Source organism: Vicia villosa, linkage group LG1, assembly GCF_029867415.1.
Source record: "Vicia villosa cultivar HV-30 ecotype Madison, WI linkage group LG1, Vvil1.0, whole genome shotgun sequence".
Classification (NCBI taxonomy): Eukaryota; Viridiplantae; Streptophyta; class Magnoliopsida; order Fabales; family Fabaceae; genus Vicia; species Vicia villosa.
This window is the reverse complement of record NC_081180.1, coordinates 154,887,540-154,946,833: the sequence shown is the minus strand read 5'-3', so window position 1 is coordinate 154,946,833 and position 59,294 is coordinate 154,887,540. Positions and strand designations below refer to the sequence as shown.

Below are 59,294 nucleotides of genomic sequence, written 5' to 3'. Positions count from 1 at the left end.
ATAAAGTAATAAATATTAATAGTATTAAATTAAATGTGTAATGAAAAAATTAGCGGTTTTTTTCTCAAACTTGTAGTACACTTGAAATGTTTGTCATCGTAAATCAGAAGTTTACGAATAAAAATTAATTTATAATTTGGCGTGATTGGTTGGGTCATTCCAGTTATAAAATGATGTAAAAAATAATTGAAGATTCATGTGGTCATTAATTTAAGAATCAAGAAAGTATTCAATCGAATAAGTTCTCATGTAGCTCTAGTTTATAAGGGAAGTTGTTAATTCGACCATCACCAACAAAAATTAGAAATGAGTCTATCAATTTTTTAGAGTGTATACATGGTGATATTTGTGGACCAATATATCATCATGTGGATCATTTAAATATGTTATGGTCTTAGTTGATGCATCAACTAGATGGTCATGTGTTTGTTTATTGTCAACTCGTAACCATGCGTTTGCGAGATTGTTAGCTCAACTACTTCGGATAAGAGTTTATTTCCCTGATTATCCTGTCAAGAAAATACTTTTTGATAATGCTGTAGAATTTTCATCTCAAGCATCTAATGAGTATCATATGTATTGGAATAGACTTTGAACATCCAGTAGCTCATGTTCATACATAAAATGAACTTGCAGAATCATTTATTAAACGTATAAAAAATAAATTGCAAGACCACTTATTATGAGATGCGAACTCCTAGTTTCTGCTTGGGGACATGCAATTTTGCATGCTGCAACATTAATTGCATCAGGCCGGCGAGTAATCACACCTTTTCCCCTTTACAATTAGTTTTTGGTAAAGACTTAATATTTCTCATCTAAGAATTTTTGGATGTGCGATGTATATCCCAATTTCTCTACCACAACACTAAGATGGGTCCTCAAAGAAGGATGAGAATGTATGTTGGATATGAATCTCCATCTATTATAAAGTAACTTGAATCAACAATAAGAGATTTATTCACTGCTCGTTTTGCTGATTGTCATTTTGATTAATCAAATATTCCAGCATTAGGAGGGAGAGAATAAGAAGCTGGAAATTATCAGATCTTCATCCTCAAACAAAATAATGTGAACTAGAAGTTCAAAAGATAATTCACTTGTAAAGCTTAGCAAATCAATTACCATATTCATTCATTGATCCAAAAAGTGTGACTAAATCATATATATATATATATATATATATATATATATATACTAGCTGTAAATGCTCCAATAAAATTGAATATCCCTATTGGACAATCTAATGAGTCTCAACCACGCATGCAGTATGGCGGATCAATCGGTTGCAAAGATAAAAATCCTCGAACAAGAAAGGGAGCTAAGAATAAAGATGGCCCAAGTGAGGATATAGAAAACCTAAAATAATCTTCAGACATAATAAACATTTTCTCTCCAGAAGAGATTGATCAGGTACCTGAAACTTATGAAAATAAAGATATCTCGATAAATTATGTCCATAAAGCAATACAATGGAACCGACATGAAGTTGATATTGATGATATTTCTTCATACAATACAACACTAAATATGATAAATGACAAGATGATCATGAACCGACGTCTATTAAAAGTTGTGGACAAAGTGAGGATTGGCCAAAATCGAAAGATACAATTGAAGTAAAATTAAACTAACTTCACAAGAGACAAATTTTTGGACATGTAACCCAAACACCTCAAAGTGTGAAGCCAGTAGGATACAAATGGGTTTTCATGCGAAAAAGAAATGAAAATAATAAAATTGTGAGATACAAAATTTGACTTGTCGCTCAAGGATTTTTGCAAAGACATGGAATTGATTTTGATGAGACAAATTCACCTGTAATGGATGCAAGCACTTTTTGATATTTAATAAAGCTTGTAGCATATGAATGGCTTAATTTGCACATGATGGATGTTGTAACAACTTATTTGTATGGTTCACTTGATAGTGACATTTACTTAAAACTTCCTGAAGGGTTCAATATATTAGAGGCATGTAATTTTGGATCTCAAGAAAACTACTCCATCAAATTAAACAAGTTTCTCTCTCTTTCTATGGGCTGAAACAATCTGGACGCATGTGGTATAACCACCTCAGTGAATATTTTCTAAAGGATGGATATACAAATAACTCAATTTATCCTTGTATTTTCATAAAAGAACATGGAAAAGAATTTGCAATAATAGTTGTCTATTTGGACAGTGAAATATTTGTACACAGGGAAGGTTATATAGAAAATTGTTGAAACACTTCTATATGGACAAATCTTATTTGTTGTCTACTTTAATGGTTGTTCGATCATTAGATGTAGAGAAATATCCTTTCAGGCCTCGAGAAAAGGATGAATAATTGCTTGGTCCTGAAGTACCATTTCTTAGTGCGATTGGAGCATTGATGTACCTTGCTAATTATACACGTCCTAGTATATCATTTGCGGTCAATCTATTAGCAAGATACAGTTCTTCACCTACACAACGATATTGGAACAAAGTCAAACATATACTTCGTTATCTTAGAGATACGATAGACATGAGTTTGTTTTAAACCAAAGTATCCAAATTCGAGTTAATAGGTTATGCATATGCAAGTTACTTGTCAAATCCTCCTAATGATAGATCATAAACAAGTTATTTGATTACACGTGGCGGTACAACTATTTCATGGAGATCATTGAAACAAAGAATAACAGCAACCTCATCTAATCATGCAGAACTTTTAGCAGTACATGAGGCAAGTCGAGAATGCGTTTGGTTAAGATCCTTAGTCCAACACATAAAATATACTTGTGGTTTGTCTTATAGAAAAAAATACAACGATCATATATGAAGATAATAATGCATGCATCGCTCAATTGAAAAATGGTTACATTAAAGGAGACCAAACAAAACACAAATCTTTAAAGTTCTTTTTCACTCATGATCTTCAGAAGAATGATGATACAAACATCCAATAAATTCGTTCATGTGATAACCTTGCAGACATTTTCACAAAATCACTCTCAAGTAGAACTTTTAATAAACTAGTACAAAAGATTGGTCTTCATTGTCGAAGCAATGATCGTGTAGTTGAGGGGAAGAAATGGATTTATTTTAAAAAGATAGTATACTTTTTTTGCTTCACTTTATTTTTTCCCAATGGTTTTTTTTCTAGTAAGGCTTTAACGAGACATATCTAAAATAAACATCCAAGGAGAGTGTTATGAATTATTAGATGATTGTCTCCCAATAATTTCATTTCGTATTTATAACAAATTGTATTTATTACATTGTCTAAATGATGTCCTATAAATAGGACCAATCTCATTGTAGAAGATTACACCAATAAAATAAAATAATATAGACAAATTATTCTCATCTTTCTCTCTTCTATTTTATCTCCTTTCTCCCTATTTTATCCGCAATACCAAATAGTCGTTTTGAGCAAACCCACTAATTTTCGGGTTGGGTAGAGGGTTGCCCAAATAATTTTTCTGTTTTATTAATATTAAATGACTAAATAATGAGCCATCATATTTTTTTAATAAAAATTACTCAACATTTTTATCTTATTAAAAAAATTAGATAACATATTTTTACTATTTTATAGCATAATCAAACAATAAATTATAACATTAACTAATAAAAATTATCGTAAAATCCCAGCAACAAACTAAATTTGCATGACATAAAATTGTATTAGGATTTTTTTGATACAAAACCGTATTAGGATTAAAATAATCAAAGAGTGAAATATCTGAAATTAGTTAAAGTCATGGTTCACAAAAATATAGTAAATGTTAGACTAAAATTGCAACAACTAAGTTAATATTTATCAAAATCATTAAATTGTAATAATAAATGTTTAATTAGTGAGTTAGTGAGTTTGTTTGGGTTTGAGTCAGGTTTTACCCGAAACTGATTTTTTAATGGGCTTTTAGTTTTTAAACCCATATCCACCCAATTACCCAACCCAACTCACTTTTTTGAATTTTTTAGTAAGTTTGACCGGGTTTTATGGATTGACCAAACTCATGTATGCCCCTAGATTCACCCATTTTATTTTATTTTTCCAATTCCATTAAATTCTCCAGTTACACCACTAGGATAAATCACCTATCCTCCAATTAATCCACCAAAATAAATCACATATCCTCCGATTGGATCATCGAGGTAAGTCATGTAACCATGTATTATCTAACAGTTGCAAGAGGTCTTCCACGTTCCATCACCTTGTACAAACTCCTTGTAAGAATGTTACTACATTGCCATCATCATGCATATACTGAATCAATAGTATAAGCATTACCCTTAATCCCAAGTTTTAGTATCGATAACTTTCTAGTCTCAATAAAGGATAGAGTATTCATGATTCGCCTACATTGGACATATCCCATTAATGTTTTCCTTATAATACTCCTAGGATCATAATCATGATATTCCCAAGTATATCACATCCTAAGAAAATAACCAACTTAGGATCTTCCATCCCGAAGGATGTCATGCACAAACCATAAGCATGGCTAAGATTTTACCTGTACCACAAGCATAACTTATTTTCATTCATTACCTAGGTGTCTTAATTCAAGATTAACCTAAGAGTCCCTTTATGATATACAAAAATTGGTTCACATCCACCAACCAACACTTAGTCACATTCTGAAGCTCATGACTTATGCATGATCTCTCCCCACTTAACCAATTTCCTAAGTACATAATGCATATTTGATTAATAATAAACTTTGCTTGATTCTAATCATATTTTGCGGACCTAATTCTATAAATCCCTGATCGCACATTCCCTTAATTGTAAGTTAACTTCTTAGGGTATATATGAAGTAAGAAAGTGAAATTCCATTATCTTGATCATAAGACATAACTTAATAAAGTAATGAAAATGGACTAAATATTTTAGTCATGGATTAGTATTTTCTTGAATCTTAACAGTGACTTCCATGTCATTATTTTCATTCCTCTTGAATAATGTATCTTTATGATTGTGGCGTCTTTCTTTTAATCTCATTCCATTAATCCCACTTTTTATTAATTTTCCCATTTAGTTTGCTATTTTATTGGAAAACTTTTATCTCACATGAAATCAACTTTGCCCATTTCAATATGTCTTATCAAATGATACTCTTGTGAAAAACCAACTTAATTAAGGGTTTGAGACATAAAAATTAGAGTTGTTAGAGTATCTCCAACGATGCTACTCTTTTTTTGAGTTCCTTGTGGGATCCAATAAGACATATCATTTTGAAGCAACTCGTCAAAATTTCACTCTAATTGTACAATTCTTAAAAAATTATTTTGACCCGCAATTTTAACTTATATATAATTACCTATTATTAAAAAAGATTATTTTATTATTATTTCAATGCAAAACTATGTTGCATGCTAAAGCAACTGTAGTGCCAGTTGGAATTTTTTTTCTCTCCAATGGTGAAAAGTGACTTTTAGATTGTTCCATGACTATGAAAGGAGTCGTTCGTTGGAGATGGTCTTAGTCAACTTAGGGGTCATAAATTGACCCATGAACCTTCATGAATCGATTTCCATAAAAAAATTCAAAACCATCCGTCCAAATGGGTCATGGTCTGATTCAAAGCTGCAAAAACTCTCTTGAATCGATTCAAACACTTCTTGAATTGATTAAAGCTCCATTTAAGCACAATCATGATCATCATACAACTTATAAAACACAACAATTTCATAGCCCTAACTCAAAGTACAAAGTCTTAACATGCATTCATCATATCAAAAGAGTAAACATTTATTCCATAACTTGCATAAACATTATACTAGTCTAATTCAAGATCATAGCCTACGTAATAATTAAATGATTAATCAATTGTTGAAAATTATACTGGTATATTTGTAAAAGACCCACGAGTGGCGGTGTTGGAGGTTCTCTAAGGACAGGCGATACAGTATATCGCCAAACCAACTTCTTAGTCGTTTGCTCACTAGAACGTTCGTCCATTTGTGTGATGCCCCCTTCTATTGTAATACTCGATCGTTTATAATGACGTCTCCCAACCCATAACTATAAGAGAGAGAGAGAGAGGGGAAGTAAAAAGGGATAACCTACATTCTCCAAAAAAAAAAAAAGGAGAGGTAGATGTCCACTTTGGACGCTCCTGAGACTTGGTAGTACTTCCTTGGAACCTAAGGTCCAGTCCCAAGAGATTCATATAAATATATCAACTCAAAGATTGAGATGGACAGTCAATTTCACCCGAAAACACCAGTATACATAACTACTCACACCACCTTGCGTGAGCTCGCTCCAACAACATAGCAACTTAAAAATCTCTGACAGTCCTTAACCACAAGTGATTGTCACATATTATAATTTTAACAAATAACAAACATTTAAGATTCTTTCCTCTTATTTTCTCTCCTTTTACTTTCATTTTTCATCCAAACAAAATATAAATGTTAAATGATTGTAATTATATATTTTTTATCATATAGCCTAGTTGCTAGAATTCACCCTCTTAAGTTATGTTTGGATTGATGAAACATAATAGAACAAACTTGAATGATATAATCTCTTTCTATCATTTTCTATATCCTTCATGGACGGAATCAAAAAATTGTTATATTCTATTATGAAATATCCAAACAATAAAATAACATATTTATTCCAATATGTTATGTTCTACTCCCTTCAGTTTTATTATACTCCCTTCACTTTAGGTATCCAAACCTAGCTTTAAAGAATAACAAATAAAATGTTAGGAATTTAAACCTGCAATCCCGCACTGATGTTTCCGCATATATTATTCTGTCTCATATTATAAACAAATTTTATGTTTTTAGATTCATTAAATATGTAATATATCTAGTCCATATATAAACCAGATACATTATAAGATTATAAGACACAGAGAGTAGCTATCAACTGAAACTATTTCACAATTTCGGAATAGTATTTTTGTAAGAGAAACAATTTCACAATTTTGTGACGGCTTTGATATATGATCCCGATGGTGAGGTGGATATGAAATGAACCATAATAGAATCCAACTCACTCATATAACAATAAAACCGTCTTTTTTTTACACACATTCATTTTTTCACATTCACTCTCACTCCTCTCTCGCTTCTCAATTCGATCGTCTTCTCTTCTTGCTGCTTCGGATTCAAATTCCCACCTCACACAGTTAGTTTCTCAAATTCCCCTTTTTTCTTTATCATTTTCAATTCAATCAAATTCCAATTCCATATTTTTCAATTCGCGATTCCATTCCTCACGCACTGTTCCCATTTTAAATTCACACTCTTTCCATATTTCTAGGTTTCAAAACCCGCATGCAACTGTGTAACAGTGATAATAATAGTAGCAATGGAGAATCTGAATCCTCCTGAGGTTCTTGGCTCAAAAGGGTTAGTTAAAAAACAAGAATTTGTTAGAATCATAGTTCAGTGTCTATATTCATTGGGTTACACAAAGTCTGCATCTTGTTTGGAATTGGAATCTGGGGTTTCGTATAAATCCAAGGAGTTTCAGTTACTTGAATCTTATATCTTGAATGGGAATTGGGATGAATGTGCTGGTTTTCTTGATTCTATTAGGGATATGTTGGGTGAATCAGTAGAGCCTGCTTTGTTTCTTGTTTTTAGACAGTGTGTTATGGAGTATTTGAAAAAGGGGGAGGATACTCTGGCTTTGGATGTGTTAAGGAAACGGGTTTCTGTGCTGCGGGTCGACCGGTGTAAGATTCATGGTTTGGCGAAAACCCTGCTTGGTGTTGTGGATGATGGTGATGTTGGTTGTGATTTACGAGGGAGGTTGTTGATGGATTTGGAGAAGTTGTTACCACCGCCAATTGCGTTGCCGGGTGGTAGGTTGGAGCATTTGGTTGAAACTACTGTTACGGCTTGGGTTGATTCGTGCTTGTTTCATACTTCGGCGAATCCGGTTTCGCTTTATGAGGATCATCATTGTGGGAGAGAACAGTTTCCTACTACAACCACTCAGGTGAGTTGACTTTGTAGACTATTATCAGTTTTGAGGTAAATTGAGCCTGCATTTTGTTAATGATTATAATGTTTGCATGTTTTGTCGGGTGTGGTTTTAAAGAATCTTTGTTGCTTTTAGGCTTAGAGCTTAGATTCTCTTTCTATATTTTTCTCTGTTAGACTGTAAGCGATGCACTTTGCATTATATACCATAAAAAAGGAGAAGTTGCATTGTTTTCGCGTTCTTATAATGTCCAAGTCCGACCGTGTATAAATTAGAAAAAACATAGATGATTGACTTCTGTGACATAGAGATAATGTGTAGCTAGTTAAGCATCCATATGTTGCTAATTCTTCGACTTACATAATTAGTATTTTCTCGTACCTTATGAGCTTGTCAAAAAACTGTTTCTTGTCTGTCTGTTTCCCTAACCGGAATTGATCTATTAGGGCCATATGGAAAGAGGTTAAGTATTTTGGGTTGCTTTGATGTGGCGAAAAATCATGTATCAGATTCAACACTATGAAGATAAAACATTTAATATATGCATGTTTTACCTGTTAAATAACGATGTCCTCTCTCGCCATCGCTGCAGATATTAACTGGACATAAAAATGAAGTTTGGTTTGTTCAGTTTTCTAACAATGGGGACTATCTAGCTTCTTCTTCCAACGACTGTACAGCTATCATATGGGAGGTATTATGTTATTGTCATTACATTACATATCTATTTTTGATTTAGACGATTCTTCCAATACAATTGTCTTACTTTTTCTTAGCTTTGATTAAATTTATATGCTTTAGCTCTCAATATGCCGAACAAGAATGGGGTTGGCAAATTCATATTTGTACAATATCCAGATATTCACTATAATTGTAGCGCATTGCATGATTTTTCAACTACTGCTAATTCCTTTAACCACTTTGGGCGTTATATATGAATATAGGCACAATTATATTTGGGTTAGGAGAAACTGTGTTTTGTATATCTTTTCCTTGCTGACGTCATTACTTCCTTTGTCAATTTCTACACGACAAGTGATTTAGAAATTGTTTCAGGCCTCTATGATGTCAATATCTGAAGACTAGAAAACTTTAAATGATTAAGGATTTTTTATAGTGCGATATATTTTTTTTACCTCCCCTCAAATATCATGTATCCCGTGCAATAAAAATTTCCGTTTTTTAAGACCTGTAACGGGGCCAGGGATATTTGTTATGTATCTTGAGAGCTTTGTAGATTTATGAGCTTAAGACAAAGGAAGGGTTGCTATAGAGTATGCGTATAAGTATAGGATAGCTGGATCTCATTATCTTGTCTGGAAGTTTCTTGAAATAAAATATAATGGATGTCCCTTGTTTGGTTAGGTGTTAATATGTCTGGGAACATTATAGTATGTTAAGGTCCCCGCTTACACGGTAATATAGAAAGGTAAAATAATAGGTTCTGCGGTTTGGTTAGATGTTACTTCTAACAAGGAGAAGACATTTTTTACATCATTGTCAAATTCCAAAGTCACATATTCCTTAATCCTAGTTACTGGAAGTCCACTACAAGATTCCTTGCCCGGAACCCTATAAGAACATAACTAGTGAATAAAATAATGATGGAAGAAGTCAATATTAAAAAGTAATTTCCAAAATAATAGGTTTATATTAACCCCAACGTTTGATGGCTGTTGGAGTGGTAGCCAAACTCAAAATTTGGAAATGAGCAAGGTTGGAAATAGAAGTGGCTACCATGTCCATTGGTGTACATGTTCATACTTTCCTCTATCATCCACTCTCCACCGTCTGACTTTACCGCCTTGCTTCCGTCCTTCTATGCACATTCATTGTGCTTCATCAAGTGCTTCTATTTCTCATTGGTATATTTCTCTCCGCATCCAGATGTAATTAGACCTGATGCGCTTTCTCTAGTGAGACTTATTCCCAACAACTACTTCCCTCCACCTTTGGAATCATATGGCGAGCCCAACCGTTTTTGCTACAGTCACCTCTGGCTGCGCCACACCTTTCCACCCACACCTACTGCCTCAATGTTTCTATGTTCTCTATGGTATATCCTTCCATTGTAACGAGATTAAAGCTTAGTTATTCACATGTCAGAGTTATTCACTTGTTATTATTCCTTAGCTGCACAGTATTAGTGATTAGGATTATGAGCAATCATAGCAATCATCATTTCTAGTATTTATTGCAATCCTATTGTAAATACTGTCTTGTGTGATTTGATTTAGACACACAAAAATCACAAATTCAACAGATTTCAAAGACTGTCGTGAGGCTGGCCAGAGCAATTCCTAAGTTTGATTCTAGGAAAATAATCTGTGTCAGAGAAAGTCTATAACTGGACATAATTTGTGGGATAAAACAATGTTATCAAATATCTGCCATGGTGGTGCTATTGCGGATATCCATGGCAGTTTTTGGGCTGGCCGCAATGCGCAATGGTAAATATTGGCCGATATTGCTGATTTTTCCGCCATAATCCGCTATGACAGCACTACAAAGCAGCCAGTACGGCGGGATTTTGGCTCTCCTCCATGGACCGATATCCACTATCGATAACACTAGGATAAAATTATCATTAAACAAAAAAGATCTGGATTTTAAATATTAAACTTTTTGCAGTGACACTCCCTCTAGAATAAAATACAAACAAAAAAGTACATGTATCTTGTTGTTTTGATATCTTTTGGAGAATACTACAAGATGTTTGACTGTAAAAGAAAATGAAATTCTGCTAAACTTTATCAATCTTATAGTTTGTAAAATTTGACAGGTAATAAAAATATATAAAATTTTGATTATTTTTCTAGTTTTATGCTCCAAGCTAAAATATGCTAACGGAGAAACTGTTGAGCCACTTGGTTCCTAATGCTGTGAAATACTCATGACAGGTGCAAGAAAATGGGAAATTGACATTGAAACACACACTCAATGGTCACCTACGAGCTGTATCTTTTGTGGCATGGAGTCCTGATGATACCAAGTTGCTGACTTGTGGGAACATTGAAGTTTTGAAGCTGTGGGATGTTGAAACAGGTACATGCAAGCATACATTTGGGACTGATGGCTTTGTTGTCAGCTCATGTGCCTGGTTTCCCAACTCAAATCAATTTGTGTGTGGCAGTTTTGACCCTGAAAAGGGCATCTGCATGTGGGATTGTGATGGAAACGAGCTAAGAGCTTGGAGAGGAATGAGGATGCCCAAAGTTGTAGATCTTACCGTTACTCCAGATGGCGAGTATCTTATTAGCATATTCTTGGATAAAGAAATTCGGATTTTACATTTGGGAACCAATGCGGAACGAGTCATTTCAGAGAAGCACCCTATCACATCCATTTCAGTTTCTGGAGATGGTAAGTTCTTCATTGTCAATCTAAACAGCCAGGAGATCCATATGTGGGACTTAGCCGGTACATGGAAGAAGCCAATGAAGTATACAGGTCACAAGCAGTGCAAATATGTGATTAGATCGTGTTTTGGCGGATTGAATAGCACATTTATTGCAAGTGGTAGTGAAAATTCAGAGGTAATTGTTTATTAATTAATTAACTAGTTGCAGCTACTTATAGAAGCTAAGAAACAAAATAGGCCGAAATCCACACTCTGCATTTCTTCATTTATGTGATGCAGGTATACATTTGGAATACTCGGAGTTCGAAGCCGATAGAGGTTTTATCTGGGCACACCCTGACTGTAAATTGTGTGAGCTGGAATCCTAAAAGGCCACAAATGTTAGCATCTGCAAGTGATGATCATACAATTCGTATATGGGGACCGAGCTTATAAAAAAGAGCTCAGCTTGATTAGATCAGTTGAAGACAGTGCATATTAGGTTATGAAGCCTAGTTTACTGTATATAGATTCTATATTGTTTTGTTGAGTATGAGTTTGTAAAGTCCTGATTTGTCCATGCAGGAATTTTGGCCTACTGTAAATCCTCTTCCCATTTAGTTAGAGCAGAAACTAGAAACTCATGGGTTAAACTTAAGGTTGTTATCGATTCAGATTTTATAATCAATAATTTTGTGAATTATGATTTTTTTTTTGTTGCTTTTGAGGTTTTATTTCAATATGGGGTGAGATGAATTCAATAAGTTTGATTGCCAAATATATGTTTGAACTGAGGGAGTAGCAAACGTTGCAATTATTAACACCGATTAAAAAATTGATTCTAAACAACAAATCTAATCTTCTATATTACCGTGGTTTGTCAGCATGGTTTTTACTACCATGTGATGTAGAATCAAACATACAACTGCTTTTCTTCATTTTTTAGTCAAATCTAAATGCAAACTCCATTTAAAAATTTAAAAAATATTAGACATATTTTATCTAAGCTTAAGCCAAATACATTTTTTTATATATATATATTTGAAAGAAAAAAGAATACTACCTTAAGTATTAAAGAAAACTCCTAGGATTGAATTCTAAAAGTTTAATGCTCTCAAAATCTCATATTCAAATCCCACTAGATATAAATGATTTTTGTGTTTGATCAATTTCATACTAAATTTTGTTCTTATTTTAAACGGGACTCCCATAAATTGATGGTATGATTAATTCTTTTAGGTTTTGGTTAAGAGTTTGGAGGGTGTTCCGGACTGGCCCAATTATCCGAATTGGTCCAATCCACTCTTTGGCCCAACGCGTTCTACCCCAAACACGCGACAGCCTTTCCCCGGCACGTCCCTGGCAAACAGCAAGCTAGGACCGAGCATGCTAAAGAGCACATATGGACTTAAATTTAGGTACGAGTCTTCTGCTTATTCCTATAGTCAACTATGTATTATGGAGTCAACAAGCCCAAGGTCGGGAAGGATGACCCTCTGTAAACCTCCCTGATATCAATGTTAGTGGGAACATCTCCCATCATCTCAATAATATAAATCTTTGGGATTTGTTTCCTCACCTACACAAACCCCATCACTTCAACAAGTTCTATTTGTGGGCCCTTAACTCCAATATGCCCTCTAACCTCTACTTAATTTGTCGCTGGGTTCCTAAATTTGCCAGACGACACTTTTAAATTATTGGGTCTATCTTTTCCGACCAAGTTAGAGAAGATACACCACTCCAACATCGTGACAAACCAAGTCTACGAATGGGATATCTGAGTTTTCTATGTTGGCCATATCTAGAAAGCAAACACAAACAACTAAAATTGTTAGTTCCATGGTTTTGTGATTGACATTAATTTTGCTAAAATATGGTTCTTAACTAATGTTGAGCAAGATGTTGAAACATCTTGACCAACTGTCATAACAGATTCAACTGTTATGTGTTTTGAAAGATGTTCTACCAGATGTTGTGACATTCTACACCAGAACATCTTTACAGTTTAGATTGGTTTTTAATCCTTGAAAGATTTGATTAAAAAATATAAGAATCTGGAATATTCAAATACTCATTACAGGCGCAAGCAATCAAGGAATGTTTAAGAGAAATGCATATTTGTTTTGGTTTTTAGAAAAAAGAATCTTTGAGATTTCTTTTAGAAAACTAAGATTTGATTTGATTTGTTCCTATTTTGTGTGAAGATCTTGCAGTTGTTTCAGAAAGGAGAAAGATTGAATTTATTTTAGAGTCCAAGCCCATACTATAAGAGTATATAAATAAGGAATTGAGAAACCTGGTTTTGCAAGCATTCACAAATAGAAATCGTGTGTGCAAAATAAAGGTTGGTGTTTTGGGAGTACTTTGTGTCACTCATGTATCTTCTGATACATTGAGGTGGACGTGTATTCTCACTCTTGAAGCTTTTAAGCAAAAGAATTGAGTATTATTCCTGATCAAAGATTTTAAGCAAGATCAAGTATTGTTCTTAGTTAATATTCTTGACTAAGTATTGTTTATTTGATAACTGTGTTATAAGTCAGCAGATGTTATAACATATGTCTTTAGATTGTGTTGTTAGGACATCTGTCTTGACATCTATTGTGTAAGTGTCAAAATTTCAGAAATGATAAGGAAAACAATTGGCAGCTCAAATGTTTGTAGGTTTTAAAAGATGGATAAACAAATCATCATGAAATATTTCATGATTGGGAATGAAGATTGAAGAATATTGAAAGATTGCAAGAATGAGAAAATGACAAATATAAACCTAAGAAATTATAACACTTTAGAGAAAGGAAAATAAAAAAGTAACTAACTGCACTCACTTATCTTATTTCGAGGGAATATCAAAAGTCACAATCAATGGTCCAAGTGCATCCTCAATTTCTTAATAACACTCGAGTACACACGAACACGCCAAGGGTGTTGTCTCCCTATCTTATGCGCCTAGATCCACATGGAGGTCCTTCTCGAACTTCTCGAAGTAACATTTCAATGACAAGACAAATATTTAATGTGTGTGTTCTTAAGGCCACCAACTCCCATTCAACTTCTCAACAGATTGTCCCTTTGTCCAAGGAGACATTCCAACGAATCCCACACTTCTAGAATGATACATAACCCGAGGTTGGTATTATCACTTCCATTACAAAATTCTGGCTATATGATTGATAAAGAGGACTTGGTGGGAAGTTATTCTAGGATGTCCAAACGACCAAATTAGACCTGACCAAACTCAGAGACCCAACTTAATACCACACCCACTCAAGATGGCAAACAAATGTACCTTCGATGGGTAGCCCAACACTAAAGCAAGACTCTGCTCCCATCTCAACTGTTGGGTCCATCCTAGTGTTTGTGTCGCCTCCATTAGGTATAGTGTTAAATGTCACCCTATATAAATGTGATCCCACCTCACACCAAGATACAATTCATTATATAGTTGCAAGTTCCGTCTATCTAAATTTTTTAATTAAGCGTTTGAATGCTAACATTATAAATACACTCTCTTTGTTAGCGTGGTTTTTCATCGTGATTTTTGCTACCACGATGCAAAGTAAAAAATGCATCAAGTATGCTTCGCCTTGACGCCTCATTATCTTTATTGTAACTTAACCCCAAAACTTTTCAATACTAAATTTTGACCCCAAAATAGATTCTTCAAGTTATTCACTTTCTTTCCCTCTTGACCCATTTCTTCCGTTGATCTCTTGACAAATATATAGATAGAAGATATTTAGAGAGAGAGAGAAAGAGGGGGAAAAGAGATAGAGAGAGAAAGTTCGCATTTTCCGATCGAATTGCCCTATACGTTTCTGTAACAATTGAAACAACGAAAACGGCTCCTTCAAAAATTCAAGAACCAACCTCTCAGATTTGATCCTTGTTCTACAATCCCAATTCTCCATGGAATCAACGGAACTTCCTCCTCCGTGTCATGATCAACCCTCATCCTCCTATAATTCCAACACCAGGTCTCAATTTCCCTCTTTCTCATTATCCATATTTAATTTCCTTTTTTGTTGCACTTGAAATTCAGATTCTGGCCTGTAACTATTTGATTATAAACTTCAATTCACAGTATTTGATTCAAACACCAGCTACATATATGATTCACAGTATGTTTTAACTTAGCTAGAGGATTAGGTCAAAGTAATTTGATTTCTGTTATGCATAAATATTTTTCCAAATCAATTTTGAGTATCTATCTAACAACTTTTTTGGCCCTAAAGAAAAATAACCTGATTTAATAACCATAAATACTTGATAAAGTTTGTAAATTTATGGAGTATTTAATCTGTTGACTGATCAGGGTGAATTATTATTATTTTTTAAAAATTGATGTTTCTGCTGCTTTTGTTGGTTGATATCAGATATCTTATTCAAAGAATGAAGTTCTAATTCATTATTGTAGCCAAGGCGTTAAACAGATCACGCTTCCTTGTTTATAGTGAATTTGAAGTGTTATATTTTTTGTAGCGATGTTCCTAAGATGATTCTTTTAAATTTGGGCAGTGGTAGAAATGTTTTTAGCTTGATAGCTCAAAGAGAGATTTCACCTAGAACCAAACATGTACGAAAATGGCACTGGGGAGAATCTTCTAAATCAAAATCTAGTTGCTCCAATCATAAAGCAATGGTAGATGCAAAATGCGGTCTCCTCTCATGGTACTTACACAATTTTATTCAGTTCAGTGTATATTTTATATTAAATAATAACCAAGCCTTTTGAGGACATGGAGTTTGTTTCCGTTCTCTAGGAAAGACAAATTCGATTACTAACATTACTAAATGTAATTGCCAGGGTTGAGGCAGAGTCATTGCGGCATTTGTCTGCCAAATATTGCCCTTTATTGCCTCCTCCACGGTCTACTATTGCAGCAGCATTTAGTCAAGACGGGAAAGTGCTTGCCTCTACACAGTAAGTTGTAATTGGCTTTTCTTCTCTTTTGCCAATTTGAAGGGTCTTTTATGATCAAAATTTTGTGTGTTTGACATGTGCAGTGGTGACCACACAGTAAAGATCATTGATTGTGAAACTGGAAACTGCTTGAAGGTATTAGTTGGCCACAGAAGGACACCTTGGGTGGTAAGCTTGGCTTAACTTCTTGTCTATATCCTTTTTATTTTCTTTTTGTATGGTTATAACTTATAGACCGTGTCATGAGCCAAGTGAATAGTTTTATATCATATCTCAATACCCCTTGAGAGTGTGATGGGCTCATAACCGACATCTCCTTGAATTTGAGTTGAGATTTGATACCAACTTGAAAAGTACTTTCTTGAATATTACTTATTGATGATAAATGTACAGTAGAGCATGAGTTAACTAATGTTATTACTACTTTCCTATAGTAGAGCTACATTATGAGTTACATACCTGTCCTAGTAAAAGGAAGTCAGGTAACCTATCTGTACTAGGAAATGGAATAGAAACAGTAACTCTCGATAGAATTAATATATTTCCATTAAGTTCAACGAGATATATTCAGAAGATGATACAATTTATGAGTGGAGTTTATAGATTTTTTTGATAACAAAGGACTAACCAGCTACTCAATTTTGACCGTTAGTGTTTACTTCGTGAATTCTATAATATACATTTCCTTTTGTTTAAGATATCTCATGTAAAATTAGTTTTATGCTTTACCATTGTATATTTTATACTGTTTTATTTTCCATGGCTTGTGAAGTGAGTTTCGTTTTAGCAATTTCCGAGTCAAGTTAGTGAAAAATGTGTGCTGTTGAATAGTTTTTCTTTAACCTAGACTTTCTTTAGCTCTTTTTGGATAATTGCATGTGTTAGAATTTGTTAAACATAATAGAGTAGTGGTTAAATAATTTTCTATTGTGTGTGTCAATAGAATAGTGGGCAGAGTAGTGGAGGACATGTTCCACTACTACTGCTGAGCTGGCCCTAGCTATTAGTACCTTTGTCAGTATTTGTTCCTTTTGCTTGCCTTTATATAGCAAGCTTTCTGTATCACTCTAATCAAGAAATACTATGAATATTTCTCTCATCTTATCCATTTCAATTGTTTAACAAATTCTAACATGGTATCAGAGCTTCATGAAAAATAACATCCTTAGAGATGTAGATATGACCATTGGAAGCTAAACATTTGTAACCTTTGTGAGAAGATGAATATCCTAGAAAAATACATTGTTGAGATCTAAAATCAAGCTTATGGGAATTGTAGGGACGCAGAAAAGGATAGCAAGCACAACCAAAAACCTTGAGAGTGGAATAGTCAGGAGGTTTGTTGAGTAGTTTAAAGTAGGGAGAGTTATTGTTAAGGGTAGGGCTGGGAATTCTGTTGATAAGGTAGGCTGCAGTAACAAAAGCATGGTCCCAATATTTTAAAGGAAGAGTGGACTGAGCTAAGAGAGTGAGACCAGTCTCAACAATGTGTCTATATTTGCGTTCAACAAGACCATTTTGATGGTGGGTATGAGGACATGTGAATCTATGACCAATTCCTAAATCGGTTAGATATTTGGTGAGGGGTCTAAATTCCCCTCCTCCATCAGTTTGAACACACTTGATGGGACAATTAAACTGCAGCTCAACCATTTTCTTAAATTGAATAAACTGAAGCATAGTGTCAGACTTCAGTTTAAGGGGAAAGACCCAAACAAACCTAGAGAAAGCATCTACACATGTAAGAAAATAGGTGTAGCCACTTGAGGATATCATAGGAGCTGGACCCCAGAGATCACAGACAACCAGTTCAAAGGGATGGGTATAGACAGTGGTGGATAAAGAGGAAGGCAATCTGTGAGATTTGCCAACACAGCAGGCATGACACATATCTGTAGGAGGTTTTGAAGGGACAGTAAGATTGCAAAGTTTTAGGATTTCAACAAGGGCATGATGATTAGGATGACCTAATCTGGTATGCCACAGGACATAAGGATTTGTTGCTATAGCAGTAGGACTATTAGAATGAGATAAAGATAAATTAGTGCTAGCATTTGCAGAATTAAGAGAAGATTTGGAAAAGAGACTTGTAGTTTTATTAATAGAAGGATCATTACAAAGAAGTGTAGCATTAGGCATATAAATTGAAGGATTACAACTGCTTATAGCAGGAGAGCACATAAACCTATTGCTAGTACTACAAGAGTTAAGACTGGGACAAGGTTTTGACACTGGAGATGCAGCAGGATTAGGAAACTTATAGAGGCCATCATCTCCAACATGACCACTGAGCAGAACTTCAGAAGTAGCCTGAGATTTAACAACACAGAATTTAGAATGAAACTCAAAAAATACATTATTGTCTTGAGCAAATTTGCTCACACTCATGAGATTTTTGGTAATTTGTGGTACATGTAAGAGGTTCCTAAGGGTGAGAGATAAGTGAGGTTTGTGTGGTAGAGGAAAAGACATGGAACCAACAGAATTGATAGACAAACCTTGGCCATTTCCTATGAAGACTTGCTCGGTTCCAGGCACAGAAGAAGAATCAGACACATTTGAGGCTTCAGGAGTAACATGGTGAGAAGCCCCTGAGTCAGGATACCACCACTGATTGCTGTTGCTTGCTTCATTACCTGCAAAGAAAGCCTGTGGTGCTGTGGATCTAGGAGAAGCAGCTCTGAGAGAACCATGAGCAAATTGAGCAGGAAACATAGCACGGGGAGCCACATGAAATGGATTGAATGGAGCTCTTTGCTGAGGATAACCAGCACCACTTGAGTAACGATGATAACAAACTGAAGCATCATGTCCAGATCTGTGACAAATTTGACAAGATTGTTTGGCAAAACGTCCTCCACCACGACCAAAACGCCCACTGCTGCGACCAAAACGACCACCACGAGAGCTATAGTTGTGATTATCAGCATTGGCAGTGACGTGACTCGTTCCCTGAGGAAAACCTTCAGTAGAAGTTTGAGCAGTAGTAACAGGTGAAGAAGACGACGCTGATTGAGTGAGATTCACAGTCACTGGCTCCGCAACAGCAGCTTTGCGATGTTTCTCAAGGCGCGACTCATGAGCAAGTAAAGACGACTCAAGTTCATCCAAGGAACTTAGCTCATCCTTACTGTTGACGGCGGCGACAATGGAGTCGTATTCCTCAGGAAGGGAATCAAGAACTATTTCGATTAGGTTACGTAGAGGGACAGGATCCCCAATCGAAACAAGAGACTCGCTAATCTCACGAGTACGCTTCAGAAGCTCCTCAATCGTGAGCGAACCTTTGGTGAGGCGACGAAGTTCAGAACGCAGCTGACGAGCTCGGGTGGAAAGAAGGGTGTCGAAGTAGCGGTGCACCTCTGTCCAGACTTGCCACGCGTGTTTACACTCAACAAGTTTAGGAAGAAGAGAATCAGAGATGGTGGAAAGAAGCCAGGTGCATATGAGAGCATCCTGTTGCTCCCACTCCAGAAAGGCACTATGAGATGCGGGATCTGAAGGAGAGGGAGAAGGAATCACCGGAACAGTGACGAACCTTTGGAGACGATGACCACGAACAACTCCATCTATTTGTTGTTTCCATTGTTTGAAGTTTTTGTCATCAAGTTTGACAGATATAAGGTGAGAAAGTTTCACTTGAGAGGAAAGAAAAAGGGACTCCATGGATCGAAAAGAAGCTCAAGATACCATGTTAGAATTTGTTAAACAATTGAAATGGATAAGATGAGAGAAATATTCATAGTATTTCTTGATTAGAGTGATACAGAAAGCTTGCTATATAAAGGCAAGCAAAAGGAACAAATACTGACAAAGGTACTAATAGCTAGGGCCAGCTCAGCAGTAGTAGTGGAACATGTCCTCCACTACTCTGCCCACTATTCTATTGACACACACAATAGAAAATTATTTAACCACTACTCTATTACTACTCTATTAGCATGAGTCCATGAGTACTTCTTTGAAGTAGGAAACACAAATTATATAATATTTTTTAGTCCCTGTAATTTCTAAGCCCAATGTTACAAAACATCAGAACCATGTTAGGCATATGCCCTGATGCCCTCTTGTGTTTCAAATTTTAGCACAGTCATAGTTTTGTGCATTACAAACTCTAAATTGCTGTAAAGGGAACATAGAAATGCTCTTTGGTTTTGCTAGGAGATGCTCTATCTTGTTGATTATTTATTTATTGATAAAACCAATGAGTTTGGAGTTAGATCAAGGGATGTAAATAGGTCTTTATCTCAAGAAGATGTAATAACTTGGAGATCTAAGTGGGCAAAACAATTTTGTTGGTGGATGTATGTGTTCTTCGATCAGGGAAGTTTAAACCTACCTGGGAACAAAATGGTTGGAGACCTTGGCAAAAACCATGAGCTTCATTTAAGATGGTTGTACTGTCATCGTCAAGGGGAATCCACACTGGTGATCTGGTGTATCTAGAATCATGGCATAGGAGATGCAAAAAAAAAAAAAAACCAAAAAACAATTCAAGGCCTCTTGGGTCAATGGGGCAAAAAATGAATTCAGGGTTTCAAAATGCAAAATATATAAGTATATGTGCATTTTAAAAAAAAGATTTAGAGTATTCAATTGAACCCCGTCAATATAGTGTAGCTCCGCCTCTGTTGGTTATAGACACCGTACTTGCACTATGCCGCAGGTCTATCATGTTGCTGAATGTTGCTAAGAAGGTAAACTCAAATAATTAAAATTGCTGATCTCGTTACTTCAGCAACAAGCTTTAGAGATGATTTGCATCAAATGCTCCTAGAATTCCTGAACAGTATTTCGAGCTACAAAATCTATCTCTACCTAGTGGTACGACGGTCTCACTATGATCCTGGAGATGACTAGATGGCCCTTCAAGGCACCTGCTGGGAGATGGATTGTGATGTTGCTTCCTCCTCCCAGAGTTGTATTCAGTGATCTAAATCCTCTTTGTCCAGTGTTGGGAAGGATCCATATTGAGTTCAAGGATCAATGTTTAAAGTGAGTGACTCCTGTCATCCCAAAGTAATGGCTAGCTAGCAGGATGTTGCAGCGACCTACAACCCTGCTGCACCTAGTTTCCTGGGCTTTCAGCTTGAGATAACCGTAGGAATTCAATCAACGGGAGCTACTCTGCCTTCAGCTCAGCCATAGAAATTGTAGATCGATACCAAATTGACCTTTAAATTCTCTGATAGAACTCAGAAAAAAAGAATGAATAAAACAGTGTAAAGGAATGTGAAATGTAGTTTTTGTATTAATGGAAGGAAAGGAAATAGTGATAGTGTATAACCAGAGCAGAGCTCCTCCAGAGAATACAATCTCCTAGTACAATAATAACAATAATCGTGCGTGCCTCTAACCAACACTCCCCTCCTCCCTATATCTCTCACTACTAACAAACTCCCTAAGAATCAGGGATTTCCTTTGCCACGTCACTAACAGAATTATTCCCCACTTTCTTACCCCTGCGCACGTATACTCTCCAAACAGCAGGATTGGGCCTTTCATTAGTAACAGGCCCAATAGTAGTGGTTCTATCATTACGTTCCCCAGAAACAACAGCCTTGTCCTCAAGGCTGAGAGAAGGGAACTGACTTTTTAAAACCGACTCATCCTCCCAAGTGGTGTCTTCTACAGCTCTTCCCTTCCAACGCACCAACCATTGTCGCACCCGCTGTCCATTTTTCGTAATTGACCTTGAAGCCAACAGTTCTTCAGGTTCTTCCAAGTCTTCTGGCTCTATCTCGAGCCCTTCCGGTAGTTGAGTTTCAGCAGCATACTCCCCAATAGCCTTCTTAAGTTGAGATATATGAAACACTGCATGTACTCGGCTTCCTTCAGGCAATTTCAACTTATATGATACTGCTCCTATTTTCTTCTGGATAGGAAAAGGTCCAAAGTATCGAGGGGCAAGTTTCTGATTAATCCTTCGAGAGACTGTTTGTTGCCTATGGGGTCGGAGCTTCAAGAATACCCATTCACCCACCTCAAATGAATAAGCTTTTCTTTTCTTGTCCGCGTACCTCTTCATCTGCTCTTGAGCCCGAATCAAATGATACTTCAATTGACGCAAAGCCTCATCCCGATCAACCAGCTCAGCTGCCACTGCCTCCACCTTAGTTTCTCCCTGTAGAAATCTCACCACAGTAGGTGGTTTTCTCCCATACACCGTTTCAAATGGCGTAGTACCCGTAGACACATGAAATGTGGTATTATACCACAATTCAGCCCATGGAATCCAATGTGACCACTCCTTCGGTTGTTCTGATGCAAAACAACGAAGATATGCTTCTAGGCACCGATTTACAACCTCCGTTTGTCCATCCGTCTCCGGATGATAGGAAGAACTCATACTCAACATAGTCCCCTGCAAACGGAATAACTCTTTCCAAAATAAGCTGACAAATAAGGGGTCACGATCACTAACAATAGATTGTGGAACACCATGGAGACGCACCACCTCCTTGGTAAAAATCTCAGCTACCTTTCTTGCTGTATACGGATGCTTTAAGGGAATAAAATGTCCATACTTAGATAATCTATCCACCACTACAAAAATAGCTTCATACCCCTTTGATTTTGGAAGACCAGTTATAAAATCCATTGAGATGTCCTCCCAAACTCTCTCCGGAATTGGCAGTGGCTGCAACAAACCCATGGGTGAAGACGCAGAATACTTTTGACGCTGGCACACGTCACAACTCTGTACAAATGTTTGAACTGACTTCCTCATTCCTACCCAGTAGAGGTTACCAGCTAATCTCCGATATGTACGCAAAAAACCCGAATGACCCCCGGTACTGGACGAATGAAACTCCTTCAACAATAAAGGTATACATTCAGATTCGGCAGATAGCACCAGCCTATCATGATAGAACAACCTCCCTTTGATCAATTGGAAACCCGATTGGGAGGTAGGTTTCAATTGCAAATCAGCCATTACTTTCTTTAAATAAGGATCATTCCTTACTTCATGTTGGATTTGTTGTTCCTGCATACATATTGGGAATGACACTATTCCCTTTAGTTCCACTTCTTCGTGCATTCTTGAAAGAGCATCAGCAGCTTTATTTTCTGGCCCGGGTTTGTACACTACCTCAAAATGATAGCCTAATAGTTTGGCTATCCAATTCTGTTGATCAGCTGTAGTAATACGTTGTTGTAGCAAGTGTCGTAAACTTTTTTGATCAGAATACACCACAAATTTCCTTCCCAACAAATAAGGACGCCAATGTTGAACAGCCAACACTAATGCCATCAACTCCTTCTCATACGCCGACTTACTCAAATTATTCTTAGATAAGGCTTTGCTGAAATAGGCTATGGGTTTCTTTTTTTGCATCAGTACCGCGCCTATTCCTCTCCCGGACGCATCACACTCAATCTCGAAGGATTGTGCAAAATCCGGAAGGGTTAAAACTGGAGCTTGGATCATAACCCTTTTTAGATTCTCAAATGCCTTCAACTCTTCTAGTCCCCAATGAAACCCTTCTTTCTTGGTTAGCTCTGTTAACGGTTTAGCTATTTTACCATAACCAACAATGAATTTCCGATAATACCCCGTCAGCCCCAAAAAACCTCTCACCCCTTTGACATTATGAGGAACTGGCCACTCCAAAATGCTATTAATTTTTGCTGGGTCCACTGCCACCCCCTGTTCAGATATTACATGCCCCAAATATTCAACCTTCCTACTAGCAAAATTGCACTTCTTTTGGTTAACTACAAAACAATGGTGTTGCAAAACCTCTAATACTTGGGACAAGTGTGCTAAATGTTCCTTCCACCCCTTACTATATACTAGAATGTCGTCAAAGAAAACTAAAACAAACTTGCGAAGATATGGCTTGAAAATCTGATTCATGGTGGATTGGAAGGTCGCAGGGGCGTTTGTCAATCCAAATGGCATTACTAAAAACTCATAGTGTCCTTCATGCGTCCGAAAAGCCGTTTTTTGCACGTCTTCTTCCTTCACTCTGATTTGGTGATAACCGGATTTCAAGTCAAGTTTAGAGAAATACTCGGTTCCATGCAACTCATCTAGCAATTCATCCACCACCGGTATAGGGTAGCGATCAGGAACTGTGACTTTATTCAACTCCCTATAATCAATACACATCCTCCATGAACCATCTTTCTTTTTTACTAGAATGACAGGGCTTGAAAATGCACTTGAACTGTTTCGAATGATACCTTGGCTCAACATACTCCGAACTTGTTTTTCGATCTCCTCTTTGTGGTGATGAGGGTAACGATACGGTCTTACGCTTACTGGTCCTGTATCCTTTTGTAACTCAATGGCATGATTAATTTCTCGTTTAGGTGGTAGCCCTATATTTTCTTTGAAAACTCCCTTAAATTTGCTCAACAATTCATTAAGCTCCTGCTTTTGTACATCGGTCAGTTCTTGTACTTCATCTGTTGGTACCACTTCTTCTTCTAACAAACTGTGCAAGGAGTCCATTGTTGCATGAGATATGTTGTTGGTTGACACATCTTTGGCAGTGAAGAATTGACCATGTAATTCCACCCTTTTTCCTTCCCATAAAAAACTAATGGTCATTTTCTCCCAGTCAAAGGTTACTTTTCCAAACCTTTGCAACCAAGTTACCCCCAAAATCATATCTAGGTCACCCAATTCAAGGACATAAGCATCAACACTGGTGGTAAAGTCATTCAAACACACCTCCAATTTTCTACATCTTCCTCTTGTCGATACTCTGTGACCGTCACCCAACTTCACTCCCATCGATCTTCCTTGCTCAACATTTAACCCTAATGCAGTGGCCACATGAGGTGAGACAAAATTGTGACTCGCACCGCTGTCAATTAGAATCACAATTGAGACCCCCTTCAAGCTTCCTTGGAGGCGCAGAGTGGTGGGAGGGGTATTGTTCGATTTAATGTCTGTTTCGGTAATACCAAATAGCCCCATAGAGTTGCAATCTAGCACCTCTTCCTCGTCTTCCTTAACTTCGATGGCTATCACCTCACCTTCCTCATTAATCATTTCATCATCTCCCAAAATCACCAACCTGAGTTGTTTCTCAGCACATTGATGAAGAGGATGATACTTTTCTCCACATCGGAAACACAACCCTTGTGCTCTTCGCTCCATCAACTCAGAATACGGCAAGTGCTTGAGGCCACGGTTGCGTTCTCCTCCATATCTCCTTCCTTCGTCACCCCGTGATTTGGCTGTGCTGGTGTTTGCATTCGCATTCCCACTCGGGTTAGATGGTGAAGAACCCGTTTTACTTTGCACCGATCCAGTGGAATAATTAGTAGACCCATTTCCCACTCGGGTCGAACCTGGGTTATGTTGAGACCCAGAACCTGTTTTCCAACTAAGCCCATATCCTCCTGACCCATTCCCCTTCCAATTACGGGACCCACCAGCACCTCTTGGCAACAACGACCCACGCATCTCCGTCTCCACATCACGAGCGATCTTCATCGCCTGAACTCGTGAACGTGGATTCAATGTTCGAACCCTCAAACGAATATCTGTTTTGAGTCCTCCCATGAAATACCCCAGGTACTGTTCCTCCGGTAACCTCCCTACCTGCGACGAAACATACTCAAAGGTGGTGATGTATTCGTCAACCGTTCCAGTCTGTTGTAAATCCTTCATTTCCTCAAAAGGGTTATCGCTCTGTCTTCCCCCATATCTCTCGATTAAGGCTTGTTTTAGCTTCAACCACGTCAAATCCTCCTCCGTCTCCCTCAACAAATTGAACCAGTGGATTGTTGCTCCTTCCATGCTTAGCTTTGCCAATCTGACCTTCACCTCCTCCGATGTACCCTGAACTTCAAAATACGTCTCAGCACGCGTGACCCAACCCACAGGATCATCACCATCAAACGATGGTAACTCCACCTTCTTCACCGCCATCTTATACTCTGCCGCAGACTCCTCCGAGAACGTAGGCCGTTCCACCGTCCCCATAGGTTGTCGCTCCCACAGTTTCGTGAACTCACTCATCATGGTATCACGAAACTCCTGCATCATCATCTCACGAAAATCTTTCAACTCCTGACGCACAGATTTCTCCACCGCCGAGAGCCTTTCTTCTACTGTTTCCATTCGATCTGACAACTTAGGTGGCATGTAGAAGACAAGAAATCACTGGTACCTCTCGAAGATCCGGTAGGTCGGACCAATGATAGAACTCAGAAAAAAAGAATGAATAAAACAGTGTAAAGGAATGTGAAATGTAGTTTTTGTATTAATGGAAGGAAAGGAAATAGTGATAGTGTATAACCAGAGCAGAGCTCCTCCAGAGAATACAATCTCCTAGTACAATAATAACAATAATCGTGCGTGCCTCTAACCAACACTCCCCTCCTCCCTATATCTCTCACTACTAACAAACTCCCTAAGAATCAGGGATTTCCTTTGCCACGTCACTAACAGAATTATTCCCCACTTTCTTACCCCTGCGCACGTATACTCTCCAAACAGCAGGATTGGGCCTTTCATTAGTAACAGGCCCAATAGTAGTGGTTCTATCATTCTCCTTACTAGATGTGAAATTATAGTGTTCGGTAAAGTTATTGCTAATTGGCTCATCTTGTGTATATGTCCAAGTATGCCAAGGAAGCAACTTTGGAAAAAAATGACAGCACCTGAAATCAGTTTCCTTTCTTTTGTCTCGAGGACAATGCAACTTTTCTGGCAGAAATAGTTTTTAAGTTTATTTGCCTTTTCTGTATCAATATCTGCTCATAAGTTGGAGGCATATGAGTTTACCATGGCTGGGATGGGAGTATATGTTCTTAATCTTCTTTATTTCTCTTCTGTTTTTTTATCAACAATACAATCTCCTTCTATTAGATAGGACCTTTTGTTCACATGTGATACTCAAATATTTTAAGATACAATAATCATATTATGACACATTCTCTAGATATTCTAACGTCTCTTCCCTTCAAACATTTTGCATTCTAGAAAGTGTTTTTTTATTATACATATTCCACTTAGAATAATGTGTTAATTGGCTACAGGTTAGGTTCCATCCATTGCAGCAACAGATACTTGCTAGCGGAAGCTTGGACCAAGAAGTTCGTTTATGGGATGCTAGCACATCAGAGTGGATTCTATCTCACTATTTCAGTAACTACACTGCTCATCTCCCCTTTTATTTTCTTAATCACATCTGACATTATTACTAAACTTGTTTGTTCTTCTTCTCTTGCTTGCATCTCAGATCGCCCTATTGCATCTCTTGCTTTCCATGCCAGTGGGGAAATAATTGCTGTTGCATCAGGCCACAAGGTAACAATATAGTGTCGTATTTTTTCCGAGAACCTACCATGTTTATAACCTTTAGTGGCTTGTTCTATGTTTTTTTAAATCTTGTTCATTGTGATTTCGAATACTGTCAGTTGTACATGTGGCACTATAAAAATGGAGGGGAATCAACTTCACCAGTTTTTGTGCTGAAGACAAGGCGCTCACTACGGGCAGTGCATTTTCACCCGCATGGTGCACCATATCTTTTAACTGCTCAGGTGAGTGAACTGACTTGTTTTAAATTAACTGGCTGCATGTGCTATAAAAGTATTACTTTTATGGATTTTCTTTTTTGTTACCTTATTTGGTGTGATGGGCAGGTTAATGATCTTGACTCTTCCGATTCCTCAATGACGGAGGCAACATCTCATGGTTACTTACAATATCCTCCACCAGCTGTTTTTGTCACAAATGTTAATTCCAGAGTGCATATCAATATGTCAAGTGAACCACCCAATGTATCATTACCTCTATTCTCCAGGCCTTCATATACTGTAAATGAGTCAAGAGTAGAACTACAGCATGCTAGTAATGATGTTGGTTCAAGTAGCATGCAGGCTCAGTCAACTTCTGTAGTTCAGTTTCAAACGGACACAAACCCAACCGAGCAATATCAAACTCGTTTGTCAAACTCCGAGATATCCACTAACTCTCAAACTGATGCAGAATATAATGTCCATACTACTTTACCTAATCAAACGAGAATTGGCATCAATAACCTCACAATGGGTGGTACAGCGACTTATGAACCAGAACCAGAACCAGCTGAAGAAATTCATCACGAAAACCCTGATCATGTCCATTCTCTTGAAGGGGGGACGCTACATGACCCATCGAGGCATGTTGTAAAACCCGAGGATCTCTTTGAGCCTGGTCAATTTCCTCAAATTGTTCCTTCACGAGATTCAAGTGGATGGGAGTTGCCTTTTCTGCAAGGATGGTTAATAGGTCAAAGCCAAGTTGGTGTTCCCTCAATGCTTCCTCACATTAGAGGCAGTGATGACAGCCTTCCTCAACAGATTGGTTCTTCCACTATGCATTCTAATCTGTCCACTAGTAATGTTGGGGTAGCAATGCCACCTTCAGAAATGCCTAACGGCATCAGCATACCACCAGGTTTACAAGGTCGATTTTCAATAACCCGCCGTGTACCTGTATCTGATTCTGGAAATCTTGTTCCATCTATTAATGCACCGCGCGATGTTGAAGTAGCAATGCCACCTTCAGAAATGCATAGTGGCATCAGCATACCACCAGGTTTACAGGGTCGATTTTCAATAACCCGTCGCGTACCTGTATCTGATTCTGGCAATCTTGTTCCATATATTAATGGGCCGCACGATGGGTTAGATAGCCAAACCATTATAAGTCGAATCCAGGCAGAACTTGCAACATCAGTGGCCGCCGCTGCTTCTGCAGAGTTACCTTGCACTGTTAAGTTAAAAGTATGGTCATATGACTTAAAAAATGCTTGCACCCCCCTACAAAGATGCTGTCTAACTATACCACATGTCGTCTTATGCAGGTACCTTCTGAAATTATGAGCCTATCATATCTGCTCTAGCATGTGATTGTTAGTGTTATTGTTAATTTGCTTGCTTTTGCATGCATAATGTGAATTGAATGCAATGAAGCACGGACACGATACGAGTATCGGATACGATACATATCCGATATGGTGATACGTTACTAATTGAAAACTATAAGATACAATACGTTTAAGATACTTATATAAAAATTAGAATTATATATTTAGTTAAATTATAGTCTAACAAAACCAAATTCAATGGAATTTTTAATACATTACTATGTTGCTGGAAAATATTAAAGTGATACCTATATTATACTAAAAATGACGTTCTTCATGAAAAAATGTGAAGGCATTATGAAGAAGAAGAAATTAATCGTTGTAGAGAAAGAGGTTGCAAGGTATAATATTGAAACTAGAACTTTCTTGTAAAAATTAAAAGGAATGATACGTAAAAGAAACGGAAGTTATAATTAATATGAATTAAATTTAAAATATTGAAAATTGATAGTAATAAATTATGAGAAATTAAACGAGGAATTAAATAGGGTATTAAAAATGACCATTAAAAAGAATAAAGAGTCATTAAAATAAAATAAAAAACTCTTAGAATTGAGAAGTCACGTATCCTGACGTATCAGAGACGTATTGCTTCCGTATCGCTTCTGTATCGGAATTTATTTATTTATTTTTTAAAATAAATAAATCCGGATACTCCTTCGATTCGTATTGGCGCCGTATCGGATTCGATACGGCCTAGTTTTTGAAGTATTCGTGCTTCATAGATTGAATGTTTTTCTTTCTTCTTGTGAATGAACACAGACCGATTACTTGATGGAAATCGCTTAACATTAATGTTTTTTTTATATAAATGTTTGGAGTGACTTTGTGGAACTATACTCAATTGCATTTAGATTTTGAGTTTACATTTTGTTTGCAGTGAAATGGGTGCCCATTTTTCACCATGTGGTAGATTTTTAGCCGCCTGTGTTGCTTGTATGCACCCTCATATAGAAGCTGATCCAGGATTGCATACTCATGTACACCAGGAGTCTGGAGTTCCAACATCACCAACTCGACATCCAATCTCAGCACATCAAGTAATGTATGAGCTCCGGATATATTCCCTGGAGAAATCAACGTATGACTCCTTCCTTCAACAATTTCTGCTAATAATTTAGTTATCCCTCTCAGATGCACTAGAGTCAAGCATGTCAGTCTAAGTCTCTGTAATCTACATTTCTTTTTAACAGATTTGGATCAGTGCTTGCATCGCGAGCAATTAGAGCTGCTCATTGCCTGACTTCAATTCAGGTTAGTTAATTACTTTATCATGTGGTTGATGTACTTTGCAAACTTAAAATAATCAAGTTTTAAATATATTATTGTTTTTTGAAACAAGTATATTGTTATTGAAAGCTATTTAATTTATATTTTAAGAAAAGCCAGTTATTACTGTAATTTTTTTTGAAATTGTAGGTGCTAGGTAATGTATACTTTGTACTCTTTTCATCACAATATTACAACAAGTTGTTTTCTCCTTTTTAATCATATACTCTCTTAATCATAATTCTATTTTTACTTGGCATGTGCACACATTTGCATGTTTTTTTCAATATTTACTTGATGAATCATTTCTTCTCTTATTTCTCTTTTCTATGATCTCTCGTTCACGGGGAGAGAAAGAGAGAGATTCCTTTTCGCCTAGTTTCTATTACACAAACAAGAAGTAAATCCGTTGGTGCTATAGTTGCTATCACATGCATCCTAATAGCCCACTTATCTATTTTTGTCTTGTTGCATGGGTCATTTAAATATTACTAGTAGCTACTACAGTTGCATTTCACTTGAGCAGCAATAATCAAATAAATCCTTTTCTTGGTGGATTAAATTTGTTCAACTATTATTTTAAATGTAGTTCTCACCTACATCTGAGCATATTCTGCTTGCCTATGGTCGACGTCACGGCTCTCTTCTTACAAGCATTGTCATTGATGGAGAAACAACATTACCAATATATACAGTTTTAGAGGTAAAACACTTTTCTTTTTCTCAATCTAAATTTATCTTATCATCTGAGCTGCACTTCATTGTGATATAAATAATAATATACTCCTTGTCTCAAATATATTCATGTCTCCATTGTAATTAAAATTGTTTACCTTTGAATTTGTTTGTGTTTTAGGTATATAGAGTGTCAAATATGGAACTTGTCAGGGTGCTTCCTAGTGCAGAGGATGAGGTCAATGTGGCATGTTTTCATCCTTTTCCTGGGGGAGGGCTTGTCTATGGAACCAAGGTATGCTTTTGAATGCAAACTGAAAACTTTCACTTCTTTAACTGATTGGTAACCCGTTGCTCGTGGTGATTGTAGGAAGGAAAGCTTAGGGTCTTCCAGTTTGACCGTGCTCACACTGTGAATGGTACTGGATCTGGTTACTTACCTGAGGAGAACATTACTGGAGTCGGTCAGTGAGCTAGGTGTCATACTTTACATATTTTCGGGATTTGTAATTTTTGTTAGATAACTTAAAGTAAACTTTTTCACCCTTTCCTTTTGCTCTTGGTTAAGTATTGAAGAGTCAAAGCAAGAAAGGAATGGTTTCTATATCATGGCCATTTTCGGATTCATGATATATTGATTTTCACATGTAAGTTACATTGATTTTCTCATGTAAATTACATGTGAAAATGTAAGTTGTTGTAGAATTTCAAAATCTATAAAAAAAACTAGCAAGTATGCTGTTGTGCATTGTGCGGGGTTCTTTTGTTGTTGAAAAACACTTTGGAAAAGATTAATATATTTAGAAAATTAGTTTAGTACTAATAAAATTAAAATATATAAAATCGAGTGGTTGGACTTGAGTGGTTAATTAATTTAGTTAAGGTCGAATTGATCAGCGTACTTGAGTTCATTCTCTGCAGAGGCAATCTTTAGCTAGGGTTTACTTGTCTATAGAAGGCTAGATGTTGAATTTTTATAAGAGCAAATGATTCTGCACCATTTGAATCAATATGCGGCATGGGAGAATGTGGGTGCAGCAATATGAGCAGTAGAATAGTGTTGTTGTGCAGGATTCTATTACTTAAAAGTATTTGCACTTAATTGTTCTTTTACTTAGTTCTTTATTGTTTACCATCATAACAATATAATTTGAAATGCTTGTGGAATAGAAAGAAAGATAAAATATATGGAAGATCTTTTACTTAGTTCTTTATTGTTTTATACATGCATATGGATGCCAGTCCAAGAATTAAGATATTCATATTAATCTAGAATAATGTCATCCTGATTATCTAGTGGCTTCATGCTATGAGTGGTAGTTGGATTGTCTTTCATTGAATTATCATCAAAGCTCTCATAATTTTGTTATTGTTCAAGATGTGATGATTTATTTGTGATTGTTCCAACTCTTTTATTTCGATCATTAGATTATTTATATCATGTTAGAAAATTTGAACTGTTACAAGTTTCGTAGTAGTTTTTTTAAGTCTTAAAATCTTTTTTTTTGATTGAATGTTTTTGTCATAAAAGGGGATATTGTTTCTTCGGTAAAATCTTAATTTGGTTTATTCAAAATCTTCTTTTGAGATGCTGTGTTTTGAATTTGATTAAGATCACTAAGAACTTTTATTAGACACATTTAATTAAAAGGCTATTAATACAATTTTGACTAAATATTTTTTTTTTGGTCCCTTAAGTTTTACTCCGTGTTTATTTTGGTCCCTTAACTTTTAAAAGTTTCAAATTGATTCTTTAATTGTTCAAAAAGTTCACATTAGTCCTTTTCGTCATGTCCGTTAATAAAAGTCAAAATTATGGTCCAGATGGCATACACGTGTCACTTAGTTGGCATATTTACATCAGACGAGGACATCTTGGTTGAGCTAAGATTAAACATAACAAAACACTAAACCACATCACAAAACATATATATATATATATATATATATATATATATATATATATATATATATATGACTTTATTGCATTTAATTATGTTTAACTTTTTCTAATTATAGTATCGTTAACATATGTCCTAAGGGCACATGTTACCATGACTCTCTATATATATATATATATATATATATATATATATATATATATATATATATATATATATATATATATATATATATATATATATATATATATATATATGAGGATAGAAGATTCTTGCTTGAATAATGAGATTGAATATGAAGCTTTAATAGTTGGTCTTGAAGTTTTGTTGGAATTGGAGACAACTAGAGTCGAAATAATGGATGACTCTGAATTGGTTGTTAAACAAATAACTAGATAATACAAATGTGTCAAAGAAAATTTGATCATGTACTTCGTAATAGTAAATAGATTGTTATGAAATTTTGAATATGTACATATCAGACACATTCCTCAATTAAAAAATCAAGAGGCTAATGACTTGACCCAAATTGCTTCAGGATACAAATTATCAAAAGAGAATTAGATGAGTTGATTTAAGTTCAAGGCAAATTGAAGGCGACCAGGTTAACTCCATCAGACTTGGAAATAACAAAGTTGGGTTACGCAGACGGAGAAAATTTCGAAATATTGGCCATTGACAAGAAATCCAATAGTAGATTATTTAAAGAATCCAACATCATTTGCAGAGCGAAGATCAGGTATCGAGCTTTAAGTTATACTCTTATGAAAAATGAATTGTTTAAAAAGACACTTGAAGGAGTTTTGCTCAAATGCCTCAGCGAAAGCGAGGCATACTTAGCCATGTCAAATGTCCACCGTAGGGCATGTGGGGCATATCAAGTAGGTCATAAAAGGAAATGGTTGTTGTTTTGATAAGGACTATACTGACCTACAATATTAAAACACCGCATCGAGTCCGCTAAAGGATGCCAAAAATATCAGATATATGCAGGCATTCAACATGTCCCTGCAAGTGAAATCATTTCCATAGTAAAGCCTTGGTCATTTAGAGCGTGTGTATTAGATTTAGTTGGTGAGATTTGACGAGCTTCATCTGAAGGACAAAGATACATTTTAGTGGGTATAAATTACTTTACTAAATGGAATGAAGTCATACCATTGGCGAACGTAAATCAAGAAATAGTCATCGAATTCATCCAAAGACATATTATCTATAGATTTAGAATCTCTGAGACCATTACTACTGACCAAGATTCAGTGTTCATCGGTCGAAAGATGCAGGAGTTTGTCAAAGAAGGGGAGATTAAACTATTGATATTTATGCCTTATTATGCCCAGGTGAATGGTCAAGTCAAAGCATCTAATAAGACAGTGATTGGTCTGATTAAAAAGTGGCATAAGACTTTAGGTCAAATTCTTTGGACTTGTAGAACATCCCCTAAGAAGGCAACAAATGCTACTCCTTTTCGATTGGTTTATGGGCATGATGTTGTTTTTCCATCGAGATATGTCGCCAATCAACTAGGGTTCAAAGGCAGTGTGAAATCCCATCCGAGTCCTATTGGAACATGATGGTTGACAAACTAGTTGATTTAGATGAAGAGAGATTGAATGCCTTAGAGTTACTAAGAAGGCAGAATAAAAGAGTCGAAAAATCATACAATAAGAAAGTTAAGTCTAAAACTTTTTCGACAGAAGATTTGGTATGAAAAGTAATCCTACACATGCATCGAAAAGATAGAACATTGGGTAAGTGGTCTCCAAATTGGGAAGGGCCGTTCCAATTAACCCAAGTCTTTTCAAAAGATGGTTATGATGACCATGACATCACAACAGTGATTTAGCGTTGCATCGAAGACTGTAAAAAAATGTTCATTTCTCCACATGATTGAAAAAGACATTTTTGGGGGGCAATTTATTAGCTGCAAATTCGACGCTCTCCAAAAGGAAGATATTCATAAGATAAAGGATTGAATTCTATGAAGAAAGATTGACTTCGACGAGTTTGAAGGTACTTTTGACAGGTTATTGGGCGAGAAGCTAGTCATACTGATGAGTTGATTGTGTTATTTGGGACTTAAAAATATTTTAAGTTATTTAGATTTGGGATTCAACAAAGCAAATTTTGAAATAGGCCAATGGTGGGATGTTTGGCATTATCTGTCCCTTGAGAAGGACGCGCGGAGGCTTGCAAGAGGCGAAGCGCATGCAGACGAAAACGTGTCATCTTCTGAGTAGAAGACCAGTGTAGTCGAATTAGTATATATAAGAGTCTTAGTAAATAGATTTTCTGTGTGTTTAACATTATACTATACTCAAAATATACTCAAAGTATCTAGCATATTGAGAAACGAGTCAAACCCTAGTAGTTCAATTAAAATTCCATTCAAAAACCTTACTCAACTCTCTTACTTTAAAATTTGTTTAGTTCAAACTAATTTTTAAAATTGGAAGGTATAAACCGAATGCAAATTGAAAGAAAATTATAAATAAATAAAACAACATAATGTAAATGTTGTTTTCCTGCTTAGTTTGGGAGCCAAAGTTTTGATTGATCTTACTGAATAAAAAAAAAATATTTTTCAATAAAACCAAACTCAAGACCTTGACAAGTTATTCTCTCAACTAAATTTGATAAAATGAATACAAAACAGCAAATAATAGAAAAACCTACCTATGCTCTTTCAACTCTAACGTACAACAAACATTGAAATACAACCGAGACGAGAGAACAAAGAGAATCACCATTTCAAAAACAGTCCAATTTCTCTGAACACTCGAGAAATGATGATCCTCTTTGTTCTCTCGTCAACAACAACTATCACAAGCGCAAACAACACATTGATTTCATGTGCAAACTTATCATACACCTTTCCAGAATACAAACTAAAAGATTCATTAAAACTACTAACCAAACTAGTATGAAGAAATTGCGGAAGATGACGTGTTGATCTAAACTGATTATTGTTGTTGAATTACTTTGCAGGATCCACTTCTGGATGTGCGTTGATGATAAATTGTTCAACAAATTTGTTGTTATGAGATTGATCATGTGCTGGTAGCTGGAGATGATGTGAATTCGTGATGAAACAAGGAGCAATGTTTATACGTTGATGCGATGCGATTCGGTGAAGAATTTGGTATGATGTGGTCTTGAAGGTAATTGTGTTCAGTTCAGTGGCGTTGTTTAGATGTGAAGCTGAAATGTTGAAGGTTTGTTGTGGTGAAGCTGTGAAGATTTTGCTGAAGCGGTGTTTGAAATTGAAGGTTTGGAGGAAGAATTATTTTTTCTGTCAATTTTTTAGCAGGGTTTCTCTGCAATTTTATTGCACATCTATTTATAGTAAGAGAGTTGAGATTTTGATGAGCAAAAGTTGAGGGAAAATTTGTTACAAGTTTGGATGAAATTTGTGAATTCGTTTTTTTTAGATGTGAAGGGCATGAAACGTGAGTGCACATTAGTGTGGAGACCCCAACTTGGCTCAACGAATGGCTTAATGGATTGACTTGAAAAACTCAAACATGGCTCAGAGGCTCAAGTGGCTTGAAGAAATACCTCAAGCACTTGATGTATCTTGAAAAGATGACTTGATGAATCTTTGACGACCTTTGCCAAAAAAGACGCTCATGATGCTTGTAATCCAAAACCATAGTTCTATTGTAATTAATTCAATTAACATTACAAGTTGTGTTCTAAAATGACAAAATAGTGAAAGTGAATAAATGCTGATAAATGCATGTAATAAAGTCCCACATTGGAAGATTCACTCACTTTGAAAGTCTTTATAAAGTGTTAATACCATTAACTCAAACAAAAGGACAAAAGAGGATAAAGTGCCACATTGACAAATGTGGTGGTCCCAAGCATTATGCCACTTGTCTCAATCCTACAACCACTCGCCGGAGTCGACATCGGGTCCGGGAGCGTTGAGGCCGCTCCGGCGGAGATCATTCTTCGCTGCATTCGAGTTTTCGCCGGTCTTGCGCAAACTCATGAAATTAAAAAGAAGAGAAAGAAACGTAAGGAAGATGAATTGCTATGCCGTGGACATATTCTGAACACATTATCCGATCGTCTCTATGATCTCTACACTAATACTGCATCTGCAAAGGAAATTTGGAAAGCGCTTGAATTCAAATTTAAGGCTGAAGAAGAAGGTACAAAAATGTTCTTAATATCTAAATACTTTTATTTTAAAATGTTGGATTCCAAGCCTATTCTTGCACAAGTACACGAGTTACAGGTTCTCGTGAACAAAATAAAAGCCGTCTGAGGATTTCTCGTTGGAGAAACTTCAGAAACACCTTCGAATCGAGAAAGAAACGAAGGATCGTGAAAATACCGAGTCCGCTGGATTTGCAAAGGCAAATATTGTTGCTGCAAAGGGAAAGAAAAAATATGATGGCACAAAAAACCATCTTGGTCCAAAGAAAGATTATAACAGGTTCAAAAAATCTTGCGGACAAAAAGGCACAAAAAATGGATGTTACGCATGTGGCAAACCCGAACATTATGCTCGAGATTGCATGCACAACAAGCCCAAAACTGAGGTTAATGTTGTTCATGTTAATGACGACATAATCGCTACTGTAAGCGAAATTATGTACATCAAAGGAAAAGTCCAAGGATGGTGGTATGACACATGTGCAACTGTACATGTATCTTATGATAAAGCGGCATTCAAAACCAATACCGAAGTCAATGATGGACAGGAAGTGCAAATGGGCAATGAAGTGCGATCAAGAGTCGTTGGAACATGATCCGTCAAACTCAATTTCACCTCTGGAAAGAAAGTAACTCTTGTCAATGTTCTTCATGTTCCCGACATGAATAGAAACCTTGTTAGTGGGGACTTGTTGGGAAAACCGGGTATTAAATTTGTATATGAATCGGGCAAGTTAATATTGACCCGTAATGGTATATTTGTAGGAAAAGGATATTCCGCTGAAGGAATGATCAAACTTTGTACTACCGACAATATTATTAATGAAATTTCTAGTTCTACTTATATGCTTGAATCTATTTCATTATGGCACTCTAGATTAACACATATTGGTATTAGTACTATGAATAGACTAATTAAATCTGGATTGATATCATGTAACATTCATGATTTCGGAAAATGCGAAATATGTGTTAAGTCTATAATGATTAAGAAACCTTTCAAAAGTGTTGAAATAAAAACAAATGTTCTTTATCTTGTGCACTCTGACTTGTGTGAATTCAATGGAATATTGACCCGTGAGGGAAATCATTGTTTTATAACGTTTATCGATGATTGTTCTAGGTTCACACATGTATACCTCTTAAAGCATAAATATGATGCCTTTAATGCTTTTAAAACAAATAAAGCGGAAGTCAAAAATCAATTAAGTACTACCATAAAAGTACTTAGAAGTGATAGAGGCGGTGAATACTTCTCGGCAGAATTTGATGCATATTGTGAAGAATATGGCATAATACACGAATATTCTGCGCCTCGCACACCACAACAAAATGGCATGGCCGAAATAAAAAATAGAACATATCAAGAAATGATTAATGCTATGTTAATGCATTCAGAATTGCAATTTAATTTGTGGGGTGAAGCATTATTATCCGCATGTCACATAATGAATAGAATTCCTTTAAAAACAACTGGAATTTCTCCATATGAAAAATGGAAAGGAAGATCACCAAATATTGATTATTTTAGAGTGTCGGGGTGTGTATCATATTACAAAAATATGGATCCCAAAAGAACAAAATTAGGTCCTCGAGGGATCAGATGTGCTTTCATAGGATATGCACCAAATAGCAAAGCATATAGACTTTTAAATTTAGAGTCTAATGTAATTTTCGAATCTAGAGATGTGGAATTCTTCGAAAATCTTATTACAAAGAATAAGGAACCAGAGAATCCCACGATCAAAGAGTTTTGTGACAATGATTCGACGCGGATTGTTGAAACACAACTCGAACCAAGAAGAAGCAAAAGGGCACGTAAAAATAAGGGTCTAGGACCGGATGAAATCGATTCTCAACTTATTTCCGTTTATCTAGTTGAAGGAAATAACAAGAATGATGTTCATAAAATTCCTATTATTCTTCAAATTGAAGATGATCTTAAAACATATAAAGAAGCGGTGACTTCTAGGGACGCTTCTTTTTGGAAGGATGCTATCCAAGATGAAATGGATTCAATTATGTCAAACCATACTTGGGAACTAGTTGATCTTCCGAAGGGATCAAGACCCATTGGATACAAATGGGTGTTTAGAAAAAAGTATCACAGCAACGGTACATTAAACACCTACAAGGCTAGACTAGTAGCAAAAGGATTTAGACAAAAAGAAGGTATTGATTATTTTGATACATATGCACCAGTAGCAAAAACTACAACGATTAGAATATTGTTTGCACTAGCTTCCTTGAACAACCTTATTGTACATCAAATGGACGTTAAAACAACATTCCTAAATGGCGATCTCGATGAGGAAATCTATATGGAGCAACCAGAAGGCTACATACTTCATGGGAATGAACAAAAGGTATGCAAACTTATCAAATCTTTATACGGTTTAAAACAGGCACCAAAACAATGGCATCAAAAATTTGACACTGCCATACTTTCAAATGGGTTCATTCCAAACTCTTGTGACAAATGCTTGTACACAAAGGTGTGTGGAAATGGTGTAATATTTCTATGTCTATATGTTGATGACATGTTGATTATTAGCAATGAAATGAATGGAATCTTAGAAACAAAAGGATTTCTAACTTCCACATTCAAGATGAAAGATCTTGGTTTAGTTGACACTATATTAGGGATCAAAGTAAAACGAAATAGTGGGGGTTATGAACTTAATCAAACACATTATATTTAAAAAATGTTGGAAAAGCTCAAACACCTTAACTTTAAGGAAGTAAACACTCCGTTCGATCCTAGTGTCAAGCTTTAAAAGAACAATGGTAGATCTATGGCACAATTGGAATATGCAAGTGCAATTGGATGTCTAATGTACTTAATGCCATGTACCAGACTAGACATAGCATTTGCGGTTAGTAAAATGAGTAGATTTACTAGCAATCCAAATGATGAACATTAGAAGGCCATAACAAGGATTTTTGGATATTTGTTAAAGACTAAAAGTCTTGGCCTTCATTATGGTAAATTTCCTGCCATACTAGAAGGATATACCGATGCAAGTTGGATATCAAGCGTTGTAGATTATAAATCTACAATTGGGTGGATATTCACATTAGCTGGAGGTGCGATCTCTTGGAAGAGTAAGAAACAAACATGCATTACTCTCTCAACCATGGAATCAGAGTTTGTGGCTTTTGCGTTTGCTGGACAAGAAGCAGAATGGTTGAGGGATCTCTTATTGGAGGTCCCATTAGCTAAAGATAATGTATCAAAAGTATTGATACATTGTGATAATCAAGCCACCCTGGCTAGAGCATTAAGTGAAGTATACAATGGAAAGTCTAGACACATAGGTCTTAGACACTCTCTCGTGAGAAAAATGATAAAGGATGGGATCATTTCACTAACATATATACAAACAAGCTATAATTTGGATGATCCTTTTACTAAACCACTGGCCAGAGATTTAGTAAAGTCTACCTCGAAAGGTATGGGATTACAACTCCTTGAATGAGGGTTCTGACAATGATAGCAACCCAATCTGAAGTTAATACATCTTAACCTAAGATTCAATGGGTAACAACAAGTCGTTGATTTGGAAAATTGGTGCAACATTTCGTGACAATGTTGACTATTAGAAATCGAGGGTTGAGTTTTAAAGAAACTCTTAATGGAGTTCTATATCAAGGATATGTATCTGAAGAGATAGTAATGAAACTTCACCTATATGAATTTCGAGATGGTGCCGTCTCAAAGTGGGAGTTGGAGTTTCTCTCATGAAAAATTTATGAAAACAGGAAAGCACATGACCATAAATAGTGCTAGGCGAGATATGTAGGTGAAGAAACTCTAAAAGTGTGTGTATAACAATGTCGGTCTGATCACAAGGGATAATGGTTCAAAGCATAGCTACCTAACGTTCCGATTAGACTTTGCGTTGTCTTTACTAAGGTTAAGTTCAAATAGAAAGATACCTAACTGTATTAACACTTTTATCTTCTATATTCTGGAATTGGATTTGTCATTATTAGAACAAGTGGGGGATTGTTGTAATTAATTCAATTAACATTACAAGTTGTGTTCTAAAATGACAAAATGGTGAAAGTGAGTAAATGCTAATAAATGCATGTAATAAAGTTCCACATTGGAAGCTTCACTCACTTTGAAAGTCGTTATAAAGTGTTAATACCATTAACTCAAACAAAAGGACAAAAGAGGATAAAGTGCCACATTGACAAATGTGGTGGTCCCAAGCATTATGCCACTTGTCCCAATCCTACAACCACTCGCCAGTGTCGCCACCGGCGACACTGGCTCCGGCTCCGGCTCCGACTTCGACTTCGGGTCTGGGGGCGTGGGCGTATAGGCACTAGTGGCGGCTTGTAGACGACACTTGAGCACTTAGGCACATTGCATCAGAGCGACCGGGCTATTCGCGGTGTTAATGAGGCGGCTCCGACGGGCGACGGCCGGCCTTTAGCCGGTTGTTACATTTTGCTCAGTGTCCGTGATTTGAAATTTTAAATTCGCAAAGTTAGCAACTATTCACGAAATAATGCAGAAGTGAAACCATGCAAATGGTGCATGAACCATTGCAAGTGCCAACAGTCATAACTTTTGAAAATTATATTGTTTCACCAAGGGTCGCAACCTTATGAAACAATATCATTTTGGCCTATAAAAACATGATTCCGGATTGAGAATGACACAACACAAAAACCGAAATTCCTCTAAATAATTCTAGATCATTCTTCGCTGCATTCGATTTTTCGCCGGTCTTGCGCAAACTCGATAAGACTGAATTATCCTGGGTATTCTTGCATCAAACTCTAAGACATTCGAGAGTTCTTGAAATACTATAAGGAAAGTGATTCCATTCACGATTACAGCCTCGGTCCATTCGATTGAAACTGATATTTTCTAACAAGTTCCATATCATGAAAGAACAAGTTGAATCAACTTGCGTGAAGTAGAGACTTCAAACCATAGAGAATAACCCTAATGATAAGAGTCTTTGGATCTCATACTTTAGGAGCTCAAATGAATTTGATTTATGATACAATACAAATGATCCAAATGATGTGAATAAGGTGGGATTTTAGGGGGAGAAATTAAGGTATTACATTGTGACCCAAGATTTCCAAAATGATTCTTTGGTTACCATTACTCCTTTGACAGAAACATCTTTCTTCAAACTTTCACTCGGCTAAATCCAATTTGTGAAATCTTGTGAAAAACCTTAAATCAATCATTGATATTGGAGAGTAACCCCAAATGGATTTATCTTGAAATCCCCAAAGAATTCTCAAACCAATTTTGATTACACCAATACTAAATTAGACCTTATCAACCTAAATCTATATGGCAACCAACAAAAATATTTATGTGTAATTGTTGTGTATATGCATAGAGAGAGATTAAAGATGATGAGCAATGCTTTGTATATTTTAATTTTCAATGTTTTGAAAATGATGCATAAATGATATTTATATGATGTGTGTTAAGTGAGAAACAAAAATAGAAAAAACAGATTAGAGACTTTGACTAGTTTGTGAAAATAATAATATGTGTCGACCTGAGCATGTTATGTGTCAACACATAGTAGAAAATTTTCTACTATGTGTTGACCTGAAAGTCATATGTATCGACACACGCAAAACATAAATTTCTGGTTTTTGAAAACTTACCGCATGTGTTAACCTGTGCCTGTTATGTGTCGACACATAGTAAAAAAAATTCTGCTATGTATCGACTTGAAAATCGTATGTGTCAACACATGCAAAACAAATATTCATGGTTTTTGAAAACCTATAGCATGTGTCGATCTATGGCTCGTATGTGTCGACTCATAAAAGTATTTTTACTTCCATGTCTCGACCTGAAACACGTATGTGTCGACCTATGTTGAACATAATGTAATTTTTCAAAATTGTTTCAACATGTGTCGACCGGAAATATGCATGTGTCGACATGAAAGTTCCAAAATCATTCTTTTTGCAAAACCACCATAATGAGTCGACTTATGCATGACTTTTTCTCAAAAACACTTGATTTTCAACATGTAAAACAACTTTAACATGATTTTAAGTTTCCTAAAGACAAGAAACACATCTACACATAGGAAGACATGTCCAATGTACACAAATGCTAACTACTAGTTTTGACATCATTCAAAACATCTAAAGGATAATCACTCATAAATAATATCCTTCTTATCATAAAGAATGACATCCTTGAAGTGCTCAAAGGATCAGAGTAATGAGGTAATCAATAGTAGTTCATATCGTTATTATCAATCTCCACCTCAATATTTTTCGAGTCTTAAATGATCTTATGAAACTCTATTAATTACTCTAGAATGAATTTGTTATCTACCATTCAAAATGAATGTAATTGTAGTTTCATACACAACCTGTGAGACAAAGACTTATTCATATACAATTATTCAACCTTTTCCCACATCGAAGCCAAAATCTTCTTTTAGGCAAGTTCCCTTGGAACTTTATCCCTGAGACACAAGATAAAGGAACTACTAACCTTATCAATAATCTCAGACTTCCCAGCTTGTGTTAGGTATGCAGACATTAACTTGTCACTCTTCAATGCTCATACACACCTTTGTTGAGTTAATATTCTTGCATATTCACTTTCCACACCAAAAAAGCATAGTCTCCAGAAAACTTATCTATGTTTCATTTCTAATTGATGGAGCTCACTTGTAAACTTAATCCATTTGCCCCACAAAGAACACCAGTAACTGTGAAAATGAAAGGTCCAACCACACATTTACCTTCTTGTTGTGGTATTCGATAATATCAATTAAACCAGTATATTGATGTGTTGAAAAAATAACAATGCCAACCAAAATAATTTTTCTCAAATAAAATTAATGTGCATATATGACAATGTTAGCGAATCCACAAAAAGAGTAGGAAGAAAAATAAAATGATGAGTACACAAACTAATAAGTTCTATTTTCTATCTGAATATTTTCAATCTCTCTAACTATCAATATATGAATTACACAAATTCAATATATTTAGAAGTGTTTTTCAATCTCTTTTAGATACCTCCAAAGATCTTTTAATTTTTAACCTTTAATCTTAAAAATATCTTCTTTACTTCTCTAAGTTTTTATCACTAGAACTATTGCAGCCCAATGACTCTCCCATGCCTTAGTACGCCACTTGAGAATCTCTTTATTGACCCCTAATCTTCTTGGTCACCCGCGACAAAATTTCTAGAATACCTCTATATTTCGGAAATGCATCTCCGAAATCACTTTTTTTCTCTGAAAAAAATTGATCTCGGAAGTGCACTTCCGAAAACACAAAAAAATGGTGTTTTCGGAGATGCATTTCCGAAATCAACTTTTTTTTGAGTACGGGGGTGCCTTCGGAGATGCATATCCGAAATATTCTAATTTTTGATCTTGAAATGTTTCGAATATGCATTTCCGAAAAAATTCAATAATTATTAAAAAATTAAAATCAAGGTGAATCAATACAATTAATAGTATAATTAATTGTATTAATTAAAATAAATTATGAAAAATATATCATTATAATCAAGATATAATAATAATAATATTAATCTAATAAATATTTAAATTAACATTTTATTTTTATATAAAAAATTAATAATAATAATAATAATAATAAAGATTTTTATTTTTTATTTTTTTATGAGACATAAAAGAAATTATTTTATAAACTAATTTTGAAAAACAATTTTATAGTTATAAAAAATCATTTTATAAACAAATATAAATTAAAAACATTCTAACTTATATAAAATTATTATAAAATTATTATAAAATTAAATATATAATTTATTTATTCATTAAATAAAATTAAGACAAAATATTCTTTTAATTTTTTCAAACTAAATGAAAAATAATTTTTTTATCATAATTAATTAATAAATAATTTTTATATTTTTAATTTTTATTTATTATTTTGAAAAACTATGTAATTTGAAATTTATATTAAAATATAAATAAAATAGTAAATGATTTTATTCTTCTTTTATTTTAAAATTTTGCTGAATAATTATTAATGTATTTATTTTTATATAATCATAATTATTGTGTATTAGTTATAGTTTTAGTAATTAATAACATGAAATTTATTTATTAATTTTAATTGAAATTAGAATAGAAATATCAACCGGATAATTATCATTATTTTATTTATAATTTATAAATTATATCAATTTAATAATATATAAATTAATTAATATTCTAAAAAAATTTAATTTTTGGGATATTTTCGGATATGCATATCAGAAATAATCAAAATCTCAATTTCTTTTGTGTTTCGGAGATACATATTCGAAATAACCAAAATCCTAATTTTTTTCAGAGATGGACTTCCGAAATCTGAAAAAATTTACTTCGAAAATGTATTTTCGAAATAAATGTATTTAAGGATTTTCGCTGGGGTCATCCCATAGGAGGCCAGGAAATAAATTCCCGTCACTTTTATATCACTCATACCAAGAAAATGGTTGAAAATATCTTTTTAAAATGCCAGAAGAGACACAATGAATTTCACATAACCGTAGGAAAGCAATGTATACTGCGTTTTGCGTAATCGTGCGAACACATTGTATTTCTCTCAGATGCAATACATTATCACATAATTTCAAGACAATCTTCCACATGATGATGTATAAGAAAGTAAATGGCATGAAAATGAAAATGATGTTTATGGCAATAAAGAGGGTAATGGTGTTTATTGAAAAATGAATATTTATACCGATAAATACGAAAAGAGTAATGATATTATACTACATTGTATAATATTTTAAAATTTCGACCGGACATTAAATCAGTGAGAGTACTGGGTTACTGGTTTATTGATTGAACCACTGAGTTACTGGTCGAACCGCATGACTAAACCGTGTTAAATCGAATAACTCGGCTGAATAGACTAGTCGTTATAATAAAATTATATAGATATAAAACCTGTCGAACCGGATGATTCATTCTCTACAAAATATAACTAGCACTTAAATTTTTTAAAAATATCATATTATAAATAAATTCACAAGTTCATAATTTAAATTCAAATTTTAAATATAGGTATCACACATAATAAAATAGTACAAAATTACAATGTATAATTACAAATAAAAGTTTAATCGCAACATAATATAATTGAATAATTTATAACAAAATAATTTCATTGTGGCCTAAATTTAATTTCAAGAAAGGAAAAATTGTTTCAATGTTGGAATCTCCTTCTTCAATATCAAAATCATATGCAACAAAGTCAACCGTATCTTCAATATATATATATATATATATATATATATATATATATATATATATATATATATATATATATATATATATATATATATATATATATATATATATATATATATATATATATATATATATATATATATATATATAAAATATTTTTCATCAAAATAATCAAAACGACGTTTTAATTTTTTAAAATAAAAAAATGCACTTAAACTTCTGGTTCAGAAAAACCGCTGGTTTTTTTGATTTTTCTGGTTTACATCGGTTTTGACCGATTCACATCGATTCAATGACATTTTCGATCCAACTATTGAATCAGACCGATTATCTGATCGGTTCCCGGTTCGACCCGCCGGTTCGGTCTGATTTTTAAAACATTGACACCGTCGTATATTCATACGATCTTGTTTTCTTTATTATATTTAAATGATTATATTTTTCACTTTTTTCAATGAAATAAATACTAGGATATGGTGTAAAAATTTTGGTGTAAGCATAACACTCTCATACGAAAATAGGATTTCAAAGAAGAAGAACTAAAAAAATTGCAAATTTTAATTAATTAAGATTTAGTGATGACTTTTGTCTTTTAAATATTATTATAATTTTTATTAAATATTAATAATTTAAAAAAATACTAAAAAATATATAACCATACAAGATAAAAATATCTTAATAAAATACTTTTTTTTTTTTTTTTTAATCAATGAGTGATTTGAATTTGAGACAAAAGAAATAATATAAGAAGCCAGGTAGAGTTTCCTACACATTCTAATATACTATTTATATAACTTTCTTTATAGAGAAAATATCTAATTGGTTGATCTATGTTAATGAGTCAAACAAACATTAAAAAAAACAGTATTATAATATTATTATATTAAACACTTTAAAGATGTCTAGTTTGAACAAGACAGTTATTCATTTGACTGATTGGTTCTTCCTTTGACTAAAACTCACTCTTTCCCCACAAAACCAAACATTCATAAAAATCCAAACCCTCTAATCCTTCCACAAAATTAGCAAAACTGTGAAAGAAAGAAAGAAAGAATAAAAAAGCTGTTACTTGTACTAAATCTAACTTAATCCCAAGAATCACTTAAGAAGATGATGAAGCTTCAAATTTGTAGTACTTATCAACAGCAACAGAAACATCCCAAGTACAACTTAGTCCTTTTGGAATTGTCACAAGATCTCCAGCTCCAAACTCTACATACTCTGATGACCCTTTTGTGTATGCTTTAACTTTTCCTTTCAACAGATAGCATGTTTCCTCTGCATCAAACTTTAACTGGTATTTACCTGGTGAACACCCCCATCTTTTTTATATACACCCCCCAAGAAAAAAACATCAAAAAACCATATTATGAACTTGAATAAGTTAAAAAAAATATTATAGAGAAAAAAAATATATACATACTTGGGCCAACACTTGATGTTGAGTTCAGCTAAGGTTGATTCTGAAGGATGGCTTTGTATGGTGATTTTAAGATTTGATTTGGAATCTGAAGCCATGGTTGTGAAGAGGGGGGTGTATATAGCAATAAGAGAGTGAGCAATGAAAACTATGTTTGTTTGTGCTATGTTTTTTTTTTGTTACATAAAAAATTGTGGGATTTTATAGGAAAAAAAAAAGAAGGAATCTTTGTTGTGCAGTGTTGGAATAGGATAAGAGAGGTTGGGGAGTATCTGTTATTTAAGAAACAACCTATCAAATCATGACCACTATGCATCACTGATTTTTTTTCAACAAAATCATTTAATGCATCTTCACCTCGTGGAGAATAAGGATATGTTAGGGAAAGAATTAGATTCTATTCTAAAAATAAAAAAAGAATATATAAATAAGGTTTTTCAAAATCTATTACTTTTATACTAATATTTATAATAAAGCAGTTTGTTTTTAATTCTTTTATAATTCTCAAGAAGCATCACAGTGAGCAAGTTTGTACATTTATGAAATCAGAATAATAAGAATAACATAGTGGTGGATAGATCGAGGGTAAATAATTTAAAATTTTAAAAAAATAAATCTAAATCATTTAGATTCGATGAATACTAATATGTTAACTCCGTGAACATATTGAATTATGAGATTGAATTAGGTGATTTTATAGCGGAAAAATTGCCATAACTTTAGTTTAGTGTAAATTGTGTTAGCGTTTGACGAGAAAAAAAATAAACAACAAATAATAAATAAACGAATTTGCGTTTTAAAGTGACCTAAATCTTACCCTTAAAATTTTTGAGTTCGTGCATTGGAAATTTATGACGTGGTTTGTTTTTTTATTTTATTTGGAGTTTATGCAAAAACAAAAACTGACATATGTAAATGTCAAAAACCCTCCATGTTGACCATATGTTACTCATTTCTCAATTTCAAAATAAAGTGTTAAAAAAATAAATTTAATACTTTCTTTGGTCTTAATATAAAAAGAAAATTTACTTTTTAAATTTGAATCGATGTATCAGTATTAAATGTGGTCTAAATATATTGATTATTTTATATATTTAAAGAGTAAATTTTTCTTATATTAAAAACTAGTGTTATAGAAAATTATAAATGAAATTAAGGTTATGTATGGTAAAAATAGCGGTTGACTGATAAGTTAGCTGATAGTTTATAGTTTATAGCTGATGGCTGATGATAGCTTATAACTTATGGCTGATGGTTGAGACCGATAACTGATAAGTTAATTGAAGTATTTGGTAAAATTAACGGTTTAAATAACTTATAAATATAAAATGATATAAAAGATATTTAATACATAATTATTTAATTTAAAATTAAAATAAATTATAAATGATAAAAATGAGTTTATGCTAAAATAATAAGGATAAAAAAGGAAGGAAAAATGATAAGTTATAAGCTATAAGCTAAAACGGTATTTGAAATAGTGTCTGAAAAATAAGATATAAGCTAGTAAAATAAGTTATAAGATAGTGATGAAAATATTGTTATTAAACAAGTCTAAATTATCATATGAACTTATAAATAAGACATAAGCTCAAAATTATGTCTTATCAAACCGATCATAAAACATACCATTATAATTTAAAAATATTTATATTATTTAACGAAATATAAATATTTATTAAATTTATTAAATAAAAGTGTAAAATTATTTTACACCAACATTGATGATTATTTTCTATTTTCTCTGGAAGGATTCCCACAACAATTTAAAATGTACAAAAAGGATATAACACCGTCCAACAAGTGTTAATTAGGCTAACTAAAAATAGTGGACAAATAAATTCAAAATAGTTTTCTTTGACACACATATGTAAACATACATATACATGTATATTGTTTTGTTTCATGTAGCATACACGGTTTTGTCTTTTGACTAGGTCATCATGAAGACTGTTGGCTGTTGCTTTCACCGACATGTCCCTGAATTCGAGCCAATCCCAACCCGTATCTATCAGTAGCATATCCTTTCTTACTCTCAGCATGGTTCATCTAAAGGATGATTGGCTCACCTTCAGAAACTTAGTGTCACTCCCTGAAATGCTCAAAGCCTTCAAGCTCTTGTTATTGCCTTTCCTAAACTCATTGGTGAAATTTGACTAGTTTGGTGTTTTTAGGTCATGGAGTTTTCGTATCATCACTTTTCTCCTTTTCCATTACTTGTAAATTATTGAAGATATTTGATTTCTAATTTATCACTTTTGAGATATTTGATTTGATAAGTTTTAATGAGTTTTTTCTTCTCTTTATTGAGAATGTAATTTATATTGTATTGAAGTATGCTGCTGTCAAAACACTTAAACATCAAAGTAGTGTACTCCGAAAGAAATTTCGGCTTAGGATTATATTATTTGTCTTAGCAAAATTAGGTATTTTGTTGTTTGTTTAGGGAGCAAGTAAACTCAAAATTTATAAATAGGGAGTTATCCTATTGTTGTAAAGAAATAGTGATTCACTTGCATTTGTAAAGAATAAAAAAACCACACTTTAAGAACAGAGAGAAACTTTGTAGAAACTCTCTTTCTTCTTCTTCTTCTTCTTCTATTTTTCTGATACCCTAATACTTTTTCTCCCCAATTCATCTTTCTTTTTCTTCTTCCATTATTGTTTGTGCAGCAGAATCATCTTGCAATTAAAGTTGGTTGATTCACTCGAGGAAAGAGTGAAAAACAAGAGGCAAATTTGATCGGTGTGATTGAATCTTGTTCATCAAGATTGATTAAGAACTTTCCATATATTTGGTGTGTAATTACAACACTCTTTCATCATTCGAGAAAGATTTTACGACAACTATTTCCTCTAGCGGGTGGGAATAGGTTGGACCGAGTTAGACTTTGTGAAACGGTTAACTAAAAATTTTAAAACTCAAGTTTGTTATGTAGCCTATCATGTTCATTTTGAAGCTTCGGTCTAACATTTTCGAATGTTTGTTTGGCCTATTAGCCTATATAAAAGTCTATTTTATTTGAATATTTATAAATAAACAATTTAACTAATATTTAAATAGACTAACAAATTAAAATATAATTTGACTAAATACCACTTTGGATCATCTCCTTAATTTTTTTCTGCTTCCCTCTCCATCCTTCTATCTCTTTTAATTTCATTCTCTCTCTTGATTATATTTTGTTTTTTAATGATGAGTGAGAATAAGATTAAGAGAGAGATAGAGGGGATGGAGAGGGAATGAGAGAAAAATTAAGGAGAGGATTCAAATCCGACTAAATACTTATTTACATTGACTTAATCAAATTTACACGTTAACATAAATTTTGTGATACTATTTATTTAAAAAAACTTATGAAAATAATTTATGACATTGTTCATAGGGTTTTTCCAACTTATTTTCATTATTATTTAAGATAACTAATTTTTTATATATTCTAATTTAAAATATAAAATAATAATAAAATTCATATATATATATATATATATATATATATATATATATATATATGTTAGAACAAGATTTGTTCTGATCAATATTCTTAGTTTTGATGATAACAATGTATATGAATTTTGTATGAGTTAATGTGGTACTCTAATACTATGCAATTTCCATTTCAGGAATTATATAAAGAGTATGCACAAAATCAGCGCAAGAAGCACTGACTCAGAAGGTTCAGCATCCAACATCAGAACATGGTCTGGCAAGACATCAGAAGATGGTCAAGCAGAAGCAGAACATGGTCTATGGAAGCACCAGAAGAACTTGAGTTCAGAAGCAGAAGCACTGAAGTTCTCATGGTATCACGCTCAGAAGCACTTCAAGGTCAGAAGACAAGAAGATGCTCTGCACCAAGTTGTATTGACTCTGAAGATTCAAACGTTGTATCTACAAAAGATCAATCAGAATCAAGTACAAGATGGCAGGCTACGCTGACTGACAAAAGAAACGTTAGAAGCTATTAAAGGCAACGTCAGTAGACACAGCGAAAGCAAGGCTCGAGGTAGTTGACAAAAGAGTGAAACATTAAATGCAATGCTGTACGGAATACGCAAAGCATTAAATGATCCCAACGGTCATCTTCTCAAACGCCTATAAATAGAAGTTCTGATGAGAAGCTGAAGAACAACTCTTGCGCAAACTTACAGAAACGCTGTCAAATTCAAAAGCTCTCGTAACTTCATCTTCAACCTCACTTATTGCTGTTGTAATATCTTAGTGAGATTAAGCTTAAACTTTAAGAGAAATATCACAGTTGTGATTATAGCTTTTAAGAAGCATTGTAATACTCTTAGAATTTGTTTACATTAATTTGTAAAGGACTAGAGTGATCAGGTTGATCAGAATACTCTAGAGAAGTCTTAGAGGGTATCTAAGCAGATTGTTCCTAGAGTGATCAGATTGTGATCAGGATACTCTAGAAGACTTAGAAGTTGTCTAAGTGGAAAACCATTGTAATCTCGTGTGATTAGTGGATTAAATCCTCAGTTGAGGTAAATCACCTTGTCAAGGGTGGACTGTAGTAGTTTAGTTAACAACGAACCAGGATAAAAATAATTGTGCAAGTTGTTTTTATCTTACAAGTTTTGAAACTACACTTATTCAAACCCCCCCTTTCTAAGTGTTTTTCTATCCTTCAATTGGTATCAGAGCGCCGGTTCTAAGGTGCAAGCACTTAACCGTGTTTAGAAAAGATTCAGGAAGAGAAAAACACTTAAGTCAACATGGCTGCTGAAAATCCAACAATTCCATCTACATCTGGCTCTGCTAAGAAATACAATGGAAACGGTAACAATGGTTATACTAGACCACCAGTATTTGATGGTGAAAATTTTGAATACTGGAAAGATAAACTTGAAAGTTACTTCCTTGGTCTAGATGCTGATTTATGGGATATTCTGATGGATGGTTACAAACATCCAGTTAAAGCCAGTGGTGTAAAGCTCACAAGACAAGAAATGACTGATGAGCAAAAGAAGCAATTCAAAGATCATCACAAGTGTAGGACTGTTTTGCTGAATGTTATCTCTCATGCTGAGTATGAGAAGATATCTAACAGGGAAACTGCCTATGATATATATGAGTCATTGAAAATGACCCATGAAGGAAATGCTCAAGTCAAGGAGACCAAAGCTCTTGCACTAATCCAGAAATATGAAGCTTTCAAGATGGAGGATGATGAAAACATTGAGAAGATGTTCTCAAGATTTCAAACGCTAACTGCTGGATTAAGAGTTCTGGACAAAGGCTACACCAAGGCTGATCACGTAAAGAAGATTATCAGAAGCTTGCCCAGAAGATGGGGCCCAATGGTGACTGCATTCAAGATAGCAAAGAATCTGAATGAAGTCTCTTTGGAAGAGCTGATCAGCGCTCTGAGGAGTCATGAAATTGAGCTTGACGCAAATGAACCTCAGAAGAAAGGTAAGTCTATTGCATTAAAATCTAATTATAAAAAATGCACTAACGCTTTTCAGGCTGAAGAAGATTCTGAAGAATCGGAATCAGAAGAAGAAGATGAACTGTCCATGATCTCCAGACGGGTAAACCAACTCTGGAAAAGCAAGCAAAGGAAGTTCAAGAGCTTCAGAAGCTCAAAGAAGCCTGAAAGAGGAGAATCTTCTGGAGGCAGAAGATCTGACAAGAACAAGGTCATCTGTTACGAATGCAATGAGCCTGGACACTTCAAGAATGAATGTCCAAAACTTCAGAAGGAGAACCCCAAGAAGAAGTTTCATAAGAAGAAAGGTCTTATGGCAACATGGGATGATTCAGAATCAGAATCAGACTCTGAAGGCGAGCAGGCAAACCTTGCATTAATGGCCACAGTGGATGATGGATCAGAATCTGCATCAGAATCAGATTTTGAAGAGGTATTTTCTGAACTATCCAGAGAAGAGTTAGTTTCCAGTTTAACTGAACTTCTGGAACTCAAGGCTCATCTTAGTATCAAATACAAAAAGCTGAAAAAGCAATTTGAATTTGAAACTAAGAAGCTGGAATTGGAAAATTCTGAATTAAAAGAAAAAGTTTTAAATTTATCCAATAATGTTGGATCTTCTTCTGATTCAGAAAAGTCCATTCCAAGTCTGAACCATATTTTGAAAGAATATGACTAGAGTTTCAGAAAATTTCTATCTAGAAGTATTGGCAGAAGTCATCTTGCTTCTATGATATATGGTGTTTCTGGAAACAAAAGGATTGGCGTTGGCTATGAGGGTGATACCCCACACAAATTTGAACCTGCTGATGATTTGAAAATCACATACAAGCCATTGTATGATCAGTTCAAATATGGCCACTCCCATGATATTAGGCATACATCACATTCCAAAAGCTTTCACATAACACACACTAAAAAGCATGTGACACAACCTAAGAAATATCATGTAACTCAGGATAAAGATTATCATGTTGTTCCTCCTATTTCTTATAATGCTAAACCCAAGTTCAATCAGAACTTGAGGAAAACTAACAAGAAAGGACCCAAGAAAATGTGGGTACCTAAGGAAAAGATTATTCCTATTGCAGATATCCTTGGCTGCAAAGAAGACAAAGCACAACATGTCATGGTACCTGGTCTCTGGGTGCTCGCGACACATGACAGGAAGAAGGTCTATGTTCCAAGACCTGGTGCTTAAATCTGGTGGAGAAGTCAAGTTCGGAGGAGATCAGAAGGGTAAGATAATTGGCTCTGGAACCATAAAGTCTGGTAACTCTCCTTCCATAACTAATGTACTTCTTGTAGAAGGATTAGCGCATAACTTATTGTCCATAAGTCAATTAAGTGACAATGGTTATGACATAATCTTTAATCAAAAGTCTTGCAAGGCTGTAACTCAAAAGGATGGCTCAATCCTATTTACAGGCAAGAGGAAGAATAACATTTATAAGACGGATTTTCAAGATCTTAAGAATCAGAAGGTAACCTATCATATGTCTGTTTCTGAAGAGCAATGGGTCTGGCACAGAAGATTACGACATGCTAGTTTGAGAAAGATTTCTCAGATTAAAAAACTAAATCTTGTCAGAGGACTCCCTAATCTGAAATACCAATCAGATGCTCTTTGTGAAGCATGTCAGAAGGGCAAGTTCTCCAAACCTGCATTCAAGTCTAAGAATGTTATTTCTACCTCAAGGCCGTTAGAACTTCTGCACATTGATCTGTTTGGCCCAGTCAAAACAGCATCAGTCAGAGGGAAGAAATATGGATTAGTCATCGTAGATGATTATAGCCGCTGGACATGGGTAAAGTTCTTAAAACACAAGGATGAGTCTCATTCAGTGTTCTTTGAATTCTGCACTCAGATTCAATCTGAGAAGGAGTGCAAAATCATAAAGGTCAGAAGTGATCATGGTGGCAAATTTGAGAACAGATTCTTTGATGAGTTCTTCAAAGAAAATGGTATTGCCCATGATTTCTCTTGCCCTAGAACTCCACAGCAAAATGGAGTTGTAGAGCGGAAGAATAGGACTCTACAAGAAATGGCCAGAACCATGATCAATGAAACCAATATGGCTAAGCATTTCTGGGCAGAAGCAATAAACACTGCATGTTATATTCAGAATATAATCTCTATAAGACCTATTATAAATAAGACTCCTTATGAATTGTGGAAGAACAGAAAACCCAACATTTCACATTTCCATCCTTTTGGATGTGTCTGTTTTATTCTGAACACTAAAGATCATCTTGGTAAGTTTGATTCTAAGGCACAAAAGTGTTTCCTTCTTGGATATTCTGAACGCTTAAAAGGCTACAGGGTATACAATACTGAAACATTGGTTGTAGAAGAATCAATCAATATCAGGTTTGATGATAAGCTTGGTCTTGAAAAGCCAAAGCAGTTAGAGAATTTTGCAGATTTTGATATTGATATATCAGAAGCAGTAGAACCAAGAAGCAAAGCATCAGAAGCTAAGCATCTCAGAAGTAAAGAATTAGAAGATCAAGTTGCAGCTTCTTTAGAGAATCTAAGCATTTCTGAAGAACCAACAGTCAGAAGATCTTCCAGACTCACTTCTGCTCACTCAGAAGATGTGATTCTTGGAAAGAAAGATGATCCTATCAGAACCAGATCGTTTCTAAAGAATGGTAGTCAGAATCAGTGACTAGCATCAGAAGATGAACAAGCTCTATTCATCATCAGAAGCAAACTCAATGCAACCCAGCTGTCATCAAGTGTTTTCTGATGGCGAACACGTGTTTTCACGACTGGTAAAAGCGTGAGTGAATCTGATGGGACGCCGCCCTAGAATGTGGGTTCCTTGGTTGCTTTACGTCATCCAGAAGTAGAACAACAAATCGTTCCAGTTATCACATGTTCTATACCCAAATATGAGTTGGAAGTTATATGTGAACTCATGGTCGATTTTGACAATATTGAAGAACATGAGTTTCATCTTAAAGATGATATGATCTTTCAAGGATGGACATCTTTATTCGCTGAGTTCTGTGGACCTGTTTATCCAGAACTAGTAAAGGAATTCTGGGTACATGCTGTGGTTACCCCTACATCTATTATGTCCTTCGTTCATGGAAAATTCGTTGTTGTTACTAAAGGGATCCTCAGAATGATGTTTGATCTAAGAACTGCTGAAGGAGTATATGAACTTGATAAAAGAGAAAACTGGAATGACGTTCTGTCTATTCTTTATACAAATGGGAAATATAACAAGCCTGTCAAAGATTTGAAGGATCTTTTTCAAATCTGGACAAAAATTCTTCTAGGGTGTTTCTGCCACAGGAAATCAACCCATTCTGCTGACTTTATCAACAGAGAACAGCAATACATTCTGTATTGTATTGCCACTAAGAAAAAGATTGATATCATCCACATCATCTTCAAACATATGTGCAAAGCTATGAAGGAATCCAGGAATGCCTTCAGAACGAAGAAGGGTAACGTTATTCCTTTTGGAAGAATTTTCTCAAATCTTCTGGTTCACTCCAAGATTGTTGAGGAATTGGAAGCTCAAGGAACCATCAAAGATCTTGCTGTTGATACAGGAAGCTGTTTGAATGCTTTCACCTTGAGAAAGATGAATGTTATTAAAGCTATCAGTCATATCCCTCAACCTCTTCCCGGTGCTACAGACAGAAGAGATCATGTTCTTGCTGAGTTTGAATCATTCTTCAGAAGCGAGATTCCAGAAGTTAGGACTAAATATCTTAACTCTCTCAATGATGATGAATCCAAAGCAGCTCCTGAGAAAGTCAAAAGAAAAAGAGCTCCCACTTCTAGCACTACTGTGTCAGAAGAAGCTTCAGAACGTGCTCAAGCAGCTACTGTCAACAAAGAAAGAAGAACAAAAAGAAAACTTGATCGTTCTTCTAATAATCAGGAAAAGGAGGTTCAAGAAGAAGCTGCTACAGTAGCTGTTGATAATGATACTGAGCAAGAAGCTGTTAATAATGCTACTGTGCAAGAAGCTGCTATTGAAGCAAATGTTGTTCCTGAGCAAGCAACAGAAGAAGAAGTGGTGTTAAAGAAGAAGAAGAAAAAGAAGTCTAAGAATGTTGTTGTTGAGAAGAAGACAATCAAGAAGAGAAGAAAACTGATTTTAGAAGATGATGAAGAAGAAGTTGTTACAAACCAAGAAGCTATGAATCAGCAAGTTGAACGAATTCAAGAAGCAGCATCTCAAGCAGAAGCTGTAAATAAAGACGAAGAAGGCTATGCAAGTGCAAGAAGGAAAGAGATTGCGGCTGAAAAAGCAAAGGTTGTGGAAGAGACGAAGACCAAGAAGCAGAAACGCCTTGAAGCTGAATTTGCTGCTATTCAGAACTTGTCAAAAGGTATATCTCTTTCTGAACCTGCTTCTGTACCTGTTTCACATTCAGAAGTTACACCAATAGCTGTTGTCTCAACACCTACACAAGAAAACCAACCAGAAAAAGCCCCATCAGAATCACCCATAAATGTCCATGTTCTCACACCTCCTTCTTCCCCTGTAACCAATACTCTTACTCCTTCTCATTCACCCGTCACAAATGTTCCCATTCCTCCCTCTCCATCCAAAACTAACATTGTTTCTGACCAGGCCCTTGAAAACCCTATCCTTGATATTACACTGATTCAAACTCTCTTTCCGCCACAAACAAACATCTCTATCTCTCAACCTCCTCCTCATGCTAACTTTGAACCCATCTCTTCTCCACCACAAAACAATCCTTCCTCATCTGACCTTCCAGACTCTGCATCACATGAGCAATTGCTTCCTGACTGCAACTACACACCCAGGCCTCGTCCTGAGCCTGAGCTAGTAGTGTTAGATGCTGATGATGAGGCAGAATCATACTTGTGTCTGGATAGAGAACCTCTACCCTACTTTGTTTTAAACCCAGATTCTGCCATAACCAAAATCAAATCTCGCAAACCTCGCACTATTGGTGTAGTTTTTGAAATTGTTAAACTTAATGTCAGAAGAGGTTTTGAGGCTTTGAGAGCAGCTCACTTTGGTGGTATAGATGATGTAGCCATGCGTAAACTGTGGAGGATTTTCAGAAGAAAATCTGATGCTGACTTTAAGGAACTTCAGGAGATCTGTGAAGAACTTGCTCCACGTCCTCGTGGATTTTTAATGTATGAGACTCTCTGCAGAGACATTGTTGTGTGGAAGCCTTAGTATTCAGTTCTGACTGGAGACTTTCAGTGGTTATTCAACTGGCTGAGAATGACTCCTTCTGAGGTTGCTATTCCAGAAGTTGTCTATCCTGAAGAAGTTGCTGGTCCAACTCCTCCAACCAATCTGGCTGCTATTCTTCAAGCACTGGAAAATGGAGATTCCGAGATTCCTATTCCAGTATATGCTGAAGCTAGTTCTGAGTCTGACTCAGATGTTGTAATGGAGGATGCAGAAACTGTGATTCATCCTGCTGAAGATATTCCTACTGAGGAAAATCATTCTGATGATCTCACTGTGAATGTTATGGTGAATATTGTCCCTATGAACAGAAGTACCGAAGCATCTTCTGGTGAACCCTCTCTTCTGGTGAAGACTCTAGAGGTTATTCAGAAGAACCAGGCTGAGCTAGCTTCTCGCATGAACAGGCAAGAGGACACCAATGCTGAGTTTCGCTCTTTCATGGAGAGGCAGTCTGAGAGCAATGCTGGGTTTCAAGACATGCTGGCCAAGATTATGCCCAAGCTAGGGTCGTCTTAGTCCATTGTGTCTTAGTTGTTTCTTTGTTTCCTGCATCTGTTTTCTATGCATCTGCCTTGTACTTTCTGATATTTTTTGATCAATGGAAATTATCCTTCTCTTCTCTCATTTTATGTTGTTTTTCATCTGAATCTTTTGTGTTTTTTGATGTTATGACAAAAAGGGGGAGAAAATGTGATAAATGATCTGATTAATATTATCAGTTGCTGGGAGAAAGTCTCCACATTTCTAACAAGAACTTTCAAGTTCTATGTTTTTTAAGTGATTTGCAGGATTGAAGAAAATCTTAAAAGCTCAACATAAGAAGCAAAACCATGGGGAAAAGCAATTCTGTAAAGAACATGCTCATGGGATCTGAAGCAAGCTGAGTGCTATGAAG

The 59,294-nt window shown here is 35.1% G+C and overlaps 3 protein-coding genes across 3 annotated transcripts; 2 read left to right on the top strand and 1 right to left on the bottom strand.

Annotated features, from left to right (window-relative positions):
• The first annotated feature begins 7,001 nt into the window (after window positions 1-7,001).
• LOC131644504 (WD repeat-containing protein WDS homolog) lies at window positions 7,002-11,972 on the top strand. The gene is made up of 5 exons (XM_058915022.1): window positions 7,002-7,125; window positions 7,261-7,944; window positions 8,522-8,623; window positions 10,830-11,465; window positions 11,570-11,972. Exons 2-5 carry the CDS (start codon window positions 7,309-7,311, stop codon window positions 11,723-11,725), a joined length of 1,530 nt encoding a protein of 509 aa, XP_058771005.1. The 5' UTR covers window positions 7,002-7,125; window positions 7,261-7,308; the 3' UTR covers window positions 11,726-11,972.
• A 3,002-nt stretch (window positions 11,973-14,974) lies between these two features.
• On the top strand, window positions 14,975-31,770 carry LOC131644503 (uncharacterized). Its single transcript, XM_058915021.1, has 13 exons — window positions 14,975-15,249; window positions 15,791-15,943; window positions 16,080-16,196; window positions 16,280-16,364; window positions 27,201-27,309; window positions 27,404-27,471; window positions 27,582-27,707; window positions 27,810-29,014; window positions 29,958-30,158; window positions 30,271-30,331; window positions 30,936-31,049; window positions 31,203-31,316; window positions 31,392-31,770. Exons 1-13 carry the CDS (start codon window positions 15,182-15,184, stop codon window positions 31,491-31,493), a joined length of 2,523 nt encoding a protein of 840 aa, XP_058771004.1. The 5' UTR covers window positions 14,975-15,181; the 3' UTR covers window positions 31,494-31,770.
• A 15,407-nt stretch (window positions 31,771-47,177) lies between these two features.
• On the bottom strand, window positions 47,178-47,995 carry LOC131619363 (uncharacterized). The gene is made up of 2 exons (XM_058890469.1): window positions 47,749-47,995; window positions 47,178-47,647 (listed from the first exon to the last, which is right to left on the bottom strand). Exons 1-2 carry the CDS (start codon window positions 47,841-47,843, stop codon window positions 47,428-47,430), a joined length of 315 nt encoding a protein of 104 aa, XP_058746452.1. The 5' UTR covers window positions 47,844-47,995; the 3' UTR covers window positions 47,178-47,427.
• Between the last annotated feature and the right edge of the window lie 11,299 nt (window positions 47,996-59,294).

What these genes read in the sequence shown, in the direction of transcription:
- LOC131644504 (XM_058915022.1), top strand. Translation starts at nt 7,309, where the DNA reads ATGGAGAATCTGAATCCTCCTGAGGTTCTTGGCTCAAAAGGGTTAGTT. An exon ending in TTCCTACTACAACCACTCAG is followed by an intron (nt 7,945 to 8,521) that starts GTGAGTTGACTT and finishes CCATCGCTGCAG; the next exon opens with ATATTAACTGGACATAAAAA. An exon ending in GTGGTAGTGAAAATTCAGAG is followed by an intron (nt 11,466 to 11,569) that starts GTAATTGTTTAT and finishes TATGTGATGCAG; the next exon opens with GTATACATTTGGAATACTCG.
- LOC131644503 (XM_058915021.1), top strand. Translation starts at nt 15,182, where the DNA reads ATGGAATCAACGGAACTTCCTCCTCCGTGTCATGATCAACCCTCATCC. An exon ending in CATATCTTTTAACTGCTCAG is followed by an intron (nt 27,708 to 27,809) that starts GTGAGTGAACTG and finishes TGTGATGGGCAG; the next exon opens with GTTAATGATCTTGACTCTTC. An exon ending in CCACATGTCGTCTTATGCAG is followed by an intron (nt 29,015 to 29,957) that starts GTACCTTCTGAA and finishes TTTTGTTTGCAG; the next exon opens with TGAAATGGGTGCCCATTTTT.
- LOC131619363 (XM_058890469.1), bottom strand. Translation starts at nt 47,843, where the DNA reads ATGGCTTCAGATTCCAAATCAAATCTTAAAATCACCATACAAAGCCAT. An exon ending in AACATCAAGTGTTGGCCCAA is followed by an intron (nt 47,648 to 47,748) that starts GTATGTATATAT and finishes TATATAAAAAAG; the next exon opens with ATGGGGGTGTTCACCAGGTA.